Raw genomic sequence first — 70752 nt, 5'->3', positions numbered from 1 at the left:
GATTTAAGTGTAGCTGATCTTTCTGCATGAACATCTTGCTTAGCTGAATGAAAGCCTCTTGGGGACCGGGGCTCTGTGTTGGACACCTCGGCAGAGTGGCAGGCAGGTAGAGGACACATGTGAATTCCTTGCTGATCAGCAGGTGGCTGGAAGCCTGTGGCTCAGCAGGGACAGTGAGCTGGCTGAGCAGACATGTGCCGCCCATCCGTGCTGCAGTGAGGTCCCTCCTGGATGTGGAGGCTGCTTGCTGGACCCAATTTCCTGAAATCAGTTGCATTGACTTGTGGGCTTTTTTTGCAAGTAACTGTTGTCTCTGCAAGAAGCAGTCCCTGAATCACATCAAATGACTTGAGATCTGGGTTGAGATGGTTTCTGTTAATTAAAAAGCTGTATTTCTCATCTTGAGTTGAGGAAGGAAATTTCTGGGAGAAGGAAGCACAGCTGTGCTCCCAGGATTTCTCTCATCCAGAAAGACAGAAATTCAAGTGAATCTGGTAAGTGTCCATGCAGCATTTACAGTGTGTGGGGATATTAGGGACATAGACATAGGAAGAATGATTAATTACAACCTGGTCCCTGCCTTCAGGAAGCTTCCGCCCAGCAGGGTGAGATCAGGGCAGTGAGTGAGAGCAAGTCTTTCAAGTACCGGGGGATAATGAGGAGACAAGACTTGTTCGCCTGCATCTGGAAGTGGAGTGTTACCATTTATTACTGCACAACCAATTACCCTAAAATGTAGTGGCTTAAAAGGACATTTCCTATCTCAGTTTCTGCAGGTCAGGAAGTTGGGAATGGCTTAACTGAGTAGTCCTGCCTCAGGGTTTTCCAACTTGCAGTCCACATGTCAGCCAGAGGTTTGTTCATCTGTAGGCTTGGCTGTGGGTGCAGCATCCGGTCCCAGGATGGCCCCTACACAGGGATGTGGGTAGGGGTCCTAAGTTCCTTGCCATGATTTGAGGATGATTTTGAGTATATCTTCAGCTGGCTTCTTCAGAGTGGATGATCCAAGAGCTAGCAAGGCGGAGCTGCAGTGTTTTTCATGAACGACTCTCCAAAGACACCACCATTTCTGCAATGTTCTATTGTTGCATAAGCCAGTCCTACTCCTTGTGGGAGAGGACCACAATACCAAGAGGCAGGGGTCACTGGGGACTGTTTTGGAGGTGGCTACTGCATGGCTGTCTCCTGCTAGCAAAAGGATACAGGGGTGGAGAACAGAGACCTCAATTCCCCCATGTCTGTTCTCCCTCCTGAACAAACTAGCAGCCTCTGCAAAAACTACTTTGGAAAGTGCTGCTTCAGGCCCCAGGCAGCAGGGAGCGCTCTGAGACTGCCCTGAAGACATTGCTGGTGCGGCTTGCAAAAGCAGGATGCTCTGTTTCAAAGGGCTTTCCTGGCTGAGGGGCAAGGGAGGCGGCAGGAGGCCTCTGGAGCCTGCTCCCACTGTGACTACTTGCGGTTCTCCACTTTGCACCTTCAGAGTAGATGCTTCCCCTGGCCTTCATCTAAGCTGCAGTTCATGTCTCTAAAAAATACAAAGCTTTTGCTTTGCTGACCTAGATTGGTCTCAGCAAAAGCAAAGATGCATTTTCTCCCAGGGCCCAAGGCAGTCAGCCCTTAAATGAAGTTTATTTAACAAAGGGAATAGTTCCAGTTGAATTTTCGAGATGGAACTGTGGGTTCATTTGCAGCAACGTGGAAGGTCGAGGGGAAGCTAATGAAAATGGTTTTTCTCAGCATACATGATTGATATGGTTTGGCTGTGTCCCCACCCAAATCTCATCTTGAGTTGTAGTTCCCATAATCCCCACATGTTGTGGGAGGGACTCGGTGGGAGGTAATTTAATCAAGGGGCCGGTTTCCCCCATGCTATTCTTGTGATACTGAGTGAGTTCTCACGAGGTCTGATGATTTTATAAGGGGCTTCCCCCTTCGCTCAGCTCTTATTCTTCTCTCTCCTGCTGCCATGTGAAGAAGGACATGTTTGCTTCCCCTTCCACCACGATTGTAAGTTTCCTGAGGCCTCCCCAGCCATGTGGAACTGTGAGTCAATTAAACCTCTTTCCTTTATAAATTACCCAGTCTCAGGCAGTTCTTTACAGCAGCATTAGAACAGACTAATATAATGATGCACAAGTGTTTCCAGAATGACATGTACATCTTCCAAGCTTGAGCCTCGCCATGTCTCTCCTTCACACAGATACCCTGTGAAGATGAAATTCCAAGACAAAAGCACATTTGGGCCAAGTTTCCTTGGGTCTGTGTGCTCCAATCCTGGGGCAGTCCTCCCACAGCTGTTGCCTTGGGGTGGGCCCCTGCAGATTTCTTGCAGGGGACATCAGTTTGGCCTCCTGGCATCTGCTTCCTCTCCAATAATAGCTTGTCTGATTTTTGCGGGAGGATCTGCCCATCCCACTCTCAGCCCAGATGCATCTGGTGAGGCTTATTCCATCCTGGGCTCACCAAGTCAGCACGCTCAGTCTCTCTCACCCTGGTGATTGGTTCAGGATGATCCATGCAGGGCATCTGTACCTGTACCTCGTACCCCCTGGTACACAGAACCAGGATGGATCAACTCTGGAACTTTTCTTTTCTAGAGATGGGTCTCACTCTATCACCCACGTTGGAGTGTGGTGGTACAATCAATGGCTCACTGCAGCCTTAATCTCCTGGGCTAAAGTGATCCTCCCACCTCAGACTCTCAAGTAGCTAGGACCACAGGTGGGCACCACCACACCTGTCTAACCTCTTTATTTTTAGTAGAGATGGGGACTTGCTATGTTGTCCAGACTGGTCTTGAACTCCTGGCCTCAAGCAATCCTTCCACCTCAGCCTCCCAAAGTGCTGGGATTACAGATGTGAGCCACCATGCCTAGCCAACTCTGAAACTGTTGTAAAGCTGGGGGACGTGCCACTATATGTAGCCACCTGTGCATCAGGCAGACCCGAGAGATGGAGGAAGAGGCCAGGACTTGGCATTTCTGAGTTCTAGATACAGCTGCAGCTGCATCCAGCCCTATAAATCCCCCTTTGGCTTAAAGCAGTTCAGATTGCCAAGTTCTGTCAACCGTGAGAGATCTAGTAGATATACTTTGTAGAAATCATATGGTTCTCACAATGAGATACCATTTCACACCAGTCAGAATGGCCACTACTAAAAAGTCAAAAAATAACAGATGTTGATGATGCTGTAGAGAAAACTGATTGCTTGTACACTGTTGGTGGGAATGTAAATTAGTTCAGGCACTGTGGAAAGCAGTTTGGAGATTTCTCAAAGAACTTAAAACAGAACTACCATTCAACCCAGCAATCCCATTACTGGGTGTCTACCCAAAGGAATATAAATCATTCTACCAAAAAGACACATACACTCGTATGTTCACTGCAGCACTATTCACAATAGCAAAGACATGGAATCAACCCAGGTGCCCACCAACAGTGTACTGGATAAAGAAAAATATGATACATATACACCATGGAATACTATGCAGCCGTGAAAAAGAACAAAATTAGGTCCTCTCCAGCTGGATGCAGCTGGAGGCCATTATCCTAAGTGAATTTTCTCAGAAACAGGAAACAAAATACTGCAAGTTTTCACTGATGAGTGGGAGCTAAATACTGGGGACTCATGGACATAACGATGGCAAACATAGACACTGGGGACTCCCACAGCAGGGAAGGAGGGGGGCAAGGGCTGAAAAACCACCTATTGAGTATTATGCTCATTACCTGGGTGATGGAATCAATCACATCCTAAACCTCAGCATCATAAAATATACCCATGTACCAAACCTGCACGTGTACGCCCTGAATCTAAAATAAAAGTTAAAAAAAGAAAAGAAAAAGAAACGAGATGTTTCCCCCTCTGCTATGTGGAACCTAATGCTTCAGGTACAGATGCTATGGAAGATGGATTTCTTTAGTGTCTTGTATGAGTCACAACACTTGGGTGACTCAAGGCAGCCCTAAACTGTGGTCTTGAGCACTGTGCACAGATGCCTGTGACCTCAGTGCATTTATGGGACTTCCTGCCACCAGCTATGAAAACAGTTCTCAGCATTGCAGGCTTGAGCTAGTGGGAACCAATCTGAGGCTGTGGCTAGGCTGCCTTCAGGCTAGCATGTGACCTGCCTGTGTGTTGTCAACCTCTCTTGGTAAATAGGGAGAGTGGTAGTTGGATCACAGACTTGTTATCTCATCTGAAACCTTTTCTACTTTGGCACTCATTTTCTTTTCTCCCGCCTAGGGCAAAACTCTTCCCCCTTCCCATCTCATGGTATCTTGCCCCATCAACTCTCTTCCTTCCCTGTCCCAGGCTCTATCTGCTGATTCCCTTTTCTTCCTTGGACTGTTCACAGGCTTAAGACTTTGAAACTAAGAAATTTTGCCACTGCCTGCCCTGGTCTTCTGGTACTACTACTAGCTACTACTCTCCCTCCCTTCTCAGCCAAGCTTTGTGAAAGTATGGTCTGTGCCATTCTTCCCATCTCATTCACTCACCCCACCTCAATCTTCTCTGGCAGAGGGGACCAGTTTGTCACATTAGCAAAACCAGTGGGGCCAGCACACACGAAGCAACAGTACAGGTGCACTCACAGCATGATGGCATCGTGCCTGGAGCCTGCCTTCCCAACATCATGCCCATAGTCTCTGGGGCATTAGGCACTGTGGATACTTTCAGCTTCTTGAAACTCTCCAAGCCCTGGTTTCCATGACCTGCTTCTTCAGTGAGTTCTCATGTATTTCTCGCTTTCTTCTGCTTTTCCACATCATGTTCTCCTTTGTGTCTACCCTGCTCCAGTGGGTTTTGTCTTTAAGATACCATCATTCCTCTACTAGAAGCTCCCTCCAGCTGTGTTTTAGCCAACAGCTTTATGCATTTGCTTCCAAAATTTATCTCTGGTCGCAACCTCTCTCATTACTTACAACTGTTTGCTAGATATCTGCAGTTTGGTATTCTGCAGGAACCTCAAATTCAAAATGTCCAGAGTAGCCTTCTGCTTCTGGCTGTGATAAGGTAACAGGCATTGGATTTACCTGCCCATCATAAACAACTAAAAAAGCAGATACAATATTTGAAACAACTGTTTTTAGACATTGATCAAAAGGCAGCATAAGGCAGTGACTCATGAGAGAAAGGAAACAAATGGGATGAGGCCTGGATTGCCTGAGCTCACTGTCTGGAGCGAGATTCCAGGACAGGGATGGGGGTGTGCCTGGGTGTCCAGACAGAGTCTAGTGGTTTCTTTGAGTTGCAGAGACAGTGTGGTGTGGAGAGTGCTCAGAGATCTGCTGGTCCCACTCAGGTCTTCTGCTGAGTACCCATCAACGCCTGCACATGAGGAAGCTGCTTGAGGCCAGTGAAAAAAACCCTGGAAAGAAAAAGGTAGAACAATTTCTGGAAATCACAAGGGCTGGGCTGGGTCATATTCCCAATAGTCAGAATGGGAGACCTTGTAATACACAGGTAATCAGGAAAAACACTCAGCACCCCACAATTTAGATGAAGTGGGCAAAGTTTTTGAAAGACACAAATGACTAAAGCTTATTAAAAAAAAGATAGATAACCCAAATAGCCCTATATCTATTAATGACATTAAATTTAGAGTTAGAAATCTCCCTCCAAGGAAAATTCCAAGCCCAGGTAGCTTGAGTCATTTGAGAAAGAAATAATGTCAATTCTACCCAAACTCTTCCAGAATATTAAAGATGAGGCAATACTTCCTAATTCATTCTATGAGGTCAGCATTACCACTAATCTCAAAACCAGAAAAACGCACTATAAGAAAAGAAAACTACAGAGATTCCTCATAAACACAGATGCAAAAATTCTTAGCAAAATTTTAGCAAGTTGGTTCCAACAGAACTTAAAAAATCATGACCAAGGAGAGACTTGATGATAAATCAGTGTGATTCACTTTTACCAGGCTAAAAAGGAAAATCATATGCTTATCTCAACAGATACAGAAAAATCACTTGACAAAATCCAATATCCAATCATGATAAAAATCCTAAGTAAACTAGCAATAGAGAGAAATTTTCTTAGGCTGATAAAACGTTTCTATGAAAAGTCTGCTAACATCATACTTAACAGTAAAAAGCAAAACGCTTTTCCCATAAGACCAGTAACAAGACAAGATGTTCACTCTTAGCACATCTGTTCAACATTATTTCAGAGTCTCTAGTTAGTGGAATAAGGCATGAAAAGAAAAAAAAACAACAAGCATACAGTTTAAAAAGGAAGAAGCAAAACCATCTTTGTTTGCTGATAGTGCTGATAGCATCTTCAGCTATGGAAAAAATCCTAAGGAATTAATCTAAAAAAACCTATGGAACTTGTAAATAAGTTCAGTAATGTTGCAAGAAAAAGATCAGTATGCACAAGTACATTGTCTTTCTATATATGATCAACAATAAGAAATTTAAATTTAGAATAATGAAATAGCATCAGATATTTGAAATACCTAGAGATAAATTTGGCAAAAGATGTACCTGACTTGTGGACTGAAACCTACAAAACATTGTTGAGAGAAATTAAAGAGATCTAAAAAAATGGGGAGAAATATACCATGTTCATGGATCAGAAGACTCAATTTTATTAAGATGTCAATTGTCTCCAACTTGATCTACAGATTCAACATGATCCCAATCAAAATTCAAAAATTTTTTTTTTTGCAGAAACTGATCTGCTAGTTTAAAAATTTATGTGGAACTAAAAGAATCGAAAATAGCTAATTAAAGATTTTATGTGCAAGTGAAATAATCTAGAATAGCTAAAATGATTTTGAAAAGGAAGAACTAAGTTAGAGGACTTACACTAACTGGAAAGAGAGCAGGTCAAGTGGTTAATTGTGCTGGGGTTTATATGTGCAGATCTGAATTTGGCAAATCTCGTTCCATCCACATCTTATGGTCAGGGTCAAGTCACATGGCATTTACAGATTGGAGGCTGTATCCACCTTGATCCTCTTGGATCACTTTTATCAACTCCATGCAGCTATCCCCAAGCATCTGTGTGCTTTCTGCTAATAGACTGCACCTGCAACCTGCAACCTCCTGTACTCTGCTCTTGGGCACTAGAGCCTCCTCCCACGCATGCAGAGAAGTACCTGTGTATCTCAGAGCAGCCCATAGTCAACCACTGGTTGGGAGAAGAAAAGCCCAGCATCGTTTGAGACCAGCCTGCCAACATGGTGAAACTCTGTTTCTACTAATGATACAAAAATTAGCGGAGAGTGGTGGTGGGCGCCTGTAATCCCAGCTACTCGGGAGGCTGAGGCAGGAGAATCGCTTGAACCTGGGAGGCGGAGGTTGCAATGAGCCGAGATAGCGCCATTGCACTCCAGACTGGGTAACAAGAGTGAAACTCCGTCTCCAAAAAAAAAAGCCCAGCATCATTGCCTTCGTGCAGGTCAAACTCTGAGGTGCAATTATACTCCAGAGATTCCCACGGGGTTAGGCTGGGTCTGGGACTTCATCCAAAATCACACCTTTGTTTTCCTTCTCCCCTTCTCTATATCTGCACCCCCCACCGACCCCGCCCCACTTACTGGCTCCTTCTGGCAGCACTCAACCAATCGATGGGATCCAAAAGAAGCAGGTCTGGTCGGCACCTAGTCTCACAGTCCCTTATTTACCTAACTTTCTTTCTTCTTTCTTTCTTTCTTTCTTTCTTTCTTTCTTTCTTTCTTTCTTTCTTTCTTTCTTTTCTTCTTTCTTTCTCTCTCTCTTTTTTTTTTTTTTAAATAGAGACTTGGTCTAGGCTCCCCTTCTCAAGGAAGCCTCCTCAGCTTGTCTCCATCATCGAGTGGCTCTGTTGACAGCTCTGTTTCCCCTTTGCTAGACTCTGGCTCTCCAGTTGCCAGGAACCAAGCTCTATTTTTCTTTGCATTTCTGGTGCTCATGCAGCCCAGTGGCAGGCATAGAATGACTGTCGGATGCATCATTTCTGAACATCAAGTCTCTTCATGAGGCTGTTCTGCTGCAAGGGTAGCATGAGGTGTGATCCAAGCAAGGGGTCTTTGCTCTCAGCTGCCTCTCTGATGTGGCAGAGGTGAGATATTCAATAAGTCAGCTGGAAAAGGAAGCTGTACCCCTGCTACTGTCTTCAGGCCAGTTTTCCCTAGCTCTGGGCTTTGCATGGAAAGTTAAATCATCCCTGGCCCCCCAGGCATCACAGCTCTCAAATTACACACTCTATTGCTCTGCAATTAAGCAATAATGCAATTAGAAATAATGCAGTGAAGATGATGATCTGTGGGGCCCATTCTTGAAAATGCTTGACTTGAATATTGAGCTTGGTGCAGGGGAAGACTAAACACACAATTTTTTTTTTTTAAACATAATAATGTATTGTCTTAAAACAGTTGTGCGTTATGAGTCATCACTCTTACTCAGCCTGCAGCTTTCTGCTGTGAGATGCATTGGAGGAGTTGCTCCCTTGTGTATCTAATCTTCACTATTTGGTGGGGGTGGTTCCGCAGGCAGATGACATTGCTTGCCACTTTTGCAGCCCTCCTATGCTTTGCCATGCCTTACCTGAGGATCAGATGACAGCTGCCTCCTACCTGCCACCCTCTTTCCTTTCTTGGGGCCAGTGGGGCTGGCTGGCAGGTCAATGGGATGAAGGAGGGGGCCGAATCAGAGCCCTATCCCTGGAGCACAGAGTTTCCATGACAGTGGCCCCAAGAGGGGCTCCCCTGGCATTTTCTTTTCATGAGGGAGAAAGTCAGTCCGGAAGACTCCAGAGTGACGTGGATCCCTGGCTCCCAAACCTGCTCCAATGAGCACAACGTGGACAGCACAGCAAGCACAAAAGCACAAGGTCCTGTGTGCCAAGATGCAACCTTCCTATCTTTTTGGTTAAAATGTCCTTCTCGTCTGAAATGGCGTTAATAGTGAAGTTTTTCTCAGTGTTCTTGCTCACCAAAACCAGCTTTCCAATTGTTTCATATTAGGTCAGACCATGTGAAATTGCTAACATTTGACTGTTTTTGACCCATAAAATGGCAAATTTGCTGTATTTGATCATTGTGACCCATAAAAATGGCAATGTCAGATGGTTCAATCAAATACTTTTACTAATTCATGAGAAACCTAACATCTGGGACCAACAGTGTAGCAGAAAGACCTTCACCATAGAACGTGGTGAGTTTAGATATTTGTTTGGCTTCTGCCTCTTCCAACAACCTCAGGAACTCCCCGCCTGGTGAGGCCTGGTTCCCTCGTCTGTGGAGTGGAACTCAAAACCCATGTCCTTCCCATCTCACAGGGTCACATGAAATGATGGACATTAAATTGCCTCTTAAACGGTAAAGTGCCCTGTGAACGTCAGGTTAATGGCCTGCCGTTGGGATGACTCTGATGTGTAATGATCAGATCCTCAGCTTGGGCTCTCCTAGAGCAAAGTGTTCCTTCTTTAACCTCTGTTTTTATTTCTTTGGGATGAAAACAAGTGGGGACAAGCTCTGTGGACTGGCCACAGTAACCCACCAGAGGCTGGTGCTTACATTTGCTGTCGCGGTTTCTAGTCAAAAGTCAGAACAATTGAGTGAAATGTGCAAAAATCAATCTGTCAGTGACTTTGTCTCCAGAAGGTTATGCAACTGGTTTGGATCTTTTTAAAAAAGAAATTGACTCTAAAAAAAAAAAAAAACCCACTTGAAATTCAGTTTTCTTTTCTCAGGATGACTTAGAGACCATGTTATTTATAAAATGTTTTGAAATTCTTAGTGAGAATAATACCAAAGTGAAATAAAGTATCAGTCTCCAAGCAGACATTTCTAACATTTAAACACCATAAAGAGACTTCACTCAATGGTCTATCAAAAATCTTTATTAACTATATTTTTGTAAAGGGCTTGACACAGCAGACAATGATATTCCTGTGATAGCCCTAGAGGAGTTACATGATTCTCCAGTGACTGTTGGGCCTCCATGGCAAGGTAATTCAGCATAGTTATTCTTTGGAAATTGGTGTAGTGGATGTGGTTGGCTCCCTGTCTGTATCCTTTCACCCTTCCCACTTTTGTGCATGTCACTCCCACTTCCAATGGCCAGAACCTGCATCTCTTTGCCTGGGGCTCCTTCGTCAATGGGAGCAGCAAGCCAGAAGTGCCAGGAAGTCGGCAGCCCCAAGAACAGCTTTCAGTAATGACAGACAGCAGTGGGAGTATCAATACCCCACCTCCCTCATCCCTTGGGTAGGACAGCTCTGAGGTGTGTTTTGCAATCTCCCCCAGGATTGGAGTTCCCCAGTTGGATTCCCCAGTAGGATTAGTTCTAGTCTCCCCAGTGTTCCTGATATGGTTTGGCTGGGTCCCCACTCAAATCTCCCCTTGAATTGTAATAATCCCCACATGTCAAGGGCAGGCCAGGTGGAGATAATTGAATCATGGGGGCGATCCCCCATACTGTTCTTGTGGTAGTGAATAAGTCTCACAATATCTGATGATTATATAAATAGGAGTTCCCCTGCACACACTCTCTTGCCTGCCACCATGTAAGAGATAACTTTCCTTCTCCTTTTCTTCCCCCATGATTGTGAGGCCTCCTGAGCCATGTGGAACCGTGAGTCCATTAAACCTCTTTCCTTTATAAATTACCCAGTCTCTGGTATGTCTTTATTAGCAGCGTGGGAACAGGTGAATACAGTTCCCCTGTTGGATTAGTTCTAATCTCCCATAGTGGTAACTAGCCTGATAGCACACCCTTTTTAGGGTGTCTTCCCTTCCCTGTCTCACTTTCCCTCTACCCTGCAGATATTTCATGACTTCCCAAAGAGACTACTTTTGCTCAAATCCTAATCTCAGGATCTGCATCTGAGTCAACCCAAATTAAGAATTTCAGCAATCTGAGAGTATGGTGTGTGGGGCTCAACTACATTAACTAGAAATATGGAATTATCCAGGACATGCTATTTCTTGAGTCTGTTGGTTAACTGCTTAATGTAATATTATTTGTAGTAATTGCAAGTCAAAATGCTATGTGTTGTTCCCAAAGGTTTAGTTATTTTAGCCAAATTGTGATTTGCTTGCCTTCTTTTGCTAGCAGCTCCTCAACTTCTCTCTGGGGAGCCCCACCTCCCACCCTCAGTCCTTAGCTCTGGTGTTAGGCTTATGACTCATGCCTGGCCAAGAAGAGCACCATGTCTCCCTGACCACCGTGAATGGCTCTGTGTGGCACACAACCCAAGCCAGACCAACGGGCCCATTCCACTAGCTGCTAAATTAGGAATATGTGAGGCAGGAGCCCTTGGAGTCAAGACATGGAGAGGAGCCTGCCTTGCAGCCAGGTCAGTCCAAGGAAGGCAGAACCAAGAGACAGGAGAAGAATTGGGCCTGATAATGCTTGCACCCTGGGTCCAGCCATGCCTGCACTTTGTAGTCACATGAGTTGTTTTTCTGTTACTCACGATTGAACCAGTCCTGACCATGCTGCTGAATTGAGGAGGGGGGTTCTCTTTCTGGGTGGAGATCAGGGATGCAGAATTCTCTTCTCAGAAGTTGCTTCCCTAATGAGGGTTGCAAGCTACTTTGCGAGCGTGGATGCCCAGAAGAAGACTCTTGGCTCTGGGGCCAGGCCTACATCCAAGATTAACCTCTGTGAAGACCACAGGCACATTCTGGGTCCCAATTCTGGCTCTGGATAGTGTTGGGAAACTTGCTTTTCCAGAAGGCAGCTGTGCAGAGGGTGGGCCAAAACATAGGGTACAGTGGCCGTGTGAAGTGCTGAGTACCTGATGCATGGCTGTGTTGCTTCTGCATTGGCAGGATTCCCCTTGGAAGGTGGTCCCCAGAACACAGTGCCATGTGGCCCCCCAGGGCCCCCATATGCCTATTTCTGAGGCTCTGAGTAAAGGGACATATGGACCTCCACCACCTGGCAGCCTCACGGCAGGCACTGTAGCATTCAGTTTGTAGGGTCACCGGTAAGATGGTGCTGCTGCCCTAAATGGTCCCTGACCCATGCCTGGGGTGCCTTGTGCAGAGACCTTGGCCACCTGCAGACTGATAGCAAGAAGGGAAGGTCTCTGAAGGGCAACACTGGCTGCAGCCACAAAGAGCAGTTGGAATAGGGAAGGCTGGTACCTGTGGCAATCGAGATCACAAACAGGACAGGACAGGAGCAGATAGAGACCAGGGAGGGGAAGGCACATTATGATGAGTGCAGATCAGGGTCTCTGCAGATCAGGATCCATCTTGAAAGAAGGCAGAAGACACCACGACTGCAGGGGGTGAGATTTACGGGAGGCTGGGGGCGCAGGGTAAATAGCTGAGGACTCTGGGGACTGGGCAAGTGGGACAGATGACAGACCACTTTGACGTGGCCAGTTGATGTGGTCAAGGCAAAAGTGCTGTGTCCAGATGTAGAATTACCATTTATAATTTATCAGTGATGTTCCCATCACCATCCCTGGCAGATGATGGGGTGAGGCTTAGGGCTGGGGTCTGATTTGATCTGATTTGCTCACTACTTGGTGAAAGTAATTGCTTGGCTGAACATTTAATGGTTTGGTTTGTAGGCTTTGTTAAATGTCCCTGTGTAAAAAAAGCCTCATCAAAATGTCAGTGACAACTCACCCCTTATCATATCTCAACAAGCAAGAAGGCTTCCTTTTAATCTTTGCAGTTAAGCAAACAGATTTCTCTCATTGGAAGGAAGGAGGGGTGGGTGGCTTCCTTGGTGAGATGAAGAGGGGTGAGTATGTCCTCCTTACCCAATCTGGAATGCTCTGCTACTCAACGTATGGGTCCTGTACAGTCACATCAGCAGCCTCCGAGAGTTTGCTAGAAATGCAGACCCTCAGGCCTTACCCTAGGCCCAGTGAAGCAAGACCTGCTTTTTTTTTTTTTTTTTTTTTTTTTTTTGGCGCTTTCTAATGTTTACTGTCATTATTCTGCTCTTGCTGTCTGGCAGGGTCACCTGCAACCACTAAATCTTGACATTTCTCTCTTCATTCTCTCATTCTCCAGATCTCTATTTACTGCCTCCTGGAAAGGCTTCCGGCCTATTATTATAGGGCAGCTCTAGTCATGCAGGGGTTTTCTCGCTCTCTTTTTTTTTTTTTTTTTTTGTCTTCTACTCATATTCTTGACTCTGTTTTTTTTTTTTTTTTTTTTTTTAATTATACTTTAAGTTTTAGGGTACATGTGCACATTGTGCAGGTTAGTTACATATGTATACAAGACCTGCTTTTTAATAAGGTCTTCCTGTGATTCGTATGCATGGAGACTGTTGAAAAGTGCTGCTGTGGTGAACATCCTTTAGAGCATCTTCCCAGATCCCGGTGGCTCTCTGTTCCCTCCAACAGCGGGGGTGAGGCTGGTAGTCCTAGGGGTTGGGGCTGGCAGTCCTAGGGGTTGGGGCTGGCAGTCCTACTGGATAACTCCTCATGCCTTGTCATCATTGGCTGAATGAATTAAGGGTGGTTGTCTGACCCGAGCTGTGCCAATCTGAGTGCTTCTCTGGGAATTTGAATTAGGACTCTCTCTCTCTCTCTGTGTGTGTGTGTGTATGCATGAGAGACAGAGACAGAGAGAAATGCAGGGAGGAAAGGAAGGGAGGGAGAGAGGGAGGGAGGGAGGAAGAGAGAGAGAGAAAGAGAGAGAAAGTGGGAGAAAGAGGTGAACACCCTTTCTTTGGGTAGCTGCATGTATCACGAATATCTGGGAGTGGGTCATTTTTCACCAGTTGCACGGCCCTGAGTGAAGGAAGCCAGTAGGTAGAGAGAGGGGCATGAAGCAGATGTGTTAGACACTGGGTAGTGATGGTGTCTTAGTCCATCCAGGCTGCTATAACAAAATCCCATAGGCTGGATGGCTTAAAAACAACAGAAATTTATTTGTCACCATTCTGGAGGCTGGGAAGTCCAAGATGGAGGCACCAGCAGATTTGGTGTCTGGTGAGGGCTTCCTGGTTCATGGACAGTGCTTTCTTTTTGTGTCCTTGGTGGAAAGAGTGAGGGTCCCTCTGGGGTCTCTTTTATAAGGACACTAATTCCATAGAGCCTTCATGACGTAATGACCTCCCAAAGGCCCTCACCTTCTTGTACCATCATTTTGAGGGTTAGGATTTCAACATATGAATATTGGGAGGACATAAACATTCAGATCATAACCCCACCCTGACGCGCAGGTGAAATTCCACACTTGGGTTCCAGGAAGCTCCCCCATATCCTGATATACTACCCTGGCTAGCCTAGGCTGGCTTGAGCTGGCTCTGTCACTGCAGCTAACCATGTCAGCTGGGGATCTGGGTTGCACCCACAGAACCTGCCCCGTTCCCTTCCACCGGGGAGAATCTCTTGGTGGTGGTAGTGGAAAGGGGTGTCAGGAGCTCAGGGGAGGTAGGCGGCACCAAGGGAGCTGGGTGGCACCAAGGGAGCTGGGTGGGCCAGGCAGGAGAAGCCACAGCCAGGGCCATAGAGCAGAGACAGTTCAGCAAACCAAGCCCCTGTCCCTGGGGACTGGCGGTGAGCTGCTCCCCTCATCCTTGCTCCCCTCCAGGGGAAACTGGTGGCTCGGGCATGAGTCAGTGCTTGTCCCAGAGGTGGCCTCGGGGATGGGGAAGCGAGCTTCTGGCCACTTTGGTTCCCTCCTGGATCTGCCTCCCTCAAATCTGTGCACACCAAGAGCATGGTAATTCCCCAAGGAAACACCGAGTCTATGCCCCAGTGAGGCAAATGGATGCTGGTATCACACAGCTGCACAGTCTGTGTTCTCATCAGAGCCTGGGGCAAGGACAGAGGGGGAAGTCATTTATTTGGGGGTCAGTCTAGAAAGTGGGAGAGAAGGAGCAGAGAGTGTGAGTCTGGAAGAAGAAAAAGCCAAGAAAGGATGTGCTATGGAGCTCACTGCTTGGGCAACAGGGGTGTGGCTGTACACTGAGGAGCAGGCACAACGCCTTCCGGAAGGACCTGCCTGCGGACAGGGAGATGCAGACATTCACCTGTGGGACCCTCCAGGAGCCATCCAACTGCAGTATGCTTCCGCAGAGCCTGATCTTGAGCCAAACAGGCTACATGGCTTAGAGGAAGCCCTGGAGGGAAAATCAGAGAGGCGCGGGTTTCCCCCTTGAGTAAATCCTGTACTGGAGCCTGGGTCAGTCCTAGAAGCTTCCACCCCAGCAGGGGCTGAAGTCGGGAGGGCTGCGGGAATGTCAGGCACGGCGCAAAAAGATTCTGCTATAGTCAGGATACAGCTAAAGTTCACATCTCTAGCCCTGAGTGCCTGAGTAAGCCAGGTTGTGGGAAGGTAGTAGACGCCCCCACATTGGAGTGGCTGAATCATCTCGAGGGTCATTTGCATATGATCTTACAGCGAAAATTCCCCTTTTCATCTTTACCAGTGACATACATTGGGAAACAGAGAACTTCATAGCAACAAGCAGGGACAAAATCTCAACTTTCTCTCTGGTTTTTATGGATTTCTATTTTGTAGAAAATGTACACTGTAGCATGCCAAACTCTGTACACCTCTCTAATAAATAAAAACCAAAAGCTAAAATATTTCCTGCTTGATGGATCATTTTCTTAGTCCCCGCCTCATAAAATTTGGGGGGGGGAAACGGCAAATTTCTCATTTATTTGACTGATTTTAGTTTTCTGACACCGTCAACAAATGCAACCCATGGCTCTCTCTGACTATTCATTTGCAAAACGTCCACCCAGCCCTGTTTCTGTTGTCTCGGGTGAGTCTCTGTGCACAGAGCAGCCCGGCTTTGGCAAGGCTAAGAGCTGACGTTTCTCTAGTTTCATTTGCCCAGAGTTTTCCTTGTTATTTTTGATTTGTGGTGTGGCTGGCTTACCCCACACATCTGTCTCCATCATTATAGGTGCCCTCTGATTCACGCGGTGCAGCCCATCTCTCCCAGGCACCGCCTGCTGGAGCTGCTCAGGATGCACCACTCTCCAGGGCTGACTCAACTTTCTGCTTATGCTGCCTGTCACAATCCTGTCCCGAGATTTATCCATGCTCTTGAGTGGGCTCCGAGACTCCCACACGGGCTGCTTGTGGCTCAGATACCCAGAGACTCACTGGCTCTTGTTTCCACATCTCAACACGCCTCAGAAAGAGATGCAATGAGGCTGCCACTTCTGGTGACAGCCGCTGGCGAGGAAGGATTGACTTTTGCCCAAACAACAGTGGCTCTGGTTGTAGGGGAGATCCAGCTGTCTGTGTCTAATAAGACTCTCTGAGCACCAGGGAGAGATGAGGAGGCCTCTTAAGACCCAGCTCAAATGCTACTTGAGCTCATTTTCACAAACATTTGATAAGTCCCTGCTATCTCCCCCACCCCCACCCATCACAATGAATTGTTTCCCTTCCTGAGTCTCTTGCTAAGCTCCCTACTGTGGGTCTCACAGTCCAGCTTGTATTCCACTTAGCTGTGGAGGTGTTGATTCTTCTTACCAGACCACCAGCTCCCTTACCGGGGGTTAGGGGGTGATCCTTGCATACTTTATCTGTTTCTCCCATACAGGGCTGTTTATGGAGTAGTGATCAATGTGTGTTTGCTGAATGAATAAACGTAGTTAATGTCCAGGTGCTGCAGATCTTTGGGGGTCCATGGTCCCAGAGGCACCCCACATTTCCAGCCTCTCCTTCCCCTGAGTCCTGGTTGCCACCAGGACAACTCTTGGTGGGCCATCTCTTGGTGTGGTGGGTGTGGTAGGGGACCACCCACCCAAAGGTGCCTCAAGCTCCCCACCCAAGTGATGTGCTCAGAGCCCCCGTGCTCAGTTATCAAAGAACGAGGACTAAATAGCATGTTCCTGGAGAGCCTCTTTTTACACAGCAAATGTTCTTCTGAAAACAGGTGGAGAGTTACATCTTTATAAATTGAAGCTTACATTTTTTGGGGGGTGGAATTGTCTTTTGTTAAATTAAAAATATTTTACTGCTTTTATCTTATTACAGAAGTAATAAATGTTCATCACAGAGAAGCCAGACCTCAGTCAGGCATTAAAGTATCTACAATCCTACTTACATAGAAACATAAACTTTTAACACCTTGGTGTCTAACCTTCTAAATCATTATTCATATGTATGTGTGTGCTTCTCTCTGTATAATAAAATTGGGATTCAGATCCTATTTTAAACATGCTACAGGAGCTTGCTATTTAAAGGCATTCTAAAGTGAATCCTTTTGAAATATGAATAATTCCTTGGGATTTATTTGTGCTGTTGGTTCAGGCAAAATCCAGAAGTCATAAAGTGTTTATGGGTGGGGGGGGGGTGAGGGATGTCTGATAATCTTTGAACATTTGTCTGTCTCTGCCTCTATATCCATTTATCCATCCATCCGTCCATCTATCCATCCATCCATCCATCCATCCATCCATCCATCCTCTATTAGCCTATCATATATTTCCTAATTGAGTGTTGAGAGATTGACATACAGACAGGCAGGAAAGCCAGGGCTGGGTTGATTGAGTGCCCTCCTCAGGGAGCCTCACATGCGCAGTGCCACATATTTATGGCATTCCCCAAGGACTGGATTACATGGCAAAAGATTAACATCCCTGCTGCACAAATTAAAAATGCTCTATTATTTGCAGCATGGAGCGGACTAGCTGAAGATCAGCATCTTCTCTTTGAGCAACTTAATTGAATGTCTCTCAGCCTGAACCCCTCGCTGTATTGATTTGAATTAATTATTTGTGCATTTGTAATCTCCTGGTTTCCCCAGCCCAGGAGTGCCCCACATCGCAAGGCTGCATGTCTGCCTCCTCCCAAGCCGTCTTCCCTAGTCCGGAAGCCTTTGACAGTTCTAAGGACAATTAATCAGTCAAATGGAATCAGTTTTTGCTGATAAAAGAGAGCCTTCCTTGTAAAACTGACATCCCATTTTATGGGAATTAACGTTTTGAAAAGTGACCGTGGTCTGTCTTAGTTAAAAGCACCAATTCATTAGGGCACAGTTTGGAGAAACCATGGCAGGTGGAGGTGCAGGGGCGGGGAGCAAAATTTTACCATCAAAGGGCTTAGAAATGAGTCCGTGAAGGAGGCTTAAACAATAATGGCCACGTCTTTTGGTATTTAGGGAGCAGAAAGATGTCTGGTCACAAACAGGGAGTTAATCGGTTATGCAGATAAGAGTATGTTAGTAGATTGTGTTTTAGACACACAGCAGACCTTCTTTCAAAGCAAAACCAGAAAATTTTGTATACTATAATTTACAAAATAAAAAAGCACAGAAAAGTCTTGCACAGAAAAAGAAAGCGCAGGTTATCTGCAATCTAATTTAACTTCTTTGCTGTGTTCTTAAATAAAAAACTGGATACATGTTATTCGAAAACATCAATTACCTGCTTCAGGAATGGGATTCTGGTTAACCCTAAAACTTCTTTTGCTTCAGCTCTCTTTGAGAAACACTCTGAATGGCGGCAATGTTTTCTGGCCCGGTGAGGCTGGTACAGTGACCACAGCTGGCCGAGGCTGCAGAGGGTGAAGGCAGGGTAGAGCCAGGGAAGGACCTCCTGGAGTATCATGGGGGCAGCTGTTACTTGGCACCCACCAGTTGTCACCACATAGGAATATGGGCCCCATGTGGCTGCATATTATATTTTTTTCAGGAGAAGCCAGAAATTTGGGTTTTTAAAACAAATTTTAAGTATATGTGTGTGTTTGTTACATAGGCATATAGCGTAATGGTTGGGATTGAGCTTCTAGCAAACCCGAACAGTGAACACTCTACCTGATAGGTAATTTTTCAACCCTCACTTCCCTCCCATTCTCCTGGCTTTTGGAGTCCCTAGTGTCTGTCATTCTCATCATGTCCCTATGTATGTACCCACTGTTTAGCTCTCTAATCAGTGAGAACATGTGGTATTTGATTTTCTGTTTCTGAATTAGTTCACTTAGAATAATGGTCCCTAGCTCCATCCATGTTGCTGCAAAGGACAGGAGAAATTTGGATGTTTACATGAGACTTTCCGATATTGTAAAATAACAAGAAACATCCCTGTGAACGTCAAACATAGCATGTCTGCAGCCAGATGCAGCTTGAGAAGCGCTAGTTTGCAACCTCTGGGTGGGAGAGGGAGTTAGATGTGAATTTGTCTTGGGGACTGTGGAAAAGAAAAGTTGGTACTTTGTTTTTGTTTTAATATAAGTCCTGGATAGGACTGTATTATTTTTTCCTCTCCCCCCCTCTTTTTTTTTTTTTTGAGATAGAGTTTCGCTCTTGGCCCCCTGGCTGGAGTGCAATGATGTGATCTTGGCTCACTGTAACCTCCGCCTCCTGGGTTCAAGTGATTCTGCTGCCTCAGCCTTCCGAGTAGCTGGGATTACAGGCACCCGCCACCACGTCCAGCTAATTTTTGTGTTTTTAGTAGAGATAGGGTTTCAACATGTTGGCTAAGCTGGTCTCGAACTCCTGGCCTCAAGTAATCCACCTACCTTGGCCTCTCAAAGTGCTGGGATTACAGGAATGAGCCACCGCACCTGGCCATTCATTCATTTTTGATAACACGAGATGTACCCTAACCCATCACTCAGTTTGAAAACTAAGAGTTTGATGATGACCTTCATCCACTTGTGGGCTCCTTATACCTCTGCTTCCCCACACCAAGGTAACCACGGTCCTGTATCCATCTTCACCTTTCCATTGCTTTCCTTTGAAGACAGTTTTATCTTAGCTATGTGTTTTCTTAAGAAGTCTATCTGTCCATCCATCCATCCATCCATCCATCCATCCATCCATCCATCCTCCCTCTATCTGTTGGTTTTAGTTTGGATTTAACTTTATGACAAAGGTATTATACTGTATGTAATCTTCAGGGCTTTTTTCTTTTTTTTTTTGAGACATGGTCTCACTAGGTCGCTCAGGCTGGAGTGCAGTGGTGCTATCAAGTCAAAGCTCATGGCAGCCTTGACTTCCCTGGCTTAAGTAATCCTCCCACTTCAGCCTCCCACATGCTACCACACCTGGCTACATTTTTAAAATTTTTAATAGAGACAGAGTCTTGCTGTGTTGCCCAGGCTGGTCTTGAACTCCTGGGCTCAAACGGTCCTCCCACCTCAGCCTCCCAAAGTGCTGGGATTACAGACGTGAGCACTCTGCCCTTTTTGGGGGTTTTCCCCACTAATAGATGCTAAGACTCAGTGTTTTGTTGCATGTTCCTTGCAGTTCATTCACGTTGACCCTTGATGGAGTAGCTGGTGTCGTGTTCATATCATTGTGAGAACTGTCTACAGCATCTGCATCCTCTCTCCTGTAGATGGGAACTCATCTGTTTCCAGGGTATTGAATGGGGCTGCCTTGAAGGTTTTTTTTTTTTTTTTTTTTTTTTTTTTAATGTTCCCCAGAGCACAAGAGAAAGAGATTTTGCTACTAAGGATTGGAATCTCTGGGTCACAGTATGTGAATGTTCACTTTTAACAGTTAGTGCCAAAGTGTTTTCCAATGAGGTTGTATCAATTTACACTCCCACAGTCACCCACAGTCAATGCTTAGGTGATCTTGGAGATGGATAACTTCTCTAACACTTGGTATGTCAGACTCTTATTTATTTTTAGTTTTTTAGAGATATGGTCTAACTCTGTCACTCAGGCTGGAGTGCAGTGGCGTGACCACAGCTCACTGCTACCTTGAACTCCTGGGCTCAAGCGATCCTCCTGTCTCACCTTCCTGAGTAGCTGGTACTACAGGCTTGCCATCATGCATGGCTATCTTTAATTTTTTTTTGCAAAGACAGTAATATGGTTTGGATGTTGGTCCCCTCCAAATCTCATGTTGAAATGTGATCCCCAGTGTTGGAGTTGGGGCCCGGTGGGAGGTGTTTGGGTCATGGGGCGGATCCCTCATGAATGGTTTCGTGCCATCCCTTTGGTGTTGAGTGAGCTCTCCTTCAGTTAGTTCACTTGAGATCTGGTTGTTTTAAGAGTGTGGCACCCATCCCCTCCTCGTCTCTCTCCTCACGGCTCTCCCCTCCCTGGCTCTCACTTCACCTTCCACCACAAGTGAAATCTTTCTGAGACCTCACCAGAAGCCAAGCAGATGCCAGAATCATGCTTCCTGTAAAGCTTGCAGAACCATGAGCCAAATAAACCTCTTTGCTTTATAATTTACCCAGTCTCAGGTATTTCTTTACAGCAATGCAGTAACAATGGACTAACACAGATGAGGTCTCGCTGTCATGCTAAGACAGGGTCTGGAACTCTTGGCTTCAAGTGACCCTCCTGCCTTGGTCTCCCACAGTGCTGAGATTCCAGGCATGAACCACGGCACCCGGCCTTTGTCAGACTTAAATTTTTGATAATTAAGTGGGCATAATCACTGTGGCCTTGATTTGCATTTCTCTTGTAACTATTGAGGCTGAAAACCTTTTATAGTTTTTTCTGGCCATATTTTCTCTCCCATGATATGGTGGTTCACATCCTTTGTCCATCTTCCCATTGTACTTTTTGTGCATTTCTTTTTTTTTTTTTTTTTTTTTTGAGATGGAGTCAACTTGCTCTGTCGCCCAGGCTGGAGTGCAGTGGCTCGATCTCGGCTCACTGCAACCTCCGTCTCCTGGGTTCAAGCGATTCTCCTGCCTCCGCCTCCTGAGTAGCTGGGATTACAGGCATGTGCCACCAGACCTGGCTAATTTTCATATTTTTAGTAGAGATGGGGTTTCACCATCTTTGCCAGGATGGTCTCGAACTCCTGACCTCAGGTGATCCACCTGCCTCGCCTGTGTGAGCCACCATGCCCAGCCTGTTTTTGCTTTTCTTATTGATTTCTAGGAATTCTTTGTACATGTTTGATAGTAATCCTTTCTTGGGTGTATTTTGTAAGTCTCTTTTCACTTTCTTTGTGATGGTTTTTGGTAAAGGAGTGCTCTTTGTTATAATGTAGTCAAAATTGTCTATATTTTCTTTCTTTCTTTCTTTCTTTTTTTTTTTTGAGACAGAGTCTTGCTCTGTCACCCAGGCTGGAGTGCAGTGGCACAGTATCAGCTCACTGCAACCTCTGGCTCCCAGGTTCAAGCAATTCTCCTGCCTCAGCCTCTGGAGTAGCTGGGACTACAGGTGCGCACCACCACACTGGGCTAATTTTTGTATTTTCAGTAGAGATGGGATTTTACCATGTTGGCCAGGCTGGTCTTGAACTCCTGACCTCATGATCCACCCACCTCGGCCTCCCAAAGTGCTAGGATTACAGGCATGAGTCACCATGCCCGGTCCATATTTTCTTTTATAATTACCGCTTTTTCAGTCTCATTTAAAAAATCTTTTCTAACTTCAAAATCTAAATGAGACCATATATGCTTTCTACTAAGAGTCCACTTACCATTTCTCCCTTTTAAACAATCAGGTACAGGGAACACATGTGATCTTTGTTGGGTCTTTGCTAGTTGGTGGCAAGTTAGGCTTGGTGTGAAGTCATGTTTTCTGTGACTTGAAATATATTTTTGGTGCTCCTTGGGTCTTTGTCATTTAAAAGGGGTCACCCCTGGTGGTGTTTCCAGACTCTACCTCATGTTGTGTCTGCAGCCACAAAGTGGGGCAGGTCCCTCATAAAGGTCGTGGGTTTTCCATGTGTTTCTAGGGCCCCTGGCATGAGGTAAAAGGTGTATTTATGCTGTGGTAGGGTGTGCAGGCTCTTCTTGGCTGATGAAGGCAGGGAGCCCTGAGGGGTAGCAGCTCCATTCTGGGGAGACCGGGTGCCCAGTTGGCTGAGGTTTCACCAGTGCTGCACCACTCCTGCTGCTGCAGCCTTAGTGAGAAGGAAAGAAATGGTGTTCTAAAGCAGCAGGCTGCTACATACAGGTGTGTGCATGCATATAGGGGCAAATGCATCAAAGCCTCTGGCCACCTGTCCCCCAGGAAAAGCAGGAGTTGCATCCTCTGAAATGCAGGCAAAATGAATGCCCAGTGTCACCCAAAGTGGGGATGGGCCCACTGGAAGAAGCAGTGCAAAAATAGGCAAGAACTTGCCGGGTGCAGTGCCTCACACCTGTAATCCCAACTCTGGGAGGCCGAGGTGGGTAGATTACGTGAGGTCAGGAGTTTGAGACCAGCCTGGCCAACGTGGTGAAACACTGTCTCTACTAAAAATACAAAAAAATTTAGCCGGGTGTGTTGGCGGGTGCCTGTAGTCCCAGTTATTTGGGAGGCCAAGGCAAGAGAATTGCTTGAACCCAGAGGCAGAGGTTGCAGTGAGCCGAGATCACGCCACTGTACTCCAACCTGGGCGACAGAGTGAGACTCCATCTCAAAAAGAAAAAAAAAAAAAAAAAAAGGCAAGAACTGTTCCCCTGGCTGGCAGGGGCAGAAGTCCCTTTAGCCAGGAGCTCAGCAGCTCACAAATGGCTGTTTGCTGTATTCCAACCAACGGCAGGCTTGGATCCGACAGAGCTGTTGTTTTCTGAGCCAGAGCTGTAACCAGGAGTGTGGGGTTGAAACAGAACTGAAACTCAGAATGCTGCAGCTCTGCTCATACCACCTCCTGTCAAATTCTGGGAATTCCTGTCCTTCCTTCCAGGCTATGCCCCTAAATGTTGGCCGCTGCCTGGAGGGCGCAGGTGGGTCAGCACCACATGAGGGGCTAGAATCAGGGACAATCCTCATCACCAGGCAGAGCAGGGCTCCTCCACGGGGGTCTGGGCTTGGCTCGGTCTCTACCTGCCCCCACCCTGGCTGCCCTCCTGCTGTCACTCAGCCCCGGGCTGGGGTGGAGTTTGCACTCCCTCTGGACTCCTGTCCCTCACTTTGGAGTTAGTTGCTACACAGACCCACAGCTCCACAGTCCCTTGAAGCAGGCGGGGGTCCTCTCAGCCTGCACCCGAGCTCCCGAGGCCGCCCACAGTGCATTCTTCCCAAACCGAAATAAATTGTCTTGCTCTCCAACCCCAGCCCATGTCTGCCGAGGCTGAAAGCAAACTCCAAAGGGAAAGGCAGTTTTGGGAGTGAGCACCACGCCACGGTTTTTGTTTCTGGAGGGCGCTTCTCTCTTCTGGTTTGTATGCATTCCATAAAACACAGTGCAGGCTGAGCATTCTTTGTCCTCATTCTCGGAGTGCGTGAGACCCCAGAAAGCAGGAGCCCAGACCCCGTGGATCGGCACTGCGGATACTTAGGGGTGCACTTAACTTCTCCTTTCTTTGTGTCCGGGGCCCTGGACCAGTGGGAATGCTGGCAACCACTCCATGGAAGCCTGGGTCTAGAGATTTGCCTTGGCTTCCAGCCCCACGACAGCCCCAGTCTCAGTTCCATTAACTTCTGCTGGAGGCCGGGTTCAGCCTCCCCTTCAGGGAACTTGCTCAGCCTCATGCTCGGCTTCCCACCTGGAAGTTCTCTGTCCCCAGGAGGCAGATATGAGGAATAATTTTCTGTGTTTGAGGGGAATCCTCTTTGTGCAGAAAAAGCTGGTTTCTCCAAAGCACACCTGTTCCTCTCACCAGGGCCCATCACACCAGCCCCTCCCCTGTGCCCATCACACCTGCCCCTCCCCTGTGCCCATCACACAAGGCCACGCCCCTGTGCCCATCACGACTGCTCCTTCCTCTGTGACCATGACACCAGCCCCTCCCCTGTGCCCATCACACCAGCTTCTCCCCTGTGCCCATCATAGCAGTCCCTCCCATGTGCCCATCACACCAGCCCCTCCCCTGTGCCCATCACACCAGCTTCTCCCCTGTGTCTATCACAGCAGTCCCTCCCCTGTGCCCATCACACCAGCCCTTCCCCTATGCCCATCACACCTGTCCCTCTCCTGTGCCCATCACATCTGCCCCTCCCCTGTGCCCATCACACCAGCCCCTACCCTGTGTCCATCACACCAGCCCCTCCCCTGTGCCCATCACACCAGCACCTCCCCTGTGCCCATCACACCTGTCCCCTCCACTGTAGCCATCACACCTGCCCCTCCCCTGTACCCATCTCACCTGCCCACTCCCCTGTGCCTATCACAGCAGTTCCTCCCCTGTGCCCATTACACCAGCCCCTCCCCTGTACCTATCACAGCTGTCCCCTTCCCCGTGCCATCACACCTGAACCCCTTCCCTGTGCCTGTCACACCAGCCCCTCCCCTATGCCCATCACACCTGACCCTCCCCTGTGCCCATCACAGCAGTCCCTCCCCTGTGCCCATCACACCAGCTTCTCCTCTGTGCCAATTACACCTGCCCTTCCCCTGTAGCCATTACACCTGCCCCCTCCCCTGTGCCCATCACACCAGCCCCTCCCCTGTGTCCATCACACCAGCCCCTCCCCTGTGTCCATCACACCAGCACCTCCCCTGTGCCCATCACACCAGCCCCTCCCTTGTGCCCATCACACCACTTCTCCTCTGTGCTCATCACACCAGCCCCTCCCCTGTGCCCATCACACCAGCTTCTCCCCTGTGCCTATCACACCAGCCCCTTCCCTCCCCTGTGCCCATCACACCGGCTCCTCCCCTGTGCCTATCACACCTGCCCCTCTCCTGTGCCCATCATAGCAGTCCCTTCCCTGTGCCCATTACACCAGCCCCTCCTCAGTGCCCATCACACCTGTCCCCTCCGCTGTAGGCATCACACCTGCCCCTCCCCTCTACCTATCTCACCTGCCCATTCCCCTGTGCCTATCAAGCAGTTCCTCCCCTGTGCCCACTACACCAACCCCTCCCCTATGCCTATCACACCTGCCCCTCCTTTATGCTCATCACACCAGCCCCTCCCCTGTGCCCATCACACTTGCCCACTCCCCTGTGCCCATCACACCAGCCCCTCCCATGCCCATCACACCAGCTTCTCCACTGTGCCTATCACATCAGCCCCTCCCCTGTGCCCATCACACCTGCCCCCTCCCCTGTGCCCATCACACTTGCCCCCTCCACTGTGCCCATCAAACCTGCCCCTCCCCTGTACCCATCACACCTGCCCCTCCCCTGTACCCATCACACCTGTCCCCTCCCCTGTACCCATCACACCTGCCCCCTCCCCTGCGCCCATCACACCTGCCCCCTCCCCTGTGCCCATCACACTTGCCCCCTCCACTGTGCCCATCAAACCTGCCCCTCCCCTGTACCCATCACACCTGCCCCCTCCACTGTGCCCATCACACTTGCCCCTCCCCTGTGCATATCACGCTAAAGGTTGGGAGCTTCCAGGCTGGGACCTGACCACCTGTGTTTGTACAGAGGCATCTGGTTTTGGTGATGGGGAATGACTCCCCAGCCCTCCATCCCCTGGAACGATCTGGTACAACGTCACCCTTACTGACACATTGTCCCCGTTCCACTGGTATCCGGGAAGTACGGTTTGCTCTCCAGCACACTGGGCCAGTATTTCACATGACATTAGCTGCTGCAGTATTGAGTTAACTATAAAAGGAGATGATCCTTCTGGACAGAATCACTATTCACCAGACAGAGTGATTAAACTTACAGGTGCTGATCAATATAAAGGAAATGTGAAACAAGTTAATGTACCCATCAGAAACAGCCGTCCCAATGTTCTCTCCACACAGGCTTCCCCCGACATCAGCTCCATCCTGGGGGTCTCTGTACACGTGGGACTGTCCAAATGCACAATTACTCCTCCCCTGAGCTAAATACAGTCGATCAACTACACGCTGAGCCAATCAGGACAGGCTGGCTTATGCTGCGGTAATGCCCGAAGATGAGTGGGTGAAGCGGCAATGGCAGACTTCTCATGGGGCCGCAGGATCCAGCGCTGGCCACAGGGAAGGCTGTGTTCATCGCAGTCACTCAGCGACCTAGGCTGGAAGAACACTTGCTGATGTGAATGCTGCGAGTCGTCACGTTAGAAGACAAGTGCTTTGGAGGGCGTCGCACTAGCAATCCTGTGCCTTGGACTAGAAGCAATGCGGATCCCTTCTATTCCCAGCTCATGCGCCAGAGCTGTGGCCCCACCCGCCACAGGAGGCCAGGAAGCGATCCTGCCCTGGGCCTGGCCAGCGGAGAACAGAAGTATTTGGTGAACAACATCAATGACAACCACACTTATTGAAACTGCAGGTGTTAAAATCTGGCTGGGTTTTAAACAAATCCATGGGCTCCAGCTATCTAATGAGATGCTGTCTTAGAATGAAGTATAAATAGTAGCCCCCACCCAGGGCATGCCCGTTTCCTTAGGGCATGTGTAACCTGCCCCAAATCTATGAGTTTCAGAGGCTCAAAGCAATCTTCAGATGCACAGGAAGGAGTGTGGCAAGCCCTACTTTCTCTCCAAATTCCCCCTTCAAACTAGCAGCAAAGCTAACCACAGTAAATACACCTTGATGTACAATCTCCAAGTGGGCGAATGAATTGCATGATTCATTGAAACGAAGTGGGGGAGGAGTGGTTCTTGACTTATTTCACACCTCCTCCTAGCGATCTCCTTTCCTTCAGGACCCAGGCTGGGGGCTCGTCTCACTGCCGCCTCCATGAAGTGCCCTGTCCCTAGGGGAGGCTGGTCAGGTGCTCCCATCTGCTCAGCGTGGTCTCAGCCAGGTGCCCTGGGCTGTCCTCCACGCCGGGTGACACCCAGCCAAAAGTGCAGCTGGCGTCAGAGCACAGGAGGGAACGGCAGGCAGCCAGGCTGCAGTGGGCACCAACGCTTGACATTCATACATGGCTGTAGAAAAGTTATTTCAAAGTTGTTTTTTATTCAACTGTTCTTCAGCAATATACAATACCGTTTATAAACAAGTGTCTGACCTTGTTTCCAATCTTTATTTAAAAATAAATATTATTGACAGTGAATTTTAATTATGATAAGATGTGTCTTTTTTAATCAAAATGCCTCAAAAGAAATAATTTAATAAAAAAGAAAAGCCCCTAAAGAAAAAAAGTAAATTAAAAAAAAATCCTAAACACAATAATCTACTAAAAATATTTTGCTTTGTCAAAAGGCTTTGACCCCAACATTTGTACATATTATCCTAAAGATAACTGCTCAACAGTTCGTGCAAAATGAAGACTTGGAGGCAAAGTGTAGAAAAGAAAACTACATTGAAGTAGAGAAATCATTGATTCCCATGCAGACTGCATGGGCCAAACTCCAAATTATTTGGAAACTAGATGCATTATTTTAGGTGTTCTACATTTGTGTAACTTTCCCAAAAATATGATTTATTTATTTTCCATGTGGACTTTTTCATGCGTCTCTCAGTCTCTCTTTGTCCATCCAGCGACGTGGTCCTCACCGAGGGCCCCGGGCAGATCACGTGCGGCCTCTGAGATGCTCGGGTTGGTCTTGTCTGTCAATGTCCCACGAGCAGGCGCAGGAACTTATGCAGAGCTAACAGGAGCAGGGACAAGAGTGGGTCTGCGGTGTAGCTACGGCCGGTGCCTGCAGGGGATGAGAAAACAGGCAAGGTTAATACCTGAGTCTCAAGAACCTAGGAGCTCACAGCAGACCAGGAACAGTGAGGCTTCCCCAGGCTGGGGCCACTCACGCTTAGCACCCAGCTGGAGGCTGGTGCATGGTGGCTGCCTTGGTTTAAAGATAAAGCATTTTGTTGCTGCAGTTTGTAATTTAAAGACCATACACTTTAGCATCCTAGTGAGATCAGACACAAGCGCCTGGCCTGAAGTGGGGAGTGACAGCTCTAATGTCCAAGTCATTACCTTATTTTAATAAAAAGATGATATGAGCTGGGTGTGGTGGATTATGCCTGTAATCCCAACACTTTGGGAGGCTGAGGCTGGAGGATCACTTGAGCCCAGGAGCTTGAGACCAGCCTGGGCAACATAGTGAGACCCCATCACAACAAAAAATAAAAAATTAGCTGTGTGTGGTGGCATGCACGTGTATTCCCAGCTGCTCAGAAGGCTGGATCGCTTGAGACCAAGAGTTGGAGGCTGCAGAGAGCTGTGATTGCACCACTGCACTCCAGCCTGGGAGACAGAGTGAGACTCTGTCTCAAAAAAAGAAAAAAAAAAAGACAATATGCTTCCTTCTCCCCAGATACATGCTGCAAAATGTCCTCATAATTTCTGGCCCTGCTTGTCCTCTTCCTCCATGAAGGCTACATGATCCCACACAATTCTGTCCCTTGTGCATCCCGGCATCCCCTCCATGCCCCTGCCTAAACTGCACAGCTTCGCACTCCCACGCACCCTGTCTCGGGCATCCTGATGTTGCTGTGTGTAAGTCTTTTTTCCACAGCAACCTTGTCTGTCCACCCTTTGGGTTGCAGTGTGGAGCTGAGAAATTGCAGGTTGGTGGAGATGAGTGGGCTGGGGTCTTTGAGGAATGACCCCAGCAACCTCTGGGTCACTCCCACCTGTCTCTCCAATGTGATCATATCCTGGCCCCTGGCCTGCCATGGATGCTGTAACACCTGTGCCTCACCCTGCTTCACCTTGGTCCCCCGCCTGGCTCCTCGTCGGTCCTTAGGGTCTTCATCTGTTTTAAGGCCTCCCGTGCAACTGGGGAAAGCCCACCCATAAACCCTGGGCTTCTCACCTGGAAAGTGGGATGCTCCCTCCAGGGTTATGACAGGAGCAAGTGTGGAAGCGCCCTGCATGATCCTTGGTGCTGCCAAAACCCCTGGGGGACGTCACTACTTGCTTAGAGTCAGCGGCATGAATGGATGCAGTTTTCAGCCCCGCCCTGCTCACCTGCACCATCCGGAGGCCTCTCTCCTCCCTTCTCTTGACCCCACCAGCTGGGCTGCAGCCCCGTGCCTATGAAGAGGGGTGTGGGAGACCCTACCCTGTGTCAATTTTCAGTAGTGCAGAGGGCTCGGCTACTTTCACTCCACCACTGCAGCCAGGATGGCTGGTTCCCTCCAGCCTTAATAAACAGAGACTTGAGGCTTCCCTGACAAGGCTGGGCCTGAATGCACAGCTCTCCTCTCTCCAGGTAGCAGCACGCTTAGTCCTTCCTATCCAAGGCGTCTCCTGCTCCTTAATTCTCCCTGCTCTGGCCATAGCTGTCTGTGTCATGGAGTTCATGTCCTGGCCCCCATCATCCTCTTTTTGTAGAAGGAGGAGGTTGTACAAATCATCTGGCCTGAAAGTCCAGGATTCCACCTGACCACTGTGGGAAACACAGGCTGTGTTCAAACATCCGAATGCAAAGTGGGTGGTGCTATCCGAGGGGCAGGTGAATTGTCCATAGACCATCGCTTCTGCACACAGTTCTGGGCCCCGGCTGAGAAGCGTTAGGACAGCAAAACTCCAGGTGTGCAGACCTTCCTCTCCAGATCTTTATGCTTCAGGCAGTCATCCCTCCTGGCCCTCCTGCAGCACAGCTCAGGCTGGTGCTCTGCCTCTGGGCCCCTTTTGTGGGAAGAATCGTCCTGCATTTGTCACTGCGAAGACTCCAATCTGCTCTCATTCCTTGCTGTCAGGCATTACTGGGAAGGACGACAGGCGGATGTGATGGACAAGCTGATGGATGCCCACGTGCCTGGGTGGAGTTCACTGAGGCTCGGGTGCGTGGAAAGTGGGGATCCAGCCAGGAGAGCAGGGTACTGCCTCCTGGGTACTTCACCCACAGCCAGACTGGTCCCATGGGCCTCACAGATCTCCTGGCTCTGATTAATTTAATTAATTAATCGAGATGGAGTTGCGCTCTTGTTACCCAGGCTGGAGTGCAATGGTGCAATCTCAGCTCACTGCAACCTCCATCTCCTGGGTTCAAGCAATTCTCCTGCCTCAGCCTCCCAAGTAGCTGGGATTACAGGCACCCCACACCAAGCCCAGCTAATTTTTTTTATTTTTAGTAGACATGGGGTTTCACCATGTTGTCCAGGCTTGTCTCGAACTCCTGACCTCAGGTGATCCACCTGCCTCGGCCTCCCAAAGTGCTGGGATTACAGGTGTGAGTCACTACGCTTGGCCTTTTTAATTTTTTTTATTTTTATTTTTTTGAGATGGCGTCTCACTCTGTCACCCAGGTTGGAGTGCAGTGGCGTGACCTCAGCTCACTGCAACCTCCGCCTCCTAGGTTCAAGTGATTCTCCTGCCTCAGCCTCTCAAGCAGCTGGGATTACAGGTGCTGGCCACCATGCTTGGCAAATTTTTGTATTTTTAGTAGAGATGGAATTTCATCATGTTGCCCAGGCTGGTCTCAAACTTCTGACCTCAAGTGATCTGCCCACTTTGACCTCCCAAAGTGCTGGGATTACAGGTATGAGCCATCGTGCCTGGCCCCTGGCTCTGATCTTTAGGCCTCTGCAAATCCTGACACGAAGGCAGGTGCAGGTGAGACAGAAATAATCTGCATGAGGTGTTTAAAGGTGGATGCACTTGTGCATGGAACTCCAGGCCCTCAGGGTATGCAGCGGCAGGAGAAATGGCTAACAGGAGGGTGAGCCTGGCAACGTGAACCTTGCCTGGTGCCCCATGGGACCGTTGGCATGGAGATTTCAGGAGACATTTAAAATTGCCTCTAAGTACTCCCAACTAGTCATTGGCACTATCACAGCCTCACCTACTCATGTTTAAAAGGTTTTAAATTGCAAGATTTTCAAAACACCGTTGATTGAAATAACCAGCCTGCACTCTGTGCTGGGCCAGGGTGGGGGCTACAGTGGCAGTGGGGCTGCAGCATTGGCTCCTGGAGGCTGATGCCTGGGGAGGGTTCACCCAGGGTCTGCTGTGTCTCTGTTGCTGGAAGTCCGTACGGGTGGCCAGGGTTTGGCTCCTGGATGACACTTCATTCTCTCCCTGGCCTGGCACTGATGTTGGGGTGGGAGGAAACCAAGAGAAGTGGTATGGTGCAGTGGGCTGGCACTGGAGAGATGGACTTCCAAGCCTAGTCCTGTTTCCAGCTTGCTATGTGACCCAGGGCAACATTCTTCACCTCATAAAATGGGATGTGCATGGCTCCATAAAATTAATATGTGCATGGACCCCTGGGCAGGGGTCCAGATTAAGCAATATCATAGTGGTTGATTGCAAAAATGGCTACAAGTCCCCCTTCCCCATCCCAGCATCCCTATCATAGTGCCCTCCCACACTGACTCTGGGCTTGGTCACATGACTTGCTTTTGCTGGTGGAACATTATCAGGTGTGAAGTGAGCAAAGGCCTGAAAAGTGCTTGTGCACTGAGGTTTGCCCTCTCTCTTGTGCCTCCTAGAACCCACTGTCACATGAACAAGCCTGGGCCAGCCTGCTGCAGGATAAGAGCCATGAGATGTCCTAGTGGACATCCCTCTAGACCAACATGGCCTCAACTGAATTAGCAGCTGATCATAGACACATGAATGAGCCCAACAGACCAGCAGAAGAATCGCCCAACTGAGCCCAGCCCAAATTGCTGAGCCACAGAATCCTGAGCTAAAAACAGCTGTGGTGTTCTGCCAAAGCCATTGAGTTTTGGGGACCTTCATTATGTATCAAAAGCTAACAATACAAACATGTAAACAACAGCGCCTCAAACAGAGTCAAGTGCCATGCAAATAGATGTTACAGAAAAAGGTGACATAGCTTCTTCTTTAAAAGGGCTGGAGAATAATCTTTCTCAAGTTGTGGATTTCCTTCTCTCAAGAGGAAAATTTTCCAAGCTAGAACCAGCAAGGCAAACTATCTCTTCAACCACCTACTTATTTATTTAAAATATTATTATACTTTAGGTTCTGGGATACATGTGCAGAATGTGCAGCTTTGTTACATAGGTATACACATACCATGGTAGTTTGCTACACCCATCAACCAGTCACCTACATTAGGTATTTCTCCTAATGCTATCCCTCCCCTAGCCTTTCAACCCCCAATAGGCCCCAGTGTGTGATGTTCCCCTCCCTGTGTCCATGTGTTCTCACTGTTCAACTCCCACTTATGAATGAGAACATGCGGTGTTTGGTTTTCTGTTCCTGTGTTAGTTTGCTGAGAATGGTGATTTCCAGCTTCATCCATGTCCCTGCAAAGGACATGAACTCATCTTTTTTATGCCTGCATAGTATTCCATGGTGTATATGTGCCACATTTTCTTTATCCAGTCTATCATTGATGGGGATTTGGGTTGGTTCCAAGTCTTTGCTATTGTGAACAGTGCTGCAATAAACATATATGTGCATGTGTCTTTATAGTAGAATGATTTATAATCCTTTGGGTATATACCCAGTAATGAGATTGTTGGGTCAAATGGTATTTCTGGTTCTAGATCCTTGAGGAATAGCCACATTGTCTTCCACAATGGTTGAGCTAATTTACACTCCCACCAACAGTGTAAAAGCGTTCCTATTTCTCCATATCCTCTCCAGCATCTGTTGTTTCCTGATTTTTAATGATTGCCATTCTAACTGGCGTGAGATGGTATCTCATTGTGGTTTTATTTTTATGTTTCTTTTTAAAAAATTTTTTATTTCGAGTATTGGGACACTTGTGCATGATGTGCAGGTTTGTTACATAGGTAAACATGTGCCATGGTGGTTTGCTGCACCTATCAACTCATCACCTAGGTATTAAGCCCCATATGCATTAGCTATTTATCCTGATGCTCTCCCTCCTAACCTCCCCACTGACAAGTCCCAGTGTGTGTCATTCCTCTCCCTGTGTTCATGTGTTTTCATTGTTCAGCTGCTACTTATTAATAATAACATGTGGTGTTTGGTTTTCTGTTCTTGCATTAGTTTCCTGAGGATAATGGCTTCCAGCTCCATCCATGTCCCTGTAAAGGACATGATCTCATTCCTTTTTATGGGTGCATAGTATTCTATGGTGTATACATACCACATTTTCTTTATCCAGTCTATGATTGATGGGCGTTTGGGTTGATTCCATGTCTTTGCTATTGTGAATAGTGCTGCAGTGAACACGTGTGTGCATGTATCTTTATAACAGAATGATTTATATTCCTTTGGGTAAATACCCAGTAATGGGATTGCTGGGTCAAATGATATTTCTTGTTCTAGGTCTTTGAGGAATCACCACACTGTTTCCCAAAATGGTTGAACTAATTTACATTCCCACCAACACTGTAAAAACACTTCTATTTCCCCACAGCCTTTCCAGCATCTATTGTTTCTTGACTTTTTAATAATCACCATTCTGACTGGTGTGAGATGGTATCTCATTGAGGTTTTGATTTGCATTCTCTAATGATCAGTGATGTTGAGCTTTATATATGTATACATATATATACATGTTTGTTGGCTGCATAAATATTTTCTTTTGAGAAGTGTCTGTTCATGTCCTTTGCCCAGTCTTTCATGAGGTTGTTTTTTTCTTGTAAATTTGTTTAAGTTTCTTGTAGTTTCTGGATATCACACCTTTGTCAGATGGATAGATTGCAAAAATTTTCTCCCATTCTATAGGTTGTCTGTTCACTCTGATGATAGTTTCTTTTGCTGCACAGAAGCTCTTTAGTTTAATTAGATCCCATTTGTCAATTTTTGCTTTTGTTGCAATTGCTTTTGACACTTTCGTCATGAAATCTTTGCCTGTGCCTATGTCCCAAATGGTATTGCCTGGATTTTCTTCTGGGGTTTTTATAGTTTTGGGTTTTACATTTAAGTCTTTTTTTTTTTTTTTTTTTTTTTTTTGAGATGGAGTTTTGCTCTTGTTGCCCAGGCTGGAGTGCAATGGCACCATCTCAGCTCACTGCAACCTCCATCTCCCGGGTTCAAGCAATTCTCCTGCCTCAGTGCCCTGAGTAGCTGGGATTACAGGCATCCACCACCACGCTCGGCTAATTTTTTGTATTTTCAGTAGAGATGGGGTTTCACCATGTTGGTCAGGCTGGTCTTGAACTCCTGACCTCGGGTGATCCACCCACCTTGGTCTCCCAAAGTGCTGGATTACAGGCATAAGCCACCGTGCCCAGCTTACATTTAAGTCTTTAATCCATCTTGAGTTAATTATTGTATAAGGTGTAAGGAAGAGGTCCAGTTTCAATTTTCTGCATATGGCTAGCCAGTTTTCCCAGCACCATTTATTAAATAGGGAATCCTTTCCCCATTGCTTGTTTTTGTCAGGTTTGTCAAAGATCAGATGGTTGCAGATGTGCGTCTTATTTATTTCTGAGTTCTCTATTCTGTTCCATTGGTCTATGTGGCTGTTTTGTATCAGTTTTTGTACCATGCTGTTTGGTTACTGTAGCCCTGTAGCATAGTTTGAAGTCAGGTAGCATGATGCCTCCAGCTTTGTTCTTTTTTGCTTAGGATTGTCCTGGCTATATGGACTCTTTTTGGGCTCCATATGAATTTTAAAATAGTTTTTAAAATAATTCTGTGAAGCATGTCAATGGTAGTTTAATGGGAATGGCATCGAATCTATAAATTGCTTTGGGTAGTATGGCCATTTTCACAACATTGATTCTTCCTATCCATGAGCATGGAATGTTTTTCCATTTGTTTGTGTCCTCTCTGATTTCCTTGAGCAGTGATTTGTAGTTCTCTTTGAAGAGATCCTTCACTTTTCTTGTCAGCTGTATTCCCAGGTATTTGATTCTCTTTGAAGCAATTGTGAATGGGAGTTCATTTGTGATTTGGCTCTCTTTTTGTCTATTGTTGCTTGTCTATCACAGGAATACTCGTGATTTTTGCACAATGATTTTGTATCCTGAGACTGCTGAAGTTGCTTATCAGCTTAAGTTGCTTTTTCGCTGAGACAATGGGGTTTTCTAGATATAGGATCATGTCATCTGCAAACAGACACAGTTCAACTTCCTCTCTTCCTATTTGAATACCCTTTATTTCTTTCTCTTGCCTGATTGTCCTGGCCAGAACTTCCAACACTATGGTGAATAGGAGTGGTGAGAGAGGGCATCCTTTTCCTGTGCTGGTTTTCAAGGGGAACACTTTCAGCTTTTGCCCATTCTGTAGATATTGGCTGTAGGTTTGTCATAAATGGCTTTCATTATTTTGAGGTATGTTCCATCAATACCTAGTTAATTGAGAGTTTTTGACATGAGGGGATGTTGAATTTTATCGAAGGCCTTTTCTATGTCTATTGAGATAATCATGTGGTTTTGGTCTTTCGTTCTGTTTAGAATTATGTTTTATGCATCCCAGGGCTGAAGCTGACTTGATTGTGGTGAATAAGGTTTTTGATGTGCCTCTAGATTTGGTGTGCCAGTATTTTATTGAGTATTTTTGCATCGATGTTCATCAAGGATATTGGCTTAAAGTTTTCTTTCTTTTTTTTTTTTTGTATCTCTGCCAGATTTTGGTATCAGGATGATGCTGGCCTCATAAAATGAGTTAGGGAGAAGTCCTTCCTTTTCAATTGTTTGGAATAGTTTAAGAAGAAATGGTAACAGCTCCTCTTTGTACCTCTGGTAGAATTCAGCTGTAAATCCCTCTGGTCTCAGGCTTTTGTTGGTTGGTAGGCTATTTATTACTGCCTCAATTTCAAAACTTATTACTGGTCTATTCAAGGATTCAACTTCTTCCTGGTTCAGTCTTGGGAGGTTATATGTATCCAGAAATTTTTTTGTTTCTTATAGAGTTTTTAGTTTATTTGCATAGAGGGGTTTATAGTGTTCTCTGATGGTTGTTTGTATTTCTGTGGGGTCAGTAGTGATAACTCCTTTATCATTTTTTATTTTCTATTTCATTCTTCTTTCTCTTCATCTTTATTAGTCTAGCTGGCAGTCTATTTATTTTATAAATTTTTCCAAAAAACTAGCTCCTGGATTCATTAATTTTTTGAAGGATTTTTCATGTCTCTATTTCCTTTAGTTCCACTCTGATCTTGGTTAACTATTTCTTTTCTTTTACTAGCTTTGGAGTTTGTTTTCTCTTGGTTCTCTAGTTCTTTTAGTTGTGATGCTAGGGTGTCAATTTGAGATCTTTCTACCTTTTTGATGTGGGCACTTAGTGCTATAATTTTCCCTCTTAACACTGCTTCAGTTGTGTCCCAGAAATTTTGGTACATTGTCCCTGTTCTCATTGATTTCAAATAACTTCTTGATTTCTGCCTTAATTTCATTATCTACTCAGGAGTCATTCAGGAGCTAGTTGTTCCATTTCCACATGGTCGTGTGGTTTTGAGTGAGTTTCTTAATTTTGAGTTCTAATTTGATTGCACTGTGGTCTGAGAGAATGTTATGATCTCAGTTCTTTTGCATTTGCTGAGGAGTGTTTTACTTCCAATTTTGTGATCGATTTTAGAGTAAGTGCCATGTGTCACCAAGAAGAATGCATATTCCGTTGTTTTTGGGTGGAGACTTCTGTAGTTATGTATCAGGTCCACTTAATCCAGAGCTGAGTTCAAGTCCTAAATATCCTTGTTAATTTTCTGTCTCAGTGATCTAATATTGACAATGGGGTGTTAAAGTCTCCCACTATTATTGTGTGGGAGTCTAAGTCTCTTTGTAGGTCTCTAAGAACTTGTTTTATGAATCTGGGTACTCCTGTATTGGGTGCATGTATATTTAGGATAGTTAGCTCTTCTTGTTGAATTGATCCTTTTTATCATTATGTAATGCCCTTTGTCTTTTTGATCTTTGTTGGCTTAAAGTCTGTTTTGTCAGAAACTAGAATTGCAACCCCTGCTTTTTTCTGCTTTCCATTTGCTTGGTAAATTTTCCTCTATCCCTTTATTTTGAGCTTATGTGTGTCTTCGCATGTAAGATGGGTCTCTTGAATACAGCACACCAATGGGTCCTGACTCTTTATCAGCTTGCCATTCTATGTCTTTTAATTGGGGCATTTAGAGCTTTTACATTTAAGGTTAATATTGTTATGTGTGCATTTGATCCTGTCATCATGATGCTAGTTGGTTATTTTGCAGACTTGTTGACATAGTTGCTTCATAGTGTCATTGGTCTTTGTACTTCAGTGTGTTTTTGCAGTGGCTGGCAAAAGTTTTTCCTTTCCATATTTAGTGCTTCCTTCAGGAGCTCTTGCAAGGCAGGCCTAGTGGTGACAAATTCCCTTAGCATTTGCTTGTCTGAAAAGATTTTATTTCTTCTTCGCTTATAAAGTTTAGTTTGGCTGGATATGATATTCTGTGTTGGAAATTCTTTTAAGAATGTTGAATATTGGCCCCCAGTTTCTTCTGGCTTTAGGGTTTCTGCTAAGAGGTCCACCATTAGTATAATGGGCTTCCCTTTGTAGGTGATCTGGCCTATCTCTTTGGCTGCCCTTAACATTTTTTTCTTCATTTCAACCTTGGAGAATCTGATGATTATGTGTCTTGGGGTTGATCTTCTCATGGAGTATCTTTCTGGGGTTCTCTGGGTTTCCTGAATTTGAATGTTGGCCTGTCTTGCTAGGTTGGGGAAGTTCTCCTGGATGATATCGTGAAGTGTGTTTTCCAACTTGGTTCTGTTCTCCCCACCTCTTTCAGGCACTTCAACCAGTTGTGGGTTTGGTCTTTCTACATAATCCCATAGTTCTTGGAGGTTTTGTTCATTCCTTTTCATTCTTTTTTCTCTAATTTGGTCTGCTGGTCTTATTTCAGTGAGATAGTCTTCAAGCTCTGAAATTCTTTCCCCCACTTGGTCAATTCGGCTATTGATATTTCTGATTGTATTGTCAAGTTCTTGTGTTGTGTTTCTCAGCTCCATCAGGTCATTTTGGTTCCTCTCTAAACTGGTTATTCTGGTTAACAGCTCCTGTAATGTTTTCTCATGTCTCTTAGTGCAGTAAAGTTTGTTATTATCCACCTTCTGAAGCCTACTTCTGTCAATTCATCCATCTCAGCCTCTGCCCCATTCTGTGCTCTTGTTGGAGAGGTGTTGCAATCATTTTGAGGAGAAGAGGCACTCTGGCATTCTGAGTTTTCAGTGTTTTTTCATTGATTCTCATCTTTGTGAGTTTATGTAGCTTCAATCTTTGAGGCTGCTGGCCTTTGGTTGGGGTTTTCTTGCAGGGACTTTTTTTGTTGATGCTGTTGTTGTTGCTTTCTGTTTGTTTGTTTTTGTTTTAACAGTCAGGCCCCGCTTCTGTAGGGCTTCTGTGGTTTGCTGGGGGTCCACTCCAGACCCTATTCACCTGGGTTTCTCCCACACCTGGAGGTGTCACCAGTGGAGGCTGCAGAACAGCAAAGATGGCTGCCTGCTCCTTCCTCTGGGATCTCCATCCCGGAGAGGCACCAACCTGATGCCAGCATGAACACTCCTGTATGAAGTGTATGGTGACCCTTGTTCTGGGGGGTCTTGGTCAGCAGGCACGGGATCTGGTACTGCTTAATGAAACACTTTGGCTACCCCTTGGCAGAGGGGGTGTGCTATGCTGGGGGGGATCCCACTTGTCCAGACTGCCCAGATTCCTCAGAGCCAGCAGGGGAAAAGACTAAGTCTGCTGATCTGTGAAGACCGCAGACGCCCCTCCCGCTAGGTGCTCAGTCCCAGGGAGATCAGAGCTCTGTCCCTATATGCCTGGCTGTAGTTGCTGAAATTCCTGCAGGGAGGCCCTACCAGGTGAGGAGGGATGGGTCAGGGTTGGGCCTAAAGGGGCAGTCTGACCTTGATCTGCCACAGCTGCTGTACTGCACTGTGGGGAATTCCTCCTGGGTCCAAACCACCTAGTCTCCCCAATACTGGCAGGGGAAAAGCAGCAGACTGGAACTGCAGTGATGGCTGCCACCCTTCCCCCTGGGAGCTTAGCCATCTTAGGCAGCAGGCAGCCTCAGTGATGACAGCTGCCCCTCTCCCCGGAACTCAGTAGTCTTAGGCAGTCTCTAGCTGAGTGGCGTGCTTGGGACCCAAGGCCCTGGTGGCATGGGCTCATGAGGGAGATCCCCTTACCCACGGGTTGCACAGATCTGTGGAAATAGCATGGTTTCCTGGGTAAGGTAGCATGATCACTCACTGCCTCCCTTGGCTGGTGGTAGGTGCTTCCCTTGCCCCATGTGGCTCCCAGGTGGGCCACCGCACCACCCTGCTTTTCCTCACTCTCATGGGTCTTGCCAATGAAGTCAGTACCAGTGAGAGAACCTGGATACCCTAGTTGCCTGTGCAGGATTCCTCAACCACTTATTTTGAGACATCCCTGGATCTTCGGCAAAAGAAGGACCTAGGATTTGCAATATTTTACTACCTGATTCATCAGACATATAAACAATCTAGGTTTCCCAAATGAATCGGGGCAGACCAAGGAAGACTGGCTTCCAGGCTGACCCTGAGTAAGTGGGGTCTGTACATCAGCAATGGTTCAGAGCTCAGGAGTCTTGCAGCCCTGTGTCCACCTGCTCCCCAGGCATTGCCTCCTTTTCCAAATGTCACACAAGACCCACAGAAGTGAAGGATGTTGCCCAGGATCACATTGTCTGTTCCAATGTCTAGCACTTGGCCTCTGCTGTCCATTGCTGTCCAGAATGACAGGTCCCAGGCCCAAATTGACCCTACAAGGCAAGGCCCAGAGGGTACGTTCTGCTTAGCTGAGGTAGGATCTCATTCCCATCCCTGTAGCCTCTTTTTTTACATGGCGTGGAGACATCTGTGTTCCTGGGGGCTGTGTGCTGAGCGGGCTGGCTGGCATGCAGGCTGATGCATTGACTGGATGCTAATGGTTTCTTTATCTATTCCCTCCTGTCCTAAGGAGTACCAGGAATAGCGCTGGAGCATGCACAAGTTTATTTGTCTTGATTAAGGTGCAAAATCAGGCTGCTTGAGAGGTGAGGGAAGCCCTCTGATGGAACAGTAGCTGATTCATTCCTTATATTAAGCAAGTATCATCATTTTGCTAATCACTCTTCTTAAAGGAATCAAAGCTTCTTTGGCTCAAGATTAAGATATCAATTAAGATATTAATTTTTATCATTCAGATAGTGAGCAGGATAAGAGACACGCTGGAGCCATTTGAAAGAGACCCTCAAAGAACACAACAGGCATCTCTACTTCCCCCTGCCCCCCACCCCACCATAAGCACACTAAAGGTGCCAGCCCAGCAGCTTGTCTGGGAAATTCCTCATTTCAATTTATCAAGCAAAAGCAGAATTCCAAATCCCTGCCAGAAAGCAATATGGCAGCTCTCAAGCCATTTCATGCCTTGTGCTAAAAGTAAAGGTGAAAGTTCCTCCAGGCCATCGTCTGACCCAAGCTCTGCCCAAGCCTGTGAGTTAGCTTCCTGGAGAGTGGGGAGAAGGGTTGGGAATACCCATATGGGCTGGGACTTCCATAGGCATGGAGTATCTGTTTCTATGCTGTGGAACAGAGTGCAGAGGGGCCACTCCTACCCTGTGGGCATTGGGATCACAGTAGGGGGCTCCCAGCTTACCAGCCTGCACAGCTCACCAGGGCAGCCACTGCTGCCCATGTTTCTAGAAGTATGGATGGCTTCCCTCTGCCTTTGGGGTAATATGGGCCCCAGCTTTAGTCTGTGGCCCTTGTTTTCTGGCTGTGGCTTAGAAGAGAGCTGCAGCCCTCTCCGCTGGGGCTGAGATCCTTTGGGCCTGGCCAGGTCCCTTGCCCCTGCAAACCTGCTGGTGGCCTGGGAGCTGCATCTGGGGTCAGGGGTTTGCAAACAGTGCTGTTTTTTTTTTTTTTTTTTCAGGTTTGAGAAGAGTAAGTAAAATGAAGACACATTTGAGGTCTGGCTCTACACACAAAAATGGACAACAGGCTGGTCTGGCTCTTGCAGTCTGGCTAAGTGGAGGCTCATTTCATAGGCTGACGCTGTAATGCTTCTGTCTTTCACTTGCTTTGTCCAGTATTGCATAGAATATTCACACACTGAGTACAGGCAGCCACTAGAGAAGAGCTAGTTCAAGGGAAGACATTGTCATCTTCAGACAAAGCCATTCCAACAGCAAGCTTGGATATTCTACCATGAGGACAACCATGGAGGTCTCACAGACAGATCCCTCCTCTGTGTCAAGCAGATCAAGGCCACTCATGTCTGTTCTGCATTTTGTGCTGTCATAGCACATTGATTGATTGACTGATTGATTGACAGGGGCTCATTCTGTCACCCAGGCTGGAGTACAGTGGTGCAATCATAGCTCACTGCAGCCAACTCCCAGGCTCAAGTGATTCTCCTGCCTCAGCCTCCTGAGTAGCTGGGACTACAGGCACATGCCACCATGCCCAGATAATTTTAAAATTTTTTGGTAATAATGGAATCTTGCTATGTTGCCCAGGCTGCTCTTCAAATCCTGGCCTCAAGTGATCCTCCCGCCTTGGCCTCCCAAAGTGTTGGGATTATAGGTGAGAACCACCACTCCTGGCTTATAACAGATCTTTAGTCAGAACAAGGGCTTCTTGGCTAGAAAGGTTAGAGAGCCAAGCTGAGGGTCCTGGATAGGAGCCCCTCAGCTCTGATGTTCAAGCCTATTTCTAGTCTCTTTTGCTGTCATCTGAGAATGAAACAAGAAGGCTGCCCCCAAGGGGCAACCATGGCCTTAATGGGCTGGACTTGAACATCCATTTAGCCATGGGGATGGCTGTCTGCCTGGGGCAGCTGGGAGCAGACCTGCTCTTCCCGATTCCCCATCACCTGCCCTGGGGCCCGCTCAGGAGTGCAGCAGAAGGCCATGCCCCAGCTGAAGGAGGAGCCTCCATCTCCGAGCTTCCTGGGGCCAGTGTACAATGAATTTCTCTGGGTTTGCAGGGGCTTGTGGAGTGAGAGTAGGAGAGGGCATCTAGTAGCCATCCTGGCTACAGTCAAACCCCATCCTTTTCCCTGTGGGGAGACATATATGGTCCAGATGCCAAGGCCAGGGTCAGGGCCAGCACTGAGGCCAGCGTCAGGGGTCTACTGGGGTAGCATTGGGGCCAGCATCAGGGGTCTCCTGGGGCAGCATTGGGGCCAGTGTCTGGGGTCTCCTAGAGCAGCCTTGGGGCCAGCATCAGGGTTCTCCTGGGGCAGCACTGGAGCCAGCGTCAGGGGCCTCCTGGGGCAGTACTGGAGCCAGCGTCAGGGACCTCCTGGGGCAGCACTGGGGGCAGCGTTGGGGCTCTCCCAGGGCAATGTTGAGGCAGCACTGGGGGAAGTATCAGGTTCTCCTGGGGCAGCACTGGGGCCAGTGCTAGAGCTCCCCTGGGGCAGCATGGGTGCAGCATTGGGGGCAGCGTCGGGACTCCCCCAGAGACTGGCCTTTCACTTTTCTTATTTCCCTGCCTGCCCCACTCCCTGATTTCCTGGTTACAAAATGCTGTCTTCTACAGAGCCCAGGGACAAGGTAAAGGCACCAAGTGGCCACCTGAGGGCTGTCTGATTTGCAGAAGGGTCTAGTTTGGTGCACACAGAGTCTTACAAATTGTAAATTATAATCCGGCATGTAAAAATTGGGAGACTTCTACATAAAAGCAGAGATTCAGGTATTTCCTAGAAAGGCCCCAGAATCAGCAATCCCAGGCCTGCTTTTCCACCAAGCTACAGGACACTGGGGTGGGCGGGGGCCGGCTGCTCTTCCCAGCAGAAATCCTTCCCCTCATCCCTCCCTGCTAGCCACCAGCCTGGGCCCAGGGTGAGCTGCCAGTCCTGCCCCAGCCTCCTGCGCAGTTGGGCCCCTTTTGCTCAGCCAACCTGGCCCTTTGTGGGTGCCTGAATTTGCACTCTATGTGCCAGGCCTGGCGCAGGACCCAGGAGGCCTGGCATGCATCCTATCTTTGTCCCTGTGCAGTTGTGTGGCCAGACACACCCCTTCCTTCATGTAGGGGGCTGGCTGTCCTAGCTCCCACATTCCCGGCTTCCTGATGGGGCTCCTGAGCCTGCCCCACCCTGGGAGCATCTGGCGGGATCTCCCAGGCCCTGCTGAGAACCTGGCTTCCAGCTCTCCCCTGGACGCAGCACTGGCCCAGCCCGCTGCAGGGTGAGAACCTCTGCCACCTTGCAAGGAGGCTGCCTCCCTTGTTGATGTTTTATTAAAAGCCTCTTCATGGATATTTATTCAAAGGCAGTCAGCGAGGAATAATTGAACACTAACGGAGTTTGGGTAGAATTAGTTTCTGCCATAAAATTAATGTGTACTGTAAGTGGGGCAGAAGCGAGGGGCCACTGATGCAGTTGGGCTTTAAAGGAAATCGAGATATTTTAAAGAAAAGTCCAGTGTGGGGTGCGGACCTTTGAGAGCAGACAAGACGTGCACAGGTCCTCCTGCCTTGTCCCTCGCTTCCAGGCCCTGGGTAGTCAGCTCCTGGGTTTGCAGACAAGCTGTCCTCCTAGGGGTGACGTCATATCCCTTGGTGATGATGCCCAGATGGCTGCCTCCGTGTCCAGGACGTGCAAGGAGCCTGAGTACTCCTGGGCAAATGTGGCTGGACTGCCTGTTCCCTGCCTGTTTTAGCCATTCCCTGCTGTGCCCTCTCTCCCCTGCTGCAGCCCCAGTTCAGGCCTCCACTATGCCCAATGACAGCAGTGGCCCCTACAGCATTCTCCTGCCTTCATAACCACTCCATCCTTCAGATGCACCTGGACACTCTCCCTGAGAAGCAGAACCTTTGATGACTGCCCTCTGCCCACAGGAGAAAGAGCCACTGCCTGAGTGCCACAGTTGGGGTTTGTCCGTAATTCCCCATCCCCCCACTTCAATCTGACCATTCGCCTGCTGCAGCCATGTGCTCTGGTTCCCTACAAGCATATCCAGGCTGACCCCGCAGAACGACTGGCCCCCTACTTTGCTTTGTCTAGATGCTGCCTCCTCCAGGCAGCCTTCCCTGAGCACCCAAACACAGAGAGCTTGGCACAAACGTCTGTGCTGTTTGTTTAGGTGCCCCTTGCCTCTGCCTTCTTCTCTTCTGCTACCCCCAAGTGCCTTCCTTACATGTCCTACCTCTCTGGTCGTGGAGGAAGCCCATGCGTCAGAGGGCTGGCCTAGGGCCTCCCTCTCTCCTCAGCCCCCAGCAAGCAGCCCCACCCAAAGCCAGGACATGGCAATTGCCTGGTGTTGCAACTGATGACCTCTAGTCAAGAGCAGATGGCAGGGACCAGACCAGTCAAGCAGACAGAACCCAGCACCTTTCGGATAATAAGGCAAAGGTTGCCAGCACTTATTAGGGCCAGGTACTGCAGCAAGCATGTGACCTACGTTAAATTCAGTCCTTGTAATGGCAGGAGTTACTTTTACCCCTATTTTATAGTTGGGGAAACTGAGGTCCAGGGAGATGAAGTGATTTGCCCCAGGCCTGGGGTTGCCAGGTAAAAAACAGGACACTCCATTGAATTTGAATTGCAGAAAAACAATGGATACTTTTTAGTACAAGTATGTCCCAAATATTGCATGGAACATACTTACATTCATAAGATGTTACTGGTGGTTTATCTGAAATTCAAATTTAACGGGGTGTCCTATATTTTTATTTGCTAAATCTGGCAGCCCAACCAAGGCCACACTGAGATAAACAGCAGGGCTGGGACTTGCACCCAGGCAGTCTGGCCCCTGTGTATACCTAACCACTGCCACACACACCACCTCTCGGGCCCAAAGAGCTGGAACTCTCCTTCCCCATGAATGCCTCAGCCTGACCCTGGCCCCTGACTACTTGCAAGGGAAGGAGAATGGGGGATGAGATTTTTCCCTGAATGTTAACATTCATGGTGGCTTTTTAATGTGGCCAACTTTGCTGCCACCTCCTCTCCAGTTTTCCACCTCTTTTGAGATAACATCTTGCCCCCAATGGCCCTTTAATGATGTCACTTAATGTGAATGGTAAACAGGCCTTTTCTCTGTGGTCGGGCAGCTGCTGTCAGAGGGGGCCGCAGGCGGCCCAACTGCAGTGAGCACCGGGGTGGGGGGGGGGGCGCTCCCCAGCCGGGACGGCGAGGCTGCCTCCCTCAGCGTGGGGCCCATTCCTCACCTGAGGGGCCCCTGCCCCATCTGGATTGCTAACCTTTGAGGCTGTGGGCTGCTAAAAGGCACACAATTCTCAGTGCCAGCAGCTGCACTCGGCCCCTGCAAGAGAATTTTCCCCTTTATCCCTCTCAGCAGCCTTGGGAGGTAGAAACCACTTTCCCCTTTCATAGGTGAGGCCCAGAGAGGTTGGGTGACTTGACTAAGGTCACACAGTGGGTAGGTGGTAGAAGGTTATCTCCAGTGACTCCTTGGTACCTACGAATGAGTCCAAGTTCCTTAGCCAGCTGGAAGCCCTTTCACCCAGTGGACAGTGCTGCCTTGCCTGTCTCCACACTCCTTTGAGTGTCTTGAGCTCCAGGTAAATGGGGCTCCTGCGCTGGGGGCTGCATGTACCCAGGCTCTCCTGAATTCAGGCCTTTGCTCAGTCTGTTCCCTTTGCTAGATTCCCTTCCTGTTCCTCTCTGGCTCTTTCGAGCTCACCCATCTTCTCTGGCCCATCTCAGAGGCCCCCACAAGTTGACTCCAACACAGCTCTGAATCTATCTACTTCCTGCCCCTGCCATTACCCCACACCCAGCCTGCCCTGGCACTCCAACCGTCCCCCTCACTGCATCAGCTCTCACCTGGGTGGGGGCAGCAGCTCCTGACTGGCCTCCCTGCATCCACTGAGCCCCCGCAAGCCAGTCACCGATAGCCCAGCACTCTAACGTGGCTGCCCAGAGTGCCGTTTTTCTTTTCTTTTCTTTTCTTTCTTTTTTCAACTTTTATTTTAGAATCAGGGGGTACATGTGCAGGTTGGTTCTACCAAAAAGACACCTGCACCTGTATGTTCATCATAGCACTCATGACTCACAACAGCAAACACATGGAACCAACCCAGATGCCCATCAACAGTGGGCTGGATAAAGAAAATGTGATGCATACATACCATGGAATACTATGCAGCCATAAAAAAGAACCAAACCATGTCCTTTGCAGAAACAGAGTGCTCTTTTCTTTTCTTTTTTTGAGATGGAGTTTCACTCTTGTCACCCAGGCTGGCGTGCAATGGCATGATTTTGGCTCACTGCAACCTCCACCTCCCAGGTTCAAGTCATTCTCCTGCCTCAGCCTCCTGAGTAGCTGGGGTTACAGGCATGCGCCAGCACACCCAGCTAACTTTTGTATTTTTAGTAGAGACGGGGTTTCACCCTGTTGGCCAGGCTGGTCTCGAACTCCTGACCTCAGGTGATCTAACTGCCTCAGCCTCCCAAAGTGCTGGGATTGCAGGTGTGAGCCACCGTGCCCGACCCAGAGTACTCTTTTCACATGCAAAGCACAATTTCCTCCTGCTCCCCAGGTTCCCAGGAGTCTCTGTCTCAGGCTGAAGACCTAACTCTTCTCGCCTGGCTACCTTTCTCCCCGCACCCCTGCCTGCCTCCCAGTGCCATCATGAATCCACCCTGCCAACCCCCGGAGACCTCCCATTCACTCATTTCCGTCCTCCTCAGACCATGGGTCTCCTTCAGACATTGGGCCCTCGCTGATCCAGTCTGGAGGCTCCCTTTGTCCTATAGGCTCCAAGGCAAGTTCCATTTCTTCGGGGCTGTATGTGGATGGCCGTAGTGTGTTACCGTCTGACCCCTGTCTTCTCTGCTAGCGGGTGTGCCTGAGAGAGTGGAGACCATGGCTGTTTCAGCTGCATATGTCCTCATTACCCAGCACACTGCCGGAACCCTGACAGGCTCACAAAATGTTTGTTGAATGCACGAATGAAAGTCTTTCTTAGACATCCCAGCTGGTCTAACCATCCATAATGCACCAGACATGGGCCAGGTCCTTCAAAGGTGGCCTTGCATTTTTAACCTTCAGATACAAGCTGGGGCTGAGAGGCCCGTCTTGAGTTCCCTCTGGGGAGCCCAGGGCTGCAAGAGTGACCTTGACCTCACCTTCCAGCTTCCCAACACTGCCAGTACACATGTCTTTGTCTAACTTTTTCTCAAGATAATTTCACAAATTCACCTTCATTTTCCTTTTATTCCAATTTGTTCATTAAAAACTTTTCATTCTATTATGCCACATTCAGTTTTATAAGCCACTTCAAATTCTTCCCTTAGAAGGCAGCATATATATGAAAACTATCTGTATATTTAATATAAAGTGCATATATATATTTAATATAATGTGCATATATATATGTAGGTATATATATATACACACAGGAGAACTATATAAGCTGCTTTTAAATCTTTTAAAGCAGTAGAACCCTATTTTCAACTAATGGCTGCATGGAACCCCAATATGTAAAACCATTAGAAGCAGAATGGCTCTGGTTGAAGTTGGGGTGGGGCTCCTGGGGTTCTAAGGAGCACAGTTTGGGAATCACTCACCCTAGGCTCTCTAAGAGCCCCTTCCAGATCTGAAACTCTCGGACTTCGGAATGCTGGAGCACTGGTGTGCCCATTATGTAGATGGCAGAGCTGGGGGACCTGTCCATATTTTGAAAGAGAGGAGCCTGCCCCTCCTTGAAGTCTCCTATACTAGCCCTATTTAAACCCCAGTTGTCTGGGGGTACCTCACCTCCACGCTACAATCTTCCCAACCTTGGAGCCAGGGTGTACCTTGGATCTCCTGGGTCAGGCAAATAGTGGGTAGTCAATTAATGACTGCTCAAGGAAGGCTGCTCACTGTATGGGTCCAGGCTTCAGCTCCTTGTCCTGCACAGTGGAAATGGGCCTGGGGTCATGCAAGGGCAGGGATGGTGCAGCATGGCCTGAGGTCCGGGAGGAGGCTGTAGGTCCCTCCAGCCAGCACATGCAGGACCTAACAGCAGCCCTTTCCCATTACAATCCGCCTTTGGGTTCCACCTCAGTGACACCTGGATATTTCTTTCTGTTTCACAGTGAGGACTTTTCTTTAGAAACACAATTTAACCAAAAGGTTAACATATTTTAATTGCCCAGGGATAGTGCTCTGAAAATTCTATAACATGTGCTCATTAAATGAAATTAGCACAGAGGAGCTGCCTGGGATATGTCACACATTAAAATATGACTCTGTAGAATAGAATGCATTATGAATTATTGCCTGGTGTATTTTTGTTACATTAGTCTTTAATGTGAATAGAGTTATTTATCTGCCCACCTGGAGATGAGATTTCTTAAATGCCTGAAAAAACATATCTACATTAATTTGTACGTGGACAAGAATCAGCAAATCTGGGCCAGGCTGCATCCACCAGAGAACCCAGTGCCCAGCAGAGGGAGGAGGTCCGCTGCTCCTGTCCCTGAAGGCTGAGGGGTTAGGGGAGCCGGAAGCAGGCTGGGATTGGCTGTGTCCACTCACTCTGCCCTTCCCCTCTGTCTATGTTCAGTGGCCTAGGGACTGCAGGCAGAAGCATGGAATGGCATGGAATTCTGGGCCCTACCACCACTTGGAGACTTTTTTCCTATGGCCTCCTTCCTGGAAGACATGAGTGTGCAGTATTCAGTTGCTGGAAACTCCAACCTTAGGCATGCCTGCAATCCCAATCCCACCCATCCTGCAAGCCTCAACTTGTATCCCAAATCTACCCATCTTTTCATCCATGTTTTACCTATTTACCCATTTCTCCTACTTTCTACTCTCCATTCACCCATCCACCCACTTATATCTTCTTTCCACCTATCCGTCAGCTATTTATTTTTCCACTCATTCCCAATCTACTCATCCATCCATCCATCCATCCATTCATTCTCCCATCCATTCACCCATCTATCCATCCACTCATCATCCCTGCACCCACCCATTCATTCTCCCATCCATCTACCTATCTACCCATCTACCCATCCACTCATCTTCCTTCTACCCACCCATTCTCCCAACCATCAACCCATCTACCCATCATTCTTTTATCCATCCATTAATTCTCCCATCCATCCACCCATTCACACATTGATTCACCCTTCTTCTTACCCACCCATTCGTTCTCCCATCCATCCACCCATTCACACATTAATTCATCCTTCTTCTTACCCACCTATTCATTCTCTCATCCATCCACCCATCTACCCATCCACTCATCATCCTTGTATCTATGCATTCATTCTCCCATCCATTCACCCATCTATCCATCTACTTATCATTCTTCTACCCATCCACTCATTCTCCAGTCCATCCACCCATCTACCCATCTACTCATCATCCTTCTGCCCACCCATTCATTCTCCCATCCATTCACCCATCTACCATCTACTCATCATCCTTCTACCCATCCATTCGTTCTCCCATCCACTCACCTATCTACCATCTACTCACCATCCTTCTACCTACCCATTCATTCTCCCATCCATCAACCCATCTACCCATCCACTCATCATCCTTGTATCCATCCATTCATTCTCCCATCCACCCACCCATCTACCCATCCACTCGTCATCCTTGTATCCATTCATTCATTCTCCCATCTGCCCACCCATCTACCCATCCACTCATTCTCCTTCTACCCATCCATTCATTCTCCCACTCATTCACCCATTCATTTATCCTTCCTTCCACCCATCCAATAATTCTCCCACCATCCACCCATCTACCTATTCACTCATCCTTCCTTCTACCCATCCACCCAACTACCCATCAACTTATCATCCTTCTACCCACCCATTTATTCTCCCTTCTATGTACCCATCTACCCATCCACTCATTTTCTGTCTACCCATCCATTTATTATCCCATCCATTTATTATTCCATCCATTCATTATCCCATCCATTCATCCTTCCTTCCACCCATCTATTAATTCTCCAATTCATCCACTCATCCACTCATTCTTCCTTCTACCCATCCATTCATTCTTCCATCATCCACCCATCTATTCATCCTTCCTCCCATTCATCCCCCATCCATTCACACATCCTTCCCTTCACTCACCCACCAGCTACTTGTTTTTATCACCCCATTCAGACATCCATCAACCCATCCATCCAATGAGTCCAAGCCCCATCATCTCTTGACTGGATCACTGCCGCCAAAGTGGTCTTCCCCATCTATCAAATTCATCCCACCTCTCCAATCTCCACACTGCAACCAGAGTGACCACTTCTGAAGGCATCATGCCCTAGCCACTCAAACCCCATCCCACTGCCCTTAGGATAAAGTCAAAGCTTCCTGATCTCTTCAAAAGGCCTTACAGTTTGACCCTGTTTGACCAGTAAACTCTAACCTTGACTTAATTTCCCCTTTGCTTCCCCATCTTGCTTTCTCTGCACCCACCACAGTAAGCTTCTGTGAGGCCTTTGCATTTCCCCAGATCCCTCTTGCCACAGGACCTTTGCACATGTGAGTCCCTCTTCCTGGAAAGCTCTACCTTCTTTCTTTACCTGGCCAACTCTTAACTGTCTTCCTGATTATGGCTCAAATGTCACTTTCTTGGTGACCCTTCCCTGACTGGGTCAAATCTCCCTATTTTAGCTCCCATAGCCCATGGGCCTCTCCTTTAGAGTACCAGCCATGGCTGCTAATTTCCACTTGCTATGTGACTATTTGATCAATATCTGTCTCTTCCTCTGTCACTTTCTCAGGACCTCATTAGTCTTAATCACATTATGCCCTTAGTGACTAGAAAAGTTCCTGCACATAAAAAAATGCTCCATGGACATTTGCTGGATGAATGATTGAATGAATGAATGAACTAGTACCAAGTCCAATGAATATAGGACAGTGGGGAAACAGCAGTGAGAATGAACCAGGCCTGCTGTCCGTGGGCATCAGTCTGGATGGGGCACTCAGCCAGGTGTTGACTGCAGGACAGGGAAAGAACTGCTGGGAGCCCTGAGGCAGCAGCAAGGCACATCTAGGTGCTCAGAATGAAAGAAACTCCTTTGGCTACAGGATCAGGAAGTCTTCTCCCAACTACCAGCCCACCCTGGCCCCACCTTTCTGAGTTCTTCCCAACTACTAGTCCATCCTGGTAGCCCACCATTTCTGAGCCCCTCTTGTGCCTGAGCTGAGCCCTGGGTTCATCCTCCTGCATGGCCACCATAACTAGACCATGAGCTCCTCCCTGGGGCAGGGGCTAGGTCTGCCTGATGCTCTGGGTAGCTCCCTGCCCCTTGGCCTGAGCCAGACCAGATACAGCAGACCAGGAATCCCCACCCCCCACTCGGACTGAGCCTGATGTGATGTCAGCTCCCCCTTCCATGGGTTTATTAAAGATCTTTCCTTTGGGCCAAGCGGCATTTGTATGAGAATCAATTGTAATAAAAGTCACTCTAAGGGGACTGACATTGCAGCTGGGCTTTCCTGGCTTAAAGAAAACTGTGCCTTCCTCCCTGAGGGCAGCTGATGGACAGCAGGCCAGGGTCAGCAGAGGGAAGGCTCTCTGTCTCTAGAGCTATATGATTACAGGTGGGTGGGCCTTCAGCAGGAGTCTGCAGTGGGCTGTCTGTGCTGGGAGGGAGGCAGGCTCACATGGGCGTGAGGGGTGGAGACAGGCAGGAGGGGTCCTGGCTTCCTGGCCTGGCCTGCAGCCTGCTTACACTCCCAGCACATCCCAGAGGTGGTATCTCTGTCCTGCATTCTTCTCACTAGCCTCGGTGCCAAGTGGCACCTTTATTAGCAATCTCTGGGCACAGTGAGCCACAGAAAGGGAAGCTGGGGTGGATGTGAACATGAAAAGCAAAATGCAGGAACGCAAGTGGAAGAACCAGCACACGTCCTGAGCCTGTAACGGTGGCGTGAGTCCCCAAAAGGCCCATCCCTGTGGGGCACTCCCTGACATAGGTGGCTGTCACTCTCTCTCTCACTCTATCTCTGTAAAGGCCCCAGGGATGGGGATTCCGGGCACCTCCTCTCAGTCTAGACCTACCCCAGGAGGCTCTCTGGCTATATGACATGGTGAGAGAGCTTTCTACCTTCTCCCCACTTCTCCCCTGGAGACACAGCTGTCCAGTGCTGCAAACACCAGCCTCTCCTCTGAGCTTCTCCTTGCCACCCGAAAGGCCCTACCCCCTCACATCACAGTGCCCGTGCCACTGGCAGCAGCCTGTATGACAAAGAAGCACGACCAGGCATGACATGGAGCAGCTTTCCCCAGGAGCCCTGTTAGCACAGCCAGGACTCGGCACATGGGCAAACCTGGGGGTTTAATTTGCTGATGGACCACACGACACCATGATGAAGCTGTCCTTGTTCACCAAGGAGCTCATGACTCATGGCAAACAACCCCAACCAGACTAGGATGAGGATGTGGCACCATCCCCATCTTTCTACCTTCCCCCCTTGAAATGGTGCAGCCAGAGAACGTACAAAAACAGCAACTCTCCGAGCCATTTGCAATCTGATGGCTCTTTCTGTTTCTGAGTTCCATCAGCCCCATCACTGAGATGGTTTGGACGTTCATCCCCTCCAACCTTATGTTGAAATGTGACCCCCAGTGTTGGAGGTGGGTCCCGGTGGGAGGTAACTGGGTCATGGGAGTGGATCCCCCACGAATGGCCTGGTGCCCTCCTCATGGTAATGAGATAATGGGTGAGTTCCTACTCTGTTACTTCACATGACAGCTGGTTGTTTAAAGAGCCTGGCACATCCTCCCTCTCTCTCTCTCTTGCTTCCTCTCTCACCATGTGACACGTCTAGTTCCCCGCCTTGAGTTAAAGTGCCTTGAAGCCTCACCAGAAGCCAAGTAGATGCTGGTGCCTTGCTCGCACAGCCTGCAGAACTGTGAGCCAAATAAACCTCTTTTCTCTATAAATGACCAGACTCAGGTATTCCCTGATAGCAATGCAAAATGGACGAATACAATCACAATTAGCTCCATCATGCTCACAGCATGTGCAGGAGGGAGGGCGGTCTCATGAAGGAAGTCTCAGATCGGAGCACCCTGTCCAGCTTAGTAAGCGATCCTGGATGGTTAACACCATTCCCATGAATAACGCTGGTTACCAAAGCCAACATCCACTGAGTGTATTCTAGGTGTCAGGCCCTGTGCTAAGCTAACATCTTTCCATGGATTATCCCCCCCGATCCTGCCAACCACTCTCTGGCATAGGAATCGGTGTCGTGCTGATGATAACAGATGATGGAACTCGCACACAGAGAGTGGGAAGTGATGGACTCAAGATTCCAATCAAATGGTTGGATGTATCTGGAAAACAAGCATAATACTTAGGGTATGAAGGGCAGGAGTGAGAAGCACATGCTGTGACTTTTGCAGGGCCAGAGCCCTGTAATGGCCCAGAAATGGGGCAAATTTGTTGGCATTGAAATCCTGGCTTACCTGTGAGCCAGCAGGCTGAACAGTGAGGAACATTTGAAATGTCAGGAGAGAATGCAATGGTTGGAAGTGGTGGTGAGTGTAACTTCCTCCGGAACCATGTTCAGTCTCCCTCGGGTGATGCTTTGGTTATCCCACCAGCATGGGCAGCTGTGGGGAGGACTGATCTGCCTAGGTAATTTTCCTGGCCTCGGTCTCTAGCGGGCATCGGGTGCTCAGCTGGGACTTTTAGGGGGTGCTCTGTCCCTCTCAGTGGCCCTTCTGGCAAGCTGGTTACTTCTGAGCTGGATGGAGCAGGGCCCATGGGTGCAGGAGACTAGGTGGGTGCGGGAGAGTAGGTGGGTGTGGGGGCGGGTGGTTGTGGGGAAAAGCTTCCGAAATGTCCACTTTGGCTCCTTATTTCATGCCAACGCCAGGACCCCTCAACATTCCTCTTGAACTGCAAGAACCAGAGCTAACTGAAGCCTGTCCAAAGTAGCTTTGATATTTTAGCCCAGAGAGCAGTAACGACAGAACAGAACAACCAATAACTTCCAGAAACAGGATTGCTGGCAGGGACAGGCATCGCACAAGGTCTGTCTCTCAAGGGCCGTCCTGTGGAAGATGCAGGCAGGAGAAGGGGCCTGGGCTATGCTCATACTTTGCGGTCACCGAGGGTGCTGCTGTCTGCAAGCAGCACCCCCAGCCACCTCCACCGCTGGCTGTTTAACAGCAGCTACACCCTAACCCATAGCAGGCCAGACTGGATCCTCCATCTTGGTATTTATAGCGCATCTTCCCTGAGAGCACCAAAGCCACTGACAAGCAGGCTAATTTCCCTAGAAGCACCACCCCAGGGAAGGAGGTGTGTCATTCTTCATCAGGAATAGTCAGGAATCAAGAGTTACAGGGGCTGAGCCTGTTGACTTCCCATCTCAAACTTCCCTGCAGCCCTTATGTAAGGCAAAGTGAAACCTTCTCACCACTCTGGATACAAGTTTACAAGAGATGCCTGGTGATAGTCAGCAAAGCATGGGGGAATAAAAAAGATAATGCTTTTATTTTTCTCCTGTGCTGCAAAAATGTCTTAAAACCATGCTGGCATCTCCCAGAAAGCTCAGGGGTTTAGACCACAGCCAAGGCCTTGCTCTGTCCACACAGAGCAGAACTAATCAATATCATATTACAAAAGCACTTGACCTCATTTATCCCCACGGATGCTTGGGGAATCCTTAATATTCAGAGCTTTAAGGATATGCACCTGGCGTGTTTAATGAGCAGCTCCTTGTTGGGGGGTTAGTTCCCGGTGACATTTAACAAGGCTGGATTCCAGCTCTTTTCTTGGGGGCTGCCACTCCAGCTGGGCAGAGAGTGTGGGCTCTGGCTATGAGCACAGAGAGAGCGCTCTGTCTTCTGAGGGATGGACTGAAGCAGGAGGCATTAGGGAGAACTGCGGGAAGGAGGAAAGCCGGTGAGAGGAGAGCGTGGCACATAGTAAGTGCTCAGTAAAAGGCAAATGTTATTATTTATCATTATTATAATCCAAGAGCAGCTGTTTTTATCCTGAATTTAGGGTCTTGCTGATGCTGAGAGGATGGTTGCCCAGTGAGCTGACTGATACACAAAGGCCATTCCATTTGGTGTGGACTTCTCCAACCGTGGGAAGGAGAGAGGGGGCATCTGAAAGCTTTCCAAGGTCTGACCTAATTGGGAGGACTTCAGCCTCAGGTGCTTCTTTCAAGCTGTAAGTCACACACCACCTACAGGAAGCCTCTCCTGATTGCCTCAGCTGGATTAGTGCTGGCACAGCACAGACTGCTTTGTCCTGGAATTACCTGGGTGCCCTGGCTCCTCTAAGTTTGGGTCCACGCTGCCATCTCTGGTTCCCCCTCATGGCAAGCGTGGGGCTGGGCCCAGCAGGCTCCCAGTGACTGGCTGCTGGGGGAGAGGATGCCATGTCACTGATAATGGCGTAAGATTGCTGCTGTTAGGGATGAAGCAGGCATTGCTTGCCAGCTGTGAGGCTCAGCCATTTCCTTTATGAAATCCTTTAATTTTCTTTTTCAGGATGCTCAGAGAGCCTCGCCCTCTCTTCTCTGGGACATCCCTTGCCAGATTTGTTTTCTTCTTAATTATAATTCTCATGTCACATCAGAGCTTGGGGGAAGAGTGGACTGTTCATTTAAGGTGAGGGCCTTTGGGTCCTTGTGGGTCTGGGGAGATGGGAAAACCAGATGGCTGCCTCAATGGCTTGCTCAGGGCCCACAGGTCCTGGGCCTGCTGGTACTGCTGGTGACTCTGCTGCATTGCGATTCTCCTGGGTCACGTGTGTGCCATTCCTTCAGCTCTGTCACCACCGGGGCATGGGTCGAGATGTAGTGACTGTCTCCACCTTGCCCACGGCCCCCTTTGGTCATGGTTTACGGTTGCCATGGCGACATCCAAGGATGCTCCCCTTTGATGGCTCCCAGCAGCCACAGCCTCTCTACACCCATCATACCCATGGCCTTGGCTGTCTTTCTCTCATTATTAATTGAAATATTGAGAGCCAGTTCTCCGTGTGGGCACCCAGCGGCAGCTTGCCACATCCAGCCGGCTCTCTGTGGGGGCCATGGTGCCTTTCCTTGGAGCCAGAGCCCTGAGGCTAATTAGAGGTTCACACGCCACTGCTCTGATCCCAAGGTCCCTGCAGAGGGGAACCTCTGGCCAACACACCAGCCATTCAGTTGCAAACTGGATTCTTTTGAGGCCGCGCTAGACTTCACTGCGGTGCCTTTTCCATTTAGAAGTGTTAGTCTGGAAGATACTCTGTTTGGTCTCTCTCTCTCTTTTCTAGAAATGGCAACCAGCAACAAAGTGTTCACGAAAAATGGGTCAGCATTCAGATTAATTAGGAGCCAGATTTATGAACACAGCTAAGACTGGGCCCGGCCTCCTGCGCCTGCTCTGCTCTGCTAATCCAGTCCAAGTTTATTTTTAAGCACAAATACCAAAATGTCTCTTGACAAATGAGACGTGAAATGAATGAGTTTTTGCACATCAACTTTTAGTGCAAATATGTATTTGGGTGTATTAGGTACACATGCGGCATGGGAAGGGCTTTCTTGCCTGGCTGTGCAGTAGCTAACGGATGAGGGCTGGAGGAAGTCCCCCCTCTCTCCTTCGTGGCATTACCAAAGTGGCTCACTTAAAAAATAGGGACTTTTTTTCTGACTTCCTTCCAGGAATGATCGCTTAATGGGGGACTATTTGGGGAGATGTACTGGGACCGCCCCTGCAGTTGCCAATCTGAAATGGCCAGTGTCCCGAGCCTCTTTCTTTTCTTTTCTTTCTTTCTTTTTTTTTTTTTTTGAGACAGAGTTTCACTCTTGTTGCCCAGGCTGGAGTGCAATGGCGCGATCTCGGCTCACTTCAAACTCCGCCTCCCAGGTTCAAGTCATTATCCTGCCTCAGCCTCTCAAGTATCTGGGATTACAGGTGCCTGCCACCACACCCAGCTAATTTTTTTGTGTTTTTAGTAGAGACAGGATCTCGTCATGTTGGCCAGGCTGGTCTCAAACTTCTGTCCTCAGGTGATCCACCCGCCTCGGCCTTCCAAAGTGCTGGGATTACAGGCGTGAGCCACTGTGCCCAGCACGTGAGCCACTGTGCCTGGCCCTGAGCCTCTTCGGTGCCCCCAGGTCCTCAGCCCACCCTTCTCCACTCTGCTGTGAGCCTCTGAGGGCTGACCTCTACAGCCTGCACCACCTGGGTGCCCCTGCCCTCAGGTTCCAGGAGGGTTTGGCCAAAGGGAGGCCCAGACAGGGAATGGAGGGCAGGAGGAGAGTGAGATCCTTGCTGGGTGTCTGTGGGTTGGCTGTGTGCCTCCCCTCCTACTCTCTGGGTGCTACCAGCTGCCCCCAGACCTTTAGGCTAGGTCTGCTGATGGCTCCCACTGATGCCAGCCCTGGGGACCTGCACCAATCCTTTGTTGGCTGCCCTAATCCTGTCCACACCTTGATACCTACGCTCTTTCCATCCCCCCCGGTGACCCTGTTTGAATGTTCCATGTGCCTCTGCCAGCACCCTGGTTGATATCCTCTGCAAACACTCTTGACTATTAACCAAGAGGCAGCGGTCCTTTCTGGACCCCTCCCCATCAAGCTGCCTAGAATTGCGTGGCTGGGAGGCCAGGCCCAAGGTCGTCTGCCCCGAGCTCCCTCTGCAGCTCAGGCTGCTGTGGTTCTGAGCAAAGCAGCTGGCTTGCTGCCTCTCAGGGCGCTCAGCAGGACCTGGTGCCAGCAGCTGAGCTCGGGGCACTGGCTGGTGATGCAGCCCTACAGAAAGGTTACTAATGCCCATCCTCCAAAACACAGTCTGCAGGCTTCACATTGACAGCACACAGCCTGCGTGGCCTTGGGTGACCGGGGTGAGGTGGGACACAAGACTGAGCATGGTTCCCTCCTTGGCATCAAGGCTGTTTGGATGTGTTTGTGAATGACAGGTCTGCCATCCATTTTCCGTGCCCAGAGTGGGACATAGAGTGCCTGGAGTGGAACCACTCTTATGAGAGCTTCACCTGGAGAGTGAGGGACACAGGTTTTCTGACCTTCCAGCTGAAGGCCCACCTTCCGGGCACCCCAAAGGAGACTTGGAGAGAGACTGGAGGTTCTTTCTGAGATGTGTCTACACAGTTCCTGGCCAGTTCAGGAGCTGGCAAGGGTTAGGGGGTGACAGAGACCTCAGAGGCCACTGTACTTCTATCCCAGGGGTGCTGCTGTCAGCCCCGCTGGGATCCAGGCAAGCCGTGCTTTCTAGATGGCAGTGGACATCAGCCCCTCCAGGGAAGGCAGAGTGACCCACATGGGCATTAACATATGGCCCCGTGGCTGGTGGGTGCCCAAGGTCCTATCTGCTGGGATGGCACTGGGCACTGTGCCATCAGCATTGAGTTGACCTGAGGACCTCCATATCTTCTGGGAAGAAGGGCACTGACTGGCCCACCTTCCCTGGATGAGATGTCCTGGAGCATTTTCACTCTCTCATTCAGCCTCCATGGCCAGCACCGAGACTGGAGATCAGACTGGCTATGGCAGGCAGTCAGGTCATCTGTGGCTGGGCCTGGGACTCAGGCTGAAGGCCAAGGGAAGAGGGAGATTCAAGCAGGAGTGCGCTTATGACCTTGGTCTCATTATCATTTTGTGAGCACAACCAAGTTCACTCTCAAAGATCTCTTTCACATGGTCTTGACCGGTCTTTAACCAACTGCTGGTTCCACTTGGCATTCAAGGCCCTCCATAGCCTGGCTTCCAACTGCCAACCTTTTAGCTTTATCTGCCCATCCCCTCCTCTCCAGCTAGTGCAGCTAATGACCAGGGTGATAATAATGAACATATATGTGCAGCAATTTCCATACCAAGCTCCCTCTGAGGTCAGAGAGATTATCCTGTTCATTTTACAGATGACTCAGAGATGGTAAGTCACTTGCCTAAAATCACACAGCCAGTAAGTGGTGGAGGCACAACCTACATCTGAACTTCTGCCTTTCAAATCCTCCAGGAATATCCTAGAGGTACATCCCAGCCTGTAATGCACACATTTCCTTGCTGGGGCCCAAGGGGAGGGGGAAGAAGGATGTTCTCTTCACCAACAAGCATCAGTTAAGCCAATGGCTCTGTAAGTCAATAGGAACTCTCCCTGAGCACTGCCTGTATGCTGAATAGAGATGGCTAACTAAGAGATGAGGCCCGAAAGCAGCCGCCACACCAAGGACTACATTTCCCAGCGGGCCCTACATCCATGTTGGACCATGTGACTGAGTTCTGGCCGATGGAAGAGGGTAGAAGTAATATTTACCACTTCTAGACCTAGCCCTTAAAAAACGCCTTGCCATTTTTCTAAACCAGCTTTTCTCTGAGAGAGTTAAGCGCTGCCAGAATGATTTGAGTGGCTATTTTCTCAGTCTCCCAAGAATGATACATATTTAGGGCCGTCCTAAATGCATATGAAACAAGTTGATTCATTATACACAATGCATGCCTGAGAGCATTAGGGCTTCATTCTCTTAGGGCAGTGAGCTGACAAGGGCTGCTTCTGTCTCTCCTCACTGGTCTGCTGGCTCTATGTCATGCCCAGAGTGACTTTGGAAGCCTCCTGCTGAGGCTGGTACTCTCAGCCTGGGTCCCTGGATGACTGCATGGAACAGAGCCGCCACATGCCCTGGGGCACTCCAGGGCAGGACTTGATACGAACGAGGAATATTAAATTTGAATTGTGTCAAGCCACTGGCCTTTTGGGGTTTATTTGTCACAGCACCTAGTGATATCTTAGTGCAGAGGGTGGAAAGTTCCCAGCTGGGCTGTGGAGGCTCTCTGCAGGTCCCTACCTTCCCCAATAGCCTGAGGGACAGTCTTGTGGGGCCCTGTGTGGCATCCAAGAGGGATGAGGCCTTTGGATCAAGCCAATAGCCTGAGACGCACTGAGGCGGCTGCTACAGTGGGTAGAGCTAAATGAGAAACAGAACTGAACTGATGTGCCAGGCAGACTGCAGGCTCAACTGTCGGAGGGCTTGAGAGTTAGCCAGGGAGGCAGGATGAGATGGTGACACTAAGGACATGAAGACCTGCCCCAGCGGATTCTGCAGGTAGTCCAGGAGCCTGCAGGAAGACCACCCTTTGAGAACTACCACTGTAGGGGTGTGACAATGTGCTCCGTCACATCTAGGAAGTTTCACATGCACCTGTACCCAAAGCCAGGCTCCCAGGGCCATGTGGCCAGGAGAGATGGTCCCTGTGGGACTCTGCATCAAACAAGACTGAGGAGAGGGGCTGAGGGAGGGAGCAACCTGCTCACAGTCAGGCACTGGGGTGGGCTCTGAGGCCCAGCTTGGAGCAGGGGGAGAGAGTGGGGGATGCCTTGGGAGGAGGGGCACACTGGGCAAGCCTTTCTACCCCCCACCGCCTCCACCCCTGCCTCTGCCAATGGCTTCTACCGCCCCAGAGCTGCCTACCAGGGGGTAGTCAAGCCATCATTTTCTCCTCCTTCTGCCTTCTCACATCCCGCCCCCCACCCCCAATCCCTTCTCCCAGCCTCTCAGCTCCCTAAGAAAGCAAGCCTTCCCCTCTGGGTGCCTTCCTAACAGTGGCTTAGGGCTCAGTCCTTACTGCCCCCACCCCAAAGCCAAAGGGAGAGGATCTGCGATTTACAGCAGAGTGCAGAACTGGTGCCTAGGGCCATCCTGCATTTAGCCAAAGAGGGCGTAGGTTACACAGCCAGGCCCCTCCACGCCCTTGGACAAAGTCTGTTCAATCGAGCACACAAAATAGAAACCAACGCAACTCAAGTTTTAACCGCCTCCCGCTCTCCACCAGGTGCCAGTGCCCCCATCTGGGGATAGCTCATTTCCACCACCGGTGCTGGCTGAGTACTGGCCCCTTGCCACCATCGGAGCTCAGCCCTCAGGGTCCAGTTCTCCAAACCCAAAAGAGGTCGCCTCCCCACACTACAGCCTCCAGCGTACCCTGAGGTAGCTGGCAGGGCAGCCCCCTCCTCCATTCATAAATGCACATCAGAAATGCTTCCAGAGGCCAGGAGTAAAGACAGAGAAACCGCGGGAAGAGGGCCCTAGGGGAGGGCGCTCCCGACCTAACTAGGAAGGAGTATGCATATGCAAATGCGCCCAGGGGGCGGGTCCTGGGTCCGGAGCCCCCCGGGGCGTCCCGGCGCAGCCCTAGCCCTGCGCCATCCCCGCGCGTGCGCCCCCTCTCCGGGAGCCCTTACCCGAGCCGTGCCTCTGGCGCAGCAGGACCGCCTGTCCCGATGGCGGCGACGCTGACGAGGCAGCAGCAGCTGCCGCGACTGTGGTGGTGGGCGTGTGGGCCGCGGAGGCTGCCGCGGCCTCGGGGACTGCGGGATCGATGGCGGCGGGAGGGCTCCCGGGCGGCGGGCTCTTGTCGCCGCGGCCGGGCTCGGAGGTGGTACGGCTCGCGGCGCCCGCGTTGTTGGCGTTGGCGGCGCTGGCTGGGCCGTGGCGACGCGGGCCGCTGCTCTGAATGTGGGACACGGCCTCGGCGGCCTGCATGTTGGGCGGCGCGAAGCGCGAGAGCACGCGCAGCAGCGCCTGGGCCTTGTGCTCCTGCGTGTCGTCGTCGCTGTAGTCCGACACGCGGCACTCGTACACGCCCTCGTCCTGCAGCCGCACGGCAGACAGCCGAAGCCGGTGTGAGATGTCATTGCCCTGGACGCGTACGGTCTGCAAGAGAGCAGGGTTAGAGGCCGGGCTGGGCAGCTCCCAAACCTGCTCTTCTGGCCACCCTAGCCGTCGCGCCCCCTCATCCGCGCACCCCAACACTTCCCGGATCCTGGTTTGCCCACCATCACGATCCGGCTTCCCTTTCACCCGCTCTACCCCGTGGCATAGGGCTTCCAACTCTGCGTGGACGCCGGGCAGCCAGCTCTTTGGACTGTGTCCCCACGTCCCCATCACGTTAACCAAACGCCCGCCTTGCATCTGCCCCGCCCATACAAACCAACACTGCTTGTCTTCCCGTAGCTGGCGCTTCAGAAGGGCAGAGTCCACCTCTCCTTCCTCCCTCCTGCCCCTTCAGGAAACCCCAGGCTGGATTCCTTGTTCCTTAACTGCCCCACGTCTTTCCCGCCCCGACGCGCTCCAACCGACAGTCCCGCCCCAGCCGGCCCTCCTCACCTCCCGGAGCACGGAGGGCCTGCCTGAATCGCTTCCTAAGGAAAGCCACCCTGTCACCGGATACCGCCCTTTACGGCTAACACTCTGCTTTCTTAAGAAGGCAAGCAACGCTGAGGCTGCTGCCTGGCTCCCTGGCCACCTGCTACCAACCCGCCTTTCCGCGGGATCTCCAGAAGCCCCCCAGCGAAGTGCTCCTCCCCTGCGCCCCGGTGGGGACTTCGGGAAGTACTGCTCTATGGCTCTCAACAAACACCCAGGGAGCCCTCACCTCTGAACCGAGCCCCCGAGGAGGCTTCGTCATCTCCAGGCCTTTCTACGCTCCAGCTGGGAAGCTTGGGCGCATCTCCTCCCAGAGTTAGCAACCCCATGACCCGGGCCCCTCGCAGCCTGGCACAACCACCCCCTACCCCGTCCCCTGCAAGCCTGCAACACCCCGCACCCAGACCCGCAATCCAGGCGGAGGATAAAGGGTTGCAGCGGAGGGCGCAGAGCAGATGCTCAGGGCGGGGCAGAGGGGGCGGGAAGCTGGCGCCACGGTCGCGGCGAGGGCGAGCAGCCGCGCGCTCCCGGTGCTAGGAGGAATGCCCGCAGAGCGGAGGCTGGCAGGCGCGAGAGGGCCTAAGCGCGCAGTCCGGACCAAGGGGAGTTTTACAGGTCAGCGCCGAGCCGAATTAGGGGACTCAAGCCTTGGACCCTTGATTTACACAAAAGAGAACCCGACCCTGCAACCGGCGACAGATGGCGCCCGGACACGCCGAGCAGCCACCAATGCAAGGCTGCGATCGCTGCCCTACTTGCGCGGCCCCACATGCGCGGCCGCCGCGGCTTGCTAAGGGAGGGAGCTGCGGGACCCGAGGCGGCCAGAAGGGGTCTCCCGCGGCCCGCGCTGGGCTCCACACTTACGCTGATTTTAGTTGCATCCTTATTTGTTACCTAAAATGCAAAGAGGGAGAGAGAGAGACGTGAGGCTCGCGGCCTTCTGGCTAGGGGAACTCGGATCCGCCTTTAGGCAAGGGCACCCTCCTCCGGCAGGCTAGGACCGAAACCGCCCGGGGGATGGGGGTTGAGGGCACAAAGGACGTCCGGCTCTCCAGGAGTTTCCCAGGAGGAAGCGGGCTTTGGAGCTAGCATGGTGCCTGACCAACGGGTGGCTGCCCTGGTGCACACCTGCCGGCTGAACTGGGGAGACTGGATGGACACCAGCGTGGGAAGGAAAGCCCCTCTCCTTCCCTCTGGGCATCCTTAGGCCCTGCCGCGTGGCTCAAAATCCTCCCCCAGCTCACTGGGAGCCGTGAAGAACTGGAGGGAGGGCCGCTGTGTCTGAACAGGACCCAGCGGGAGGCTCAGTGGGAGTAACTCTGGGTGGGACCCTGGGAGAATGTAGGTGTGTGTGTAGGTGTGTGTGCACGCGTGCACACTAGAGTGTGTAAGAGAGTGTGGGTTTTGAGGCAGACAGGCAGCGTGGGCCCGTTTTCGGCCACAGAGAAGTGGCCCCTCTGTGCCCCTGAGGGCTGGAGGTCCTGCCGGCTTTCCGGTACTCGGTTTTCTGGTGGCCTCTGGAACGCAGCCGTGGGAGCCCTGGGGTCCTCAAAGTGGCAGAGGGCGGGGAGAGTCAGATAGGACCAAGGGGGCTTCCTTCACTACCCAGCACCCATCAGAGGGCCGCAGCCAGCGAGCACGAGCAAGCGACCTGGCTGAGGTGTGGCTCTTTAGGGGCTGGGCGTGAATGGAGTTCTGGGAGGTGGCGGGAACAGCGATGCTGTCAAAATAATTGACAGGTTTGGGGGTAACCACTGCTGACTTTGAAGATGCTTTGGGATGCGAAGGTGGAAGATGGGCTGCGCCACAGGGCGGCGCCCTGCGCGAGTGAAGCCCGCTGCTTCCCTCCGCGGGTTAGCCTTCGCCGCCCCGGGCGCGAGCCGGGCGCGCGCCGGTACCGCGTGGGCGGCGGGTTACCTTGCTCCGGGCGCCTGGCACGCTGAGCGCCAGCTCGTGCAGCAGTTCCCGGGGTGGCTCCTTGAGGTACCACCACTGAATCTCCAGCGAATACGAGGTGGCTCCGCTGGCCCGGAACGCGCAGGGCATTTCGATGTCGTCTCCCTCCCGTACTGTCACATCTTTGGGGACTTCTGTGAATGTAGCTGGGGGTGGGGAGAGAGAGGCGTGACCAGCTGTAGGTCGGGGGCCTGGGGCAACCCAAAGCGAGGCAATCGGTCTCTGGCTCGCTGGCCTTGTGCCCCCCACCCCGCAGCTGCTCCCTGGCGCACGGCCGGAGGGGCTAGCAAAGTTCGGGGAAGCGGCTGCAGGGCCGAGGCAGGGACCGGCCATCGGCTGCCTACTGCTTCCCTCCGGATGGGGCGGGGCGGCAGGGGCGACTCGTGCTTCTCCCCCGCCCCTGGCCGCACCGCCAGAGCCTGGCTGGGGCGCGCCAACTCCCGCTCCCCGCAGGCATCCTTTCCGCAGCCGGGGCCCCGGCGGGACTGGGAACGACTCGGGCGCGGCGCTGCTGCTGCGGCGACCCTTCGCCGCTCGCCTCCCCCTACCCCTCCGGGCCCGGGCTGCACAGCGGGATTGCTGGAGACCGCGAAGCTTCCGGGTTCGTTCTCTTTCTTCTTCTTCTCGGTGGCGGCCCCAGCAAAGACCCCCCCGAGCCCACCGCGGCAGCAAAGTTCCCGCGCTCACCGTCGGCCACGAAGAGCAGCAGGGCATGCAGCAGCAGAGGCGGCAGGTATCCGAGGGCACCGAGCCGGTTCCGCTGTTCCATCTCCCGCGGGGGGCGCGGTGGCGGCGGGGGCCCGGGAGCGGAGAGGCGGCGGCCGCGTGGGCTCGGATCGGCTCCGGCTCGGGCTAGGACGCCTCCGAGCCTGCCATGGCCCCGCGCGGCGCCCCCTCCCCTGGCCGCCGGCGGCCGCCAATCAGCCCCGCTCCCTCGCCCGCTTGCCCGGTGCGGCTCCGGCGGGGGGCGCTGCGCGGGGTGTGCAGGAGACGCGGTCCCACCGGGAGGCTGCTGGCGATCGGTCAGTGCCTCTCTCTGTCTGGTCGTCCACAGGACGGTGGGGATCCGCGGTTCAGTCTCTGCCCGGCGGGCCGGGCAGGGGCTGGGCCGCGCCGGGACCCATCCCTGGCCGAGGGAGTGCGTGCCACGGAGCCGCGAGCTTCTGCCTCCCTGTCTCCTTCTGGTTCTGCTCCCGACTGCCACCTCCTTCGGCTCCCGCCGCCGCCCCCGCCGGTTCCTCCGCGGCTCTTTCCGCAGGGCGAGTGGGCGCTCAGCCGCGGCGCGCAGACCTGGCGTCCGACCCAGCGCAGCGCGGGGAGAGCGGGTCCGGCGTGGCGGACCCGGAGCCGGAGAGAGGCGGGGAGAGGGGGAGGGGAGGGGAAGGGAGGGGGCGGTCAGTGGCTGGGCGCCAAGCCGCCTCCACCGCTGCATCGCCCCCGCCCTCCCCTCTCCTGCCACAGCCCGCCCCGCCCCCGCCCCAGAGCGCGCCCCCTCTCTCCTCGGGGGTCGCTCGGAGGGACCACCGTCTTTCTGGTTGGAGTACAGCCCCGCCCCGCACCCGCTTGGGTTGGGAGTCCTCCCACCCAAACTCTCCCTGGCTTCTTCCCAGTCTCCACGGCTCCAGACGGCCGCTCATCCCTGCTCCCCGTGTGTCCCTCGGTCCTCTCTGCAGCTCCCAGCCCTCAACTCCTTACCCCAGTTTGGGCAACCAGCTGCCCCGCTGTTTGGCCCAGGCCTGGGCCATGGTGGGTGGGTGGGCGCCCGGGGCCGCGAGAAGGGCGGAACGCTGTGCCCAGCCGGAGACTACGCTGGGTGGCGGCGGCAGCGCCGGGAGTCTGCAGTGCGCGAGGGAGAAGTGAGCGCACAGCGCCCAGCGAGCAGGTGCCTGCGGCGCGGAGAGCGCACACGCTAGCCAGCCCGCAGCGGCCGTGAGTGACGGCAGGGGCGGCGGGGGTGGGGTGGGGAGCGCCGGGCACGACTCAGGGCCCGGGAGGTTTCCGGGAGGGGGCGGGGTTCCTGCCCCTGGATCGCGGGTCCCTGCGTCTCCACGCGCTCTTCGCCGGTCGTGGCCCCTTCTTTGCCCGGTGCAAAGCGAGATGCCGAGGCGGCAGGAAGCCGGAACCCATCCCCCGCCTGCTCTGGCGTACTCGGCATCCCGGTACCTCCCCCAGCCTTCACCCGGAGCCTGCTCCCTCCCCAGCCATCTGAGGGAGCGCGGTCTGGTCCCCGAAGGCAAATGCGGGGTGGACATGTGGTTCGGACACAGCGCGTAGTCATAGTCATAGGGGCGAGTCATAGTCATAGGGGCGAGTCCTAAGGCTCGCCTTGGGTCTCTCCTCTCTCCTTCCGCGGGGAGTCCCCAACTAGTGCATTTCGGCACCTCTGCCCCTACCCCGCCCCTACGCCTCAGCTCTGACCTCAGGTTGGGGTGGGGCAGCCCGGTGGATTCACGTGCCTGCTTCCCCGGCTACCAGCCTCCCGGAGGCGCAGCCAGAGGATTCCCTGGGAGCCAAGGAGAAGGAAACCCAGAGGGAAAACACCTTCCAGCAGCCACCCTGGTCCAGGCGGCCAGAGCAGCACAGCTCAGAGGGGAGGAGCTGCAGGCCCTCTCCAAGGCTGTCCTCGCCAGCGGGTGCCCCGGGCCAGCCCTTCTTGCCTCCAGTGCCTGCCTTTCAGTTTCCTCGTCTATGGCCCAGGAGTCACTCCCACCCCCTGGCTCACTGTGGCTCATCTATCAAGCCCTTGTTTTCTAAGGTCTCCTGCTGGGGGCAGAGGGAAGAAGGGGGTCCTATAGGACTTTCCTCCTTTCCCTCAAGTTCCTCTCTAGGGGCTCCACAGAGGCAGTTGCCAGCTCCTTCTGTCATGGCAGGAGCTTTTCCTAGGAAATCCCATGTGCCCTTAGAAACCACTTTGGACCCCCGAATGTAAGACCCTGCCGGGCCCCATTGCTGTCCTCAGCTTCTGAAGGGAGAGGGCAGACTTGCACCGCTCTATGCAGATTCAGGACCACGGCAGGGTTCCAGGAAAGCAGGCTCATTTGGGGACTGATTCCAAGCAGGGTTCTGAAGAAAGAGCTAGCCCACTGCGCAGTGGCCCACCTGGAGAGGTAGCAGTCTCCTTTCCTGATGCCAGATCCAAGCAGAGGCTAATGCTGGAGACCAGCGATGCCCGTGGGAGAATCCCTGTAGCTAGAGGGAATTATCTGGAAGTAATTTATCCCTGTACCGCCTTGTGGGGTTGGGTGTTTTTTGCCCACTGCATGAGTTGGTATTGCTCTAAGAGCGACAGATACATGTTTTCACATGCTTTCCATGTACTAGACACTTTCTAGGCATCAGTTCTCAACATGACAAAGAGATCCTTCTCAGGGAAATCAGATCCCTCTTCCACTGCTGAAAAACCCCACAGTGGCTCCCATTTCACTCGACATAAACACCAGTGGCCTTGCAGTGGCAGCCAAGTTCAAACCATCTGCCTTTCTGCTTCCTGCTCACCCTTTTCCTTCATCTCCTCATCTTTTCTGTCTTCTCCATAGCTCACACTCCCCTAGCCACACTGTTCTCCTTCCTACAATGCAGCACACTGGGCATGCTTCTACCCCAGGGCCCTTGCACCAGCCGCACCATCTGGTTGACATGCTTCTCCCACAGATACTTGCTTGGCTAACTCCGTTGTGCTCTGGTTTTTGTCAAGCAGTCACCTTCTCCATGAGGCCCACCTGGGCCACCATATTTAACACTGCAGTCTACACTGCCTCTCCTCCCACCACCCAGCACTCCCAGGCCCTCACTCTGCTTCCTTTATTTTTTCCATTTCACCAGCCATCTTCCAACACATGGGACCACATCCTTATTTATTGAGTGTCTTGTTGCAGGTCTCTAAGACTGTGCCTGCCTTGTTCACTGATGTATCTCTAGCACCTAGAACAGGGTCGGGCACAGAGTAGGAGCTCAGTAAATACTTGTGGAATGAATGAATGAGCTCATTTTACCTCAGTCACAACTCCAGGGGTAGACACTGTGATTTCACCCCATTTTATGGTTGAAGCTCAGAAGCTTACGGAACTTGCCCAAGGTCACATAGTTAGTAAGTGGCTGAGTGACGCATCAACCCAAAGCCTGTCTTACTCTGGGGTCCTGGATCTTAACCAAAATACTAAGCTCTTCCCTACTCCAGGTGAGCCCCTGGTCCTGATGCCTCGAGTTGGTGTGGAGAGCAAGGCCCTACCCTTGACTGATGGGAGCAAGGAGCAGCCTGAGCTAGACTTGTAGTCTCTTTCCTGTCTGTTCAGCTTGGTCTATCTGTTTTCTGCCCTGCCTTGTAGACTGTGATGAGAGCAGCTGACCCACCTTCACTGTGGTTTTTTTTTTTTTTTTTTTTTTTTTTTGACACGGTCTTTTTCTGTTGTCCAGGCTGGAGTGCAGTGGCACGGTCTTAGCTCACTGCACCTCAACATCCTGAGCTCAAGCACTTCAGCCTCCAGAGTTATCATGCTGACACCAGGAGGATTAACCCACCATGCCTTGCTAATATATATATATATATATATATTTTTTTTTTTTTTTTTGTAGAGATGGGGTGTTGCTATGTTGCCTAGGCTGGTCTTGAACCCCTGGGCTCAAGCGATCCTTCTGCCTCAGCCTTCCAAGTAGCTAGGACTACAGGCATGCACCATCACATTTGGCTAATTTTGTGCTTAAAATTTTTGTAGAGGTGAGGTCTTGCTCTGTTGCCCAGGTTGGTCTTGAACCCCTGGGCTCAAGCCATCTTCCTGTCTCAGCCTTCTGAGTAGCTAGGACTACAGGCATGCGCCACCATGCCCAGCTAATGTTTTATTTTTAATATTTTTTGTAGAGATGGAGTCTTGCTGTGTTGTGCAGGCTGGTCTCAAACTCCTGGCCTCAAACAGTCCTCCTGCCTCTGCCTCCCAAAGCACTGGGATTATAGGAGTGAGCCACCACACTGGCTTTCTCTGTGTCTTTAACTCCCAGCTGGGCCTGCCCATAGTTAGAGCCTAGTAAAATTTCGGACAAGGAACCCTGCTAGGAGCACTTTGCCTCCCTTTTGCTGTGGGTTTTCTGTGAGCAGGGCAGGGATTTTGTCTCTTCGACTTAGCCCTTTGGCTAGTTGGAGGATTAGTGAGCTAAGACCAGACTGCAGCTCCTGCCAGTCAGAGGGCACTGGGTTCCTTCCCTGCCAGTCTCTGCCAAGCCTGGCTCCCCACTCCCTGCAGGGGAGCCATTTCCTTCTCACTAAGTCCTGGTGGGATGTGGTCTCTCAGTTGGAGACTCTAAAGAAGGTGGCTGGGATGGAGCATGCGTGTCACTTCTCCCAAAGGGACGCTAAGCTCTGCGGACACAGCCATTCAGCTCTACCTGCTGTGGTATCTCTCGGGCTCCTACAAAGATGACCTGTTTGCAGTGAATCGTGGTTATGTGAAGCGATGGACTTGAGAGTATTTCATGATCATTTTGTTTCTAGTCCTGATTAATCATCAATGGGAACTAACACGGTTTTCCCCTCCCCCCATCCACAGCTATAAAATGCCTGTGGGGTTGCTGTGCACAGAGACCTGGAGGCAGATCCTCTTGTAATGTGGTTGATGGGGCCATGGGTTGGCTGCCCTGCCCAGTTGGCTGTGCCCGGGGGGCTTGCTTCTGCCAGGGCCTGGCTACTGTGTGCCCAGCCTCGGGGCTCTCACTCATCACCTATCATGAGCTGTTATTATAGGGCTGTGAGCTGGGGTGCTTGTCAATACCATTTTGTGGATGGATTCACTGGACTCTCAGAGGCACTTTAAAAAGCGCTATTTAAAAAGACTGCCCAGCCTGTTGTGAAAGCACCCTTAAATTACAGCCCTAAGTGAGTGTTCTTCCTGGAACTCACTTTCAAAATTTATTTATTTTAATGCTCAGGTCCTCTTGGAGTTGGGGTTTCAGTATTCTTGTCTCGGATGACCTTTCTTGTCCTCCCTGTACCATGTACAGCAACATTGATTTTGGGTAATGTATTTTGATTTTAAGATGCAGCCCATCCATAAACTTTTCTATCAATAATCCCAGCACACTCTGTGTACCCGACAGCTTATAGGAAAATAGGAGATTTATGGGGGCTTTTATTTTTGGCCAATTTAGTCATTCACACGCCACCAGTGTCAGGGATAATGGCCTGAAGTCCGGTCCCAGGAAGACGCCCCTCCAAGGGCACACATCAGGTCATCGAGGGGTGGAGGCCTGGCCCTGCCTGGACCCTGACAGGGACTGCTGGGTACTGCTGGAGAGAGAAGCAGTGATTGATGCCCCTAAG

At 50.3% G+C, this 70752-nt stretch overlaps 1 protein-coding gene across 3 annotated transcripts; it reads right to left on the bottom strand.

Moving 5' to 3' along the window:
* Positions 1-27564: 27564 nt before the first annotated feature.
* On the bottom strand, positions 27565-66249 carry VSTM2B (V-set and transmembrane domain containing 2B). Of its 3 annotated transcripts, XM_009435193.5 has the most exons (6): positions 66141-66249; positions 65133-65735; positions 64407-64591; positions 63354-63383; positions 61526-61997; positions 27565-28270 (listed from the first exon to the last, which is right to left on the bottom strand). In XM_009435193.5, the coding sequence occupies exons 2-6, from the start codon at positions 65212-65214 to the stop codon at positions 28182-28184; spliced, it is 858 nt and encodes a 285-aa protein (XP_009433468.4). In that variant the 5' UTR covers positions 65215-65735; positions 66141-66249; the 3' UTR covers positions 27565-28181. The 3 variants fall into 3 exon arrangements, with proteins under 3 accessions (XP_009433468.4, XP_054530162.1, XP_054530163.1); XM_054674187.2 differs by lacking the exon at positions 63354-63383; XM_054674188.2 differs by lacking the exons at positions 63354-63383; positions 64407-64591; positions 65133-65735; positions 66141-66249 and adding an exon at positions 62719-63346.
* Positions 66250-70752: the final 4503 nt, after the last annotated feature.

Source organism: Pan troglodytes, chromosome 20 (genome assembly GCF_028858775.2).
Source record: "Pan troglodytes isolate AG18354 chromosome 20, NHGRI_mPanTro3-v2.0_pri, whole genome shotgun sequence".
Taxonomy (NCBI): domain Eukaryota; kingdom Metazoa; phylum Chordata; class Mammalia; order Primates; family Hominidae; genus Pan; species Pan troglodytes.
This window is presented reverse-complemented; position numbering and strand designations above follow the sequence as displayed.

Coding starts and splice junctions, on each gene's coding strand:
- VSTM2B (XM_009435193.5), bottom strand. CDS start 65,214: ATGGAACAGCGGAACCGGCTCGGTGCCCTCGGATACCTGCCGCCTCTG. Junction 63,384..64,406: donor TGCCAGGCGCCCGGAGCAAG/GTAACCCGCCGC, acceptor TTTGCATTTTAG/GTAACAAATAAGGATGCAAC. Junction 28,271..61,525: donor GCGCCAGAGGCACGGCTCGG/GTAAGGGCTCCC, acceptor CATCCCCTGCAG/GCACCGGCCGTAGCTACACC.